We start from the raw sequence: 51,785 nt of genomic DNA on the forward strand, positions 1-51,785 counted from the left end.
CTGCAACCCCTCCTCTCTCAGTGGTTCCACTCCTTCCCTCGACCAGCCCCTGCATTTCCTTCCTTGTCGCAACCTCCCCACTGCAAACTCTGATTTGCCTCTAACCAGCCACACACATGACCTTCACCTTCTCAACCACTTCCCCCTCTACCAACCGATCCAAACTCGCAGATCCCTTGGCCATCTTAGCCTCCCCTCCTTTTCCCCGTTGCTTCTCTTCCTCACTGAGAATAACGCCTCACAGTCCTCAGCTGACAAATCTTCTCATTTCCTCCGGCTCCTTCCCCACATACAACAACACCACAAAACAACCTTATCTCCCCTGGCCAGAGAATGGGCAAAGCCATTCCCCGCCTCCTCAGATCCACGGTCTCCTCCTTCAGCCAGCAAGCCTTTCCTTCCTCAGCCTCCGTGCACACCGGCCAGCAGCAACCCTTCTTCCACCAACGGTGCCCATAGACCAGCCTCTAACAGCATCCACAACAATCATGGAGGAAAGCAGAAGAAACCATATCTATAAATAAACTAACTACAATCGATTGTTGTGTGCGTTTTTTTGTTATTAAAGATGATGTAGCTCCTCACCGCCAACAAGAAAAGAAAGGAGAAAGTCGTTCTAGATCCACCCATTTTCCCTTTTCTTGCGGCGGCACATGGAGAGGATGCGCCACCATTGTTTTTGCTGTCGTTAAGGCTTCACAGCACCGTTTTCGGCAATTCCAGAATTTTTTAGGGGCTGTTTTGTAATTTTTTAAAGTGTTTAATATATCTTTTGTTTAGTTTTTGAATTTTTATATTTTTTAGTGTGCAAATGTATATGTAAAAAAAAAAAAAAATTATAGTGAAAGTGAATGTATTGTTTGTATTTTTTTATGAATGTTTTTTTATGATAAAATTGCCAAGAATAAAGAAGAATTTAATATTTTGATTTGCTCACAGTCAAGAATTATGAACTTACACGTGAGTCATATTTCTAATATCCAATGAAAAAATAAAATTTTTAAAACTTCTTTAACACATCAAAGCCACGAAGCAGCTTACCTTAGGTAGGGTGCGTTAAGAGTGCTAATACCTTTCCTAACCACAACTAGTCCCTTACTCGTGAATCTCTGACAAGACCAATACACCCGGGTTTCCTAGTAGCCCTTAATTAAATACGAGGTGGCGACTCCCAACGAACCAAGAAAACAAACGAAACAAAAAAAATCATCAACCGACATCGTGCAGGTGACGTGCAACAACACTAAAGTGATGAATATTTATCCTTCCTATAATATATTTTTAGGAAGGCCTTGGATTCATATAATTAGGGTAGTAACTTTGTCATTATATCAATGCTTGAAGTACATCATGAATGAGATGTTGGTGACTATCAAGGCTGAAGAAACAATTTTCATGGTAAAAAATATGGTTGTACCGTTCATTGAGGCAATAGATTACAAGGACATGGACATCTATGCTTTTAAAATTATAAACATTGAATGGGTTCTTGAGAACATAGTATTGAGAAGACCAAGGGTTTTAGAAGCAATAAAGATGACAGCTAAATGCTTCTTGAAATATGGAATTCCATTTCAACATGACTTTGACACGGGAATGCCAAAAATGATTGATCTAATGAAGGTTAAATACACTAATTAAAGATTTAGGCTTGGATATAAGCCCTAAAAGAGGATTATAGATGGGTTGCTGATGTGAGAGGAAAGAAGAGAATGGCTAAAATTGAGGGAAAAGAGCCTGAAGAAGAAGATATGGCTATCCCTTCCATTAAGGCTTCATTCCTAAAGGTTGTATATGAGATGCAAATTGATAAAAGACTGGAAAGCCTTGTTCTCTCTACTATGAACATAAACACCTTAGAGACGCCGAGAAGGTAGAATCAGGAAAGGATGAAATGTTGCCACAATTGACCATTCAAGTTTTGGAAAAAGCATCAATCAAGACCTTTATACAAAAGCTAACTAAGGACGAAAAGTTTCAGAACTGGGTAGCCCAAGAAGATCAAACGGTGTTAAAAATGTAAATCAACATTGCTTGTCTTAAAATGCTTTTTTTTTTTCATTGCTTTTGTTTAACTTGTTTTTTTGGTTAACAATCGAGGCTCGTAATGTTAACTAGATTTTGTTTTTGTTATTGAGCCCACCTTTTCTAAATAATAAGATTCATGAATTTTCCTAATTGTTTTTTTATTTTACTTGTACATTTACACCGAACACTTTATGCTTTCAAGAAACCTAAATATGGATATTTCATAACACCACTTACACCTTGCACCAATAATGAACGACAATACTGTAATGAATATGTAGTAGCTATGGAAAATAATATAAGAGAATTCATAAAATTAATAGAGCAACATGAATAGGCTTGAAAGCACGCTACAGAGGAACTTGAAACCATAAATATGAGTGATGATCAGGTTAAAAAGGATATAAAAATTTAAGCCTTGATTACTCCTTAAGAAAAAGCATAAATGATTATCCTATTACAAGAATACAAATGTTTTTGCTTGGTCCTATGAGGATATGCCTAGTTTTGATATATAAATCATAATACATAGGGTATCATTTATAAAAAGATGCAAACTAGTTAAGGAAAAATAAAGAAGAACCCACCCAAACATCATAATCAAAGTAAAAGGTAGTGGAACACTAGGTTTTCAAAGTAGTTAAATATCCACAATAGGTATCTAACATAGTTATCATACTGAAAAGGGAGGGGAATATCAAAGATTATGTGGATTTTAGATATTTGAACGGGGCTAACCCCAAAGATGACTTTTTTTTTTCCCTATATAGATGTTTTGGTAGAAAATGTTGCATGCAATTCCATATATTCCTTCATAGATGGCTTCTCAGGGTACAACCAGATAAAAATGGCTCTAGAAGATAAGGAGAAAACAACCTTTATTACGTTATGGGGAACATTATACTATAAGGTTATGTTGTTCGATTTGAAGAATGTATGGGTCACCTATCAGAGGGCCATGATGACTCTATTTTATGATATGATGCACAAAGAAATTAAGGTGTATATAGATGCTATGATTGCCAAATCTAAGAAAAGAGATAATCATGTCTAAGTTTTAAGAAAGTTATTTGAGAGATTAAAAAAGTACAAACCAAGACTCAAACTTGGAAAATGTTCATTTGGAGTTAAGTCCGAGAAGTTACTAAGATTCGTGGTAAGTGATAGAGGGATAAAGGTGGATCCTGATAAAATAAAGTTCATTCAATTTATGTTCTCTTAAAACAGAGAAAGAGGTAAGGGGATTTTTAGGGGGGTTGAACTATATTGCGTGCTTTATATCCTAGTTGAGAACAATATTTGAACATATCTTCCAGCTACTAAGGAAAAAAGAATCAAGGAACTTGGAATGAGGAGTGTCAAAAGGTCTTCAATAAAATCAAACAGTACTTACACAACTCGCCTCTACTTGTTCCTCTTGTATCAGAAAGGCTTTTAATACTATATATGATAGTGACTAAAGTAGCTATGGAATGTGTATTAGTTCAGTATAATGAAACTAGAAAGAAAGAAAGAGTCATTTATTATCTAAGTAAAAAGTTCACAGAATACAAAGCTAGATACATGGTGATAAAAAAGTTATATTGTGTGATGTTATGGGTGGCAAAACAATTATGACATTATATGTTGTATCGTACAACATGGTTAATTTTAAAGTTGGATCCCTTGAGGTGTATCTGTGAGAAACCCTATGTATCAAATCAAATTACAAGATGACAAGTTCTGTTAGTAGAGTACGATATAGTGTATATGACGAGGAAAGCTGTGAAAAAGAGTGCAATTGCTGACCATCTAGCTAACAATACCATTAAAGATTATGAGCCATTGAATTTTAACTTTCCTGATGAAAATATGTTGTTGGTTGAGGAAGAAGAAAATAAGACAAATTGATGAACCATGTATTTATATGGGGCAATAAATGTATATGGTAATGGAGCTAGCGCAATAATAATCTCTTTTAATAATAAGCGTACTCGATTTCGGTTAAACTATAGTTTGAATACACTAATAACATAGCTAAGTATGAGGCTCACATCCTTAATTTAGAAGTTGCATTAGAGCTGAAGGTCGGAAAGATAGATGTGTATGGTGACTCAATGCTGACAATCTACTAGGTGAAAGAGGAGTGACAAAACAAGGAAGAAAAACTAAGATCTTATCAAGAATACATGTCCAAACTGGCGAAAGAGTTTGAAGAAATAGAGTTCGCCCATTTAGAAAGAGAAGGGAACCATTTTGTTGACACTTTGACCATGTTAGTTATCATGGCCAAAATTGACTTCGGGCATAAAGTACAACCTAAAAAATAAATGGAAACCCTTTGTACTAGAATATCAAGAATTTCATGCAAAACTAGGAATATCTTGTTGGACCATCCAAAGCATATATATGAAAATGTTAAGAAGATTGGCTATAGATTTCTACTTAAACAGGGAGGTCTTATATAAAAGACCATTCAACAAAACCTTACTAAGGTTTTTTAGGGGCTAGAAATGCATAGCAAGAAGTCCTTTAAGGGATTTGCTCAACTCATACTAAGGATTTGCATTGACTATATTAAGAAATGTCATAAATGTCAGGTGTAAAATGATAAGATCAATGCACCTCCAATTCCTTTGTTTAATCTAGCATCTTTATGGTCATTTATGATGTGGAGAATTGATGTGACTGGGTATATCAATCTAAAAACTAGCAATTGATATAGGTTTATCCCCATGGCTATCGACTATTTCATAAAATAGGTAGAAGTCAGTTCATATGCTCATGTAACGCAAAAAGTGGTGAAGATGTTTATTAAAAAAGACTTGATCTGCTGATATGGTTTATTAGAAAAGATAGTGACTAACAATGCTCAGAACTTCAACGACAAGATTATAATAGAGCTCTATGCCAAAGGAAAAATCAAGCATTCTAATTCTTCACCATACAGGCCAAAGATGAAAAGTGTTGTAGAAACTACCAACAAGAATGTCAAGAAGGTTATTCAAAAAATGATGATCACTTATAAAGATTGGCATGAAGAACTTCAATCAGAACTACATTCAAAAAAAGGTGATCACCATTTGCCATCTATGTATATTGCACTGCAGTCAGAACTTCAATGAGAGCTACCCTGTATTCTTTGGTATATGGAACAGAGAAGGTGAAAAAAAATCTTCTCATTAAGAGTATTGCTAGATTCTAAGCCAAAAGAGGCTGGGTGAAAAAAATGAGATATGAACAGCTAAACCTAATCAATGAGAAAAGGATAGCCGCGATTTGTCATAACCAACTTTAGCAAAAATGAATGGCCAAGGAATATGACAAAAAGGTTAGACCTCGAGTGTTCCAAGAAAGAGATCTAGTGCTATAGAAAATACTATCTTTACTAGGAGAAGATCAGCGCAAATTGGTGTTAAACTATGAGGGTCCTTATATAGTGAAAAAGGCTCTCTCATGAGGCTTCTAAGGTTGTCTAGAATGGATAGAGAAGACTTAACTAGACCTGTGAATTATGTTGTAAAAAGATACTATATATGAGGTGTTTAGTTTTTCTTGGATCAATAAAGTGAAGCTTGGCCATGAATTTTTTGTGTAAAGAACCTTTCTTTTTAAATTGCATGATCTCATAGCATTTGAAATCTTTTTCTTAAAAGAAAAGGATCTTGAAAGAATTGGCTTTGTGCATTATTATGAGAAATGAATCATAAAATGATCAAGATGAGGTTTAAGTAATTCTTGATCAAGAGATGACCAAATCAAACAAATCAAAGTTAACTATAAGATAAAACTCTGTCTCTAAATAACATTTCAATGTTTTCATTAATTATATTCTTTGTTACACGTGTCCGATATCGCGGCAAAAATATCCACTCACATATTATATTATCAATTAGGCAAACATGGGGAGACAAAATTCTTGTTTTTTATTAATGAAAAATTGGAATGGAAGTCGCCACCTAGTATTTTGGTCACTGGGGACCATAACTAGTCTTAGAGACCAGGTACGGAGGTTGGTTGCATAAATGGAAGGTATTAGCACCCCCAATACACCCTACCTAAAGTAAGCTGCATTGTTTTATTATCTGATAAAATCTAAGGTTTTATGGTGGTTTATAATTGTTGGTCTGTTTACGGTTTAAGAAAAGTCCTTCTTGGTAAGGAAGTCAATATCTTATCGGGTAAAACCTAACCACTTTAACATTAACAAAATAATTTAATATCCGAATACGTCATATATACGTATAAGGTTGTAACCCATAAATATTAAAAGAAAACAAAATAAGTTTTTTTTGGACTTTTTAAAATATTGGCCAATTTTCGTGACTCTAATAAACTAATTATTAAAGCTAAAATGCATGCTAATACATATTTTTGAAATTTTTTTTATTGTATGAAAATACAATCTGATTTTATTATTATTATTATTATTATTATTATTATTGGGAGACTTGGGCATATGCATGAAAACAAATATTTTTTTAATTTTTAATGTTTTGATGAAAACCAAGTATTTTAATACCAAATTTCTATCTTTACAGTATAAAAATACAAATTAATATTGATCAAAATGCAGTAATTTTTTTTGAAAAATAACAAATTTTTTGAAAAAAAATTTCTTTCTTTGTTTTTTTTTTCTTTTTTGTTTTTTTTTTTCTTTTCGAGCTAGGCCCGGCCCAGCCCATATGGATGGGCTGGATCCAGTCACCCATGTGGCTAGGCTAGACAACTTGGCCAGTGACCTAACTAAGCTATGTGCGCGTAAAATTTTACACGTGCATGGAACTGTGTGAAGGTAATTATATTACCTTCGCACTTTTCATGCTAGTTTTTTCAGATAGCAAAAATGAGCCCCTGGTTACTAACAAAGCGTAGAAGGATGATTCTTTAGCTTTCTTGTGTTTTCTCGTTTTTTTTTTTTTTTAGATTAACATGCATCAATTCTTGTAAAGACAGAGGTAGGAAATGCGCATACCTGGTTTTGGAGAAGTGAAGACGATAGTGTTGCTAACCTCATCTACTATCTGTGTCCTCTGCTTCGCCATTCAATTTATTTATGTTTCTTTGCTCTCCTGTTCCTATCTCTTTATTCGACCTTTCTTTGAGTTTTCTTATGTGTTATCTCCTCTTCTTCCTCTTCCCTCCCTTATGCTTTCTCACCATCTCTCACTCTCTCTATTTTTTTTCTCTCTCTAACGCTCTCCCTCTCTGCCTCTTTTTTTTTTCTTGTTCGGTCCCTCCTCTGGCTTTTATAGCCAAAGGATGCAGGTGTTTTCGGTAACGATTGGCGTGCATCACGGTGATGAGGAACATCAACTGCGAGACATGCCTCCCTTTTATTGCAGCTCTACTATCTTCCCCTGTCTTCATTGCTAGTGAAGAAGACAATGAATAGTTTTGGTGCTGTTTTTTAAATTTCAATTGGATATTTCTAATTTGATCCTTTGATGTTTTTACAATTTTGTAATCAAGCCCCTGGAAAAATTATAATTAAATCCCTTGATTTTAGCGCTTTTTCCAGTTTAGTCATTGGTTTTGGATTCTTTCAATTAAGTCCCTAATTGGCCATCAAGCTTTAATAATTATGCAATTAAGCCACTAATTTGACCAAATCAACTCTTCAAAATTATAGTTGGACCCCAGAACTTTAATTTCTTTCAATAAAAGCCTAAATTGACTTAAAAATCAATTTCTCTTACAATCAAACCCTCTATAAATTCAATTAAATCTTAGATAAAATTTAATTGAGTCTATAAACATCTAATTTTGAATATATATTTTTTAAAATTGAATTTTCTTTGTCAATAGGGCTCTCATCAATCAATAATATACTGTTAATTTCAACCTTTTGCATTTTTAAACGTCCTCAACTAATTTTTAGTTATTTTTCGGTATTCCAACATCTTTTTCTTGCTCCTGTTATTTTTATGGATTTCTTCTGAATATTTTTTGATATATTGTTTTTGTATTTTCTCATTTTTTTTGTATGAGAACCAAATAATGGTTAACAACATTCTTAAGCAACTTTTTTATACAATAAATAGAATTAAAAATGTAAGAGCGTAGTGAAAAATTACTCAATTATATAACCACAACCTTAGTTATTTATGGTTTTATTTTACGAAAATATTATTTAAATTCATTGAACGATTCGTTTCCAATAAGCTTGTATGGAATCACAACATGATTCACGCATTGTATATAGTTTAAGGCGCCTTCTACACGCATCAGCACCGGGTACAGAATCTAGTTCTTTTGACCAAAAGTTAAAGACACCAATATGATTGTTTCTTTCCCTTGAAATTTACGGTGTCTTCAATTCTTAGGCTCGGCAATCCTGGTTGCTCGGATCTCTAGGTGAAAAAGGCTCAATTTGTGTGGAAGATTAAGCTGCTATTCGAGTCACTTGTGCTGATATGTGTGCTAGCACACAAGATCACCATGTGTGGAGTCCCATATCCTCACCACCGTCTTAATTTCCATTTTGAGAAGTCATGTGTGGAGTCTTTAGTTCTATGCAAAAACACCATTTCTATGATTATGTTCTCAGTGTATTGGTTTATTTCCCGTCTGAAAAAAGAAGAGCAGTACATAAGTTATCCTTTGCCTACGTTATTTCCCAACCAAATGTTCCAGTATAAAAAGGTGTCTAACTTGAGTTTTGTGTATGCTGTTGTCTTTTATCATTGTCTGTCTCCCCTGTTAATTTCTTCTCTTTTCCTTCTCTTTTTTTTTCAAAAATATTCTCTGTACTGCATTGAAAGAATAATCTTTACTAAAATCTGGAATGACGACTTAATTCTAGGATGTCGTCATATATAGCATCCATCGAAATTATTGGATGGGAATTACTTGCCAGCTTAGTTCTCCCTTCCTCGTCACTAATCCCTTACTAGATGTGGCAACTGGCCCACCATGATTTATTGTGTCTGAAAATTCTTCTGTCAGAAGACTCTGATTAGGGGAAAAAAAGCAAAAAGAGTAAAATTGAAGCTTATGATTGTTTTTCTTTTTTTCTACAAATCTGTCGAATACCTGACAACCGTGCAATGCTTGTTTGTCTCACGTTATTGATTGTTCATTTGCTAATTTGAGTTTGGAACTATTAACAGAGTCAGCAGTAGGCTGATATGATACAGTGAGTGTAACACCTCTCTCTCTCTCTCTCTCTCTCTCTCTCTATATATATATATATATATATATATATATATATGCCAGTCCAAGTATACAAGGCATGATCTTTGTCACAAAGTTTTGCGAAGAATAATTTATAAAGTTCAGATTAATAGCTGTTACCGTTTGCAAGCAAAGAATAAATAAGCTGGCAGGCAGCTTTTCCGGACCAGGAGAAAAATTTAAAAAAGCCCATAGAATTCAAAATCAATCCTCCTTGATAAGGCTATATATATCCTCCTTGTAGTAGGCATTATACACACACATACTCAACCCTATATCTCTCAAACTACTCAAGTCCAGCTGCCTCCATAATTCTATCACCTTATTTAGAGTTACCAAATGGCCTCAAACAGCATGCAGACTCCTGCAATGATCCAAGTGATTCCTAATGAACTTTGGGTCTCCTTGGAATCTAATGATAGCACAATGATGAAGGCGGTCAGGGCAAGCCATGCTCCTGATGGTCGCAAAGTTGATGTCAAGCCCATGCTCCGTATCATCGACAACATTTTGCTTAGGGCTGCTCCTGCCATCGTAGAGGTTCGTATTTTCTTAATTCATTGTCCACGTTGATAAGCTTTCTTGCATGCATGTCTCACAAATATGAAGAAAACTTGCGAATTTCACTTGCCTAATTAGGGCTATTCTACAGCTAGTAATGATATGCCACCTGTTTCATTGTAGGGTACATATGAAGATAAAGGTCTTCTGGACGAGGAAATATCCAGTCGGTCTGATGTGGATGCCAAGCTTAAAACTCTTGCTTCTATTATTAAAAAAGTCTCCTCTGAGGTTGATGAGGATATATATACAAGCAATTACATTAAGTCCAATGCCTTCGGTTCATAAAACTATGAACTTTCATGTAAATGAAAATAAATACTTTATCAGAATCACTATATTTTTAACATAATTCTTCTTTTCTTTTCTTTTCTTGCAACAGCTCTTTTCCCACAACAACTTGATCCTCTCAGGAACATTCAAGGCGAACAGCAATGTCAACCAGACCATTATTCCCTATGGAGTTAAGATAACTACTATATCATGACCCATCAAAACCTCTTTCTAATCAGTGTTTGTTCTTTAAATTTTCTATTCATTATGCATGTTTTTTTGCAGATGGATTGCAAGTGTACGTGCTCGGGTGGCAGAGATGTGCATGCAACGATTATGATGTTACTCAACACCCTCTCAAGCTATTCGTGGGATGCCAAAGTAGTGCTAACTGTAGCTGCTTTTATAGTGAACTACGGTCACGAATTCCTTCTATTCACATCATCTGAAGCCAACAATTCAGCACTTGCTCAATCTTTAGCATTCCTTAAGCAACTTCGAGACATCACCGACCATGCTAAGTTCTCAAAAGCTAAAATCGATGCAATTACTAAACTTATCAAGGGCATCATGGCTGTAACCAAGTACATTGTCGAATTGCATAATCTACCCCCTGAGTCCCTTGCAACTGACGAGGCACCAATGTCAAATGCCATGGCTTACATCCCCAAAGCTGCCTACTGGACAATGCTTAGTGTTGTGATCTGTGCCTCGTATATTGCTAGTGTCAGCGGGTATGTGTATCTATGTCTTAAATATTGACAGAATGCATGTTTAATGAATCCATTTTATATAAATTAATCACAGGTAGATATATTAAATCAATGTAATTTCAGGTCTGAGGAAACCACGGAATTATTGGATCTCTCAAGACTGGCTAGTGAAGGCAGCAAAATACTGGTGATCCTGAAGAGCTACAAAACTATTTACAAGGAGTACGAAGGTAACCCCTGGATATTCTAACCGTAGAATTACCTTAGTGTTTTTTTTATTTTATTTTCTAAAGCAGAGTTCACGATGACGAGATAAAGCGAAGTATCAAAAAATTTCTTTCGTCAAAGCATTAATTAACCAGGGAACATATTTATGATGAAGACCATTCTTTTTGGAAAGTTGGTGCATAAATTTACAACTAATCATTGGTTCAATGATCAAATCAAAAAAGGAAAAGAATATAGAATCCTAGGTCCAATCGAATTTTTTGAACTAAATTAAGGGGTTGTTGCCATGCAGATTTACCTGTTTTGTTCAAACTCAGTAGTCTGATGTTGATATTTAAGAGATATAAATTTTAATTCAGATTCCCTCCCCCTCCCCCTCCCCCTCCCCCTCCCCCTTTCTCTCTCTCTCTACACGGGGAGAGAGGGGGAGGGGGGGGGGTCCATATAAAGCTGTAATGGACTAAAAAGAGACCACTATGAGATGCAGATGAGAAATGTAAAACAGCTTACTGGGATCTCGTCAAAACTTTCTCCTCAACTCACTCGGACAACATGACGGTTCTCAAAACCTTGGTTGTAGCCAAGGATGGCAAGCAACACCTCGTGGGTCACGCCAGTAAGGTCTGTTCTTAAATTCCTTTTCATTTTTGGCACTTGTTACGTAGAAATTATTAGATAATTTCCTTGTACAGTTGCTTCCTTGCTAATTGTTGGAAATGAGTCTATTATTGAGATACCATTTTTATGTGAATATATATGAGGAAGGAAGCAATGCATCAGAAGTATCTTAATAAAAGGAAAACAACAATGTTATAAAATAATTTCTTTTGTCAATTTTATATATATACAGAGAATTCACATTGAGGAATTAAGGGAAAAGCATGTGTTCCTGCTCGCATCTGGCCTTGATATCTCAAAAGAAGAGATTGATATCGTTAGTAAGTTGTACCAAGAGTCTAAATCCAAGCTGGGAGAGGTTCAATATGAAGTAGTGTGGATCCCAGTTGTGGAAAAGACAATCTCTTGGGACCAAGAGAAACAGCAAAAATTTGAGCAGATACTAGCCATGATGCCCTGGTACGCTATGCCTGAACCTTCAAAGATCAAAGCAGAGGTCATCAAGTACATAAAAAATGAGTGGCGTTTCGAGAACAAGATGACTTTGATACCGCTAGATAGACAAGGAAAGGTGGGGTCCTTGAATGCCCTTGACATGCTTCTGATACGGGGAAACAAGGCTTTCTCTTCCCTCTATAATGAAAAAGTGGAATCAATATGGGAGGCTCAACAGACTTGGACGCTTGAGCTACTTCTAGGCGGCATTGATAACAATTTCTCCCTCGTACTCGACTGGGTAATTTCACTATCTCTAAATTATATCTACCCTTTGTAAGCGAAAAATAATACTCAAAGCTTCACATTAATATAGATAGATTGAATAGCAAGTTAACTTTGTTATTACATTAATAATATTTGTTGGGCCTTGGTTTTTGCCAGACGAAACAAGGTACGATCGTGTGCTTGTATGGAGGAGAAGATATTGAGTGGATCAGGGAGTTCACGAAAGCAACAAAGGATGCTGTAAAGAACATCAGTTCTGGCACCAGAGTTGAGTTAGTCTATGTGGGCAAGAACAACGCAATCAAGGAAGTGGAAAATATCATCAAAATCATTGAAGAGGAGAATCTTAGTCGCTGTTGGAACGACTTATCTTCCATTTGGTTCTTCTGGACCCGATTGGAGAGCATGCTCTACTTGAAAATGCAACAATGCAAGAACTTAAAAAATGACCGTATAATGCAAGAGGTCACAACTTTGCTCAGCTATGATGACAGTGACAGAGGATGGGCTCTATTTTGTAAAGGGTCTTCTGAAATGGCCTTGGCACAGGGAGATGTAGCTCTGAAGAGCATCAAAGAGTTCAGTGAGAGGAAAGATGCTGATCTTTTCCAGGCACTAAGCAATTACATCAAAAAATCACAGAAGATACAGCGTTGCAGCCGCATTATCCTCTCAGGGGACAGGCAGGAAATCCCGAGCAAGAAGCTAAGCTCGGACGGATGTGAGTGTTCCATGGAGAAGTGCTTCGTGTATCGTTCCTGCGCGGATAAATAGTCTCCGAGCAAGCTTTTCCCGTGCTCTGAAACATCCACCTCCTAGTTTCGTACTCGATTACGAGAATAATAGTGTGTGCTTTGTAACTTTTTTTATTTTATTTTTATAGTCTATCCACTATGGCGAACGTCCTCTTTCTTGATATTTATAATTAGTGAGGTGTCTGTTTGTCCGGCCTCCACTCTACAAGTGTGCTTTCTATGTACTTAAAAAGAATGATAAATAAATTGAAGAATATATTTAAGCCTCTTTCTCGAGAATCCCTTCTGGTTTCTCACTTGGTGCCTAAAAAAAGTTTGGTACTCCTTTGCTTACCGCTTTTTTTTTTTTTTTTTTTTTTTGTAAGAGTTCAAAAATTTGAGTATATATATGTGTGTTTACATTTAAAGAAAACCAATTTCGTAATGCTAGAGATAAAGGCCAAGTTGTATGTTTGAATAATAAAAGGGACCAAGCAAGACATTATCCGAAATGTCTAATTGATCTTTAGCTAAATCTTAAATCACCGGAATGAACATAAAAAATTATATCGAATTTAATATAAGCGTTTAATTTAGGATAATATAAAAATGAAATAGTGAAAACATGTAAAGTTAAATAGATGGTTATTGGTAGGTGCTAACAAACCTCCTTCTGCCCTATATGTGCTCAAAACTTCAACTTTTTCACATTATAGTTCCAAAATTTGAAGCGAGGATCACAGGAAAAAAGTGAAATAGAAAGTGTGCAACCCGCCATGAAAAAATCTCACCGTGGTTTGGTTTTAATGGGTTCATGTAAAAAAAAAAAAAAAAAAAAAAACAGAGAGAGAGTTTAATATGGGTGGTTTTGACCATGAATTTTTTGTTTTGATTTTAGATTTTTAAACTAATTAGAAAGAATTGAAAATGTATTTGTTGAGGTTTTTGTGATTGTTTTTAAGGTCTGTTTAGCAAAATTAAATTGAAACTAGATTTTTTAGATCCGAAAACCCGAACCTCAATTTTCTAGTCGCTGAAAATAATGGTAAAATGTGTGAAGATGGCACAATTGATAAGAGAGTTTTAAGAAGAGAAATGAAGAATGTAGAGAAAGCCGAACAGATGACAAAGAAGATGAATTTAATCACTATATTTTCTTAATGCCATAGTACATTATTGAAGCTGTATTTATAACTATTCTACAGACATAAAGCAATGGCTTTCTTTAATATGTAACAGCTTTCTCTAACTGTTTCTAACTGCCTAACAATATTAATTGCTAACAATATTAACTGCTTTAACTGTCTAACAGAATGTTAACCACTTCATCCTATAATCTTATGACATGTGTCATGATCTTGTTGATTGATATCTTCACATTCCCCCGCAATCGTATGCATGGAGGAACCAAGCATAAGATTGGAGCAATGGTGACGAAATAATGGAGAAGAAAGACCCTTAGTGAGGATGTATGTGAACTGATCTGCAGAGGAAACATGTTGAACAAGCAAGTCACCTTTGATAACACGCTCTCTAACAAAGTGGTAATCAATCTGAAGATGCTTCATCCTGGAATGAAAGATTGGATTGGAAGCGAGAGAAATGGCAAAGATGTTATCACAATGAATTAAAAGAGGAATAGGCAATGGAACATGCATATCACAGAAAAGTTGACGAAGCCATGCGAGCTCAGCAGCAGCAATGGCAAGAGCTCTATATTCAGCCTCAGCAGACGAGCGTGAGATAGTGTGTTGCTTCTTAGAAGCCCAGGAAATAGGACTGGATCCTAAGTAAACAACAAAGCCAGAAACAGAACGATGATCATTAGGATTACCAGCCCAATCAGCATCAATGTATGCTTGTAAATTAAGGGTGTCGGGCTGAAAATGAATGCCATAATCAATAGTACCCCTGAGATATCTTAAGATTTGTTTAACTGCAACAATATGAGATTCCATGGGATTATGCATGAATTGGCAAGCCTGATTGACAGAGAAGGCAATGTCAGGACGTGTGAAGGTTAGATACTGCAGAGCTCCAACAATACTTCTATACTGTTATGGATGAAAGTAAGGCTTCCCATCATCCTTGAGTAGATGATGATAGGGAAGACAAGGAGTGGCACAGGACTTGGAATGCTGTAATTCAACCCAATCAAGCAATTCCTGAATATACTTAGACTGCGATATAAACAAGCCTAAGGAAGAATAAGAGACCTACAGTCCCAAAAAATATGTCAACGGGCCTAAATCCTTCATATCAAACTCCTGAGTTAAGGCATCAATAATTGATGTAAGAAGAGATGAATGACTGCCTGTGAGAAGAATATCGTCTATATAAAGTAGTAATATCACAGTGCCAATTGATAAATGTTGGACAAATAAAGGAGGATCAGCAAGAGATGCCTGAAAACCCAAGCTAGGTAGAAAACTTGTAAACCTGTCATTCCAGGCACGAGGAGCCTGTTTTAACCCATATAAGGACTTGCGGAGTCTGCAAACAAAGTCAGGATAAAGCTTGCTAGTAAAACCTTGAGGCTGAGTCATATGGTGTCCTCTTGAAGAAGGCCATGCAGAAATGCATTTTTAACATCAAGTTGTCGTAAAGGCCAATAAAACTGAGCTGCAAGGGCCAGCACTAACCGAACAGTAGTTGGTTTCACTACAGGACTAAATGTTTCATTATAATCAATGCCCTCTTCTTAACTGAAACCTTTGGCAACAAGACGTGCCTTATGCCGAGCAATAGAGCCATCTACATTTTTCTTGATGCGATAAACCCATTTGCAACCTACAAGATTCTTGGCATGTGGCAGGGGAACTAAATCCCAAGTTCCCTGGGCATGAAGAGCATCAATTTCTTCTTGCATAGCAGACTGCCATGCAGCAACTTTAGAGGCAATCCTGAAGGAGCTTGGTTCAACTAGAGAAACATTAAGAGACTGAACTGTAGTGGAATAAGCTTTCTTTTTGGAGATACCATTCTTAGACCTGGTTGTCATGGGGTGAAGATTTATAAGGGACAGAGGCAAGACAACACAAAGATGCTTTTGATGAAAATCAGGATCTGTAGGGGCAGAGAACTGTGTAGCAGGATCCAATATGGATGAGGAAGATAATGTGTCCTAAGTGGTAGTAGTGCTCATAGTGGATGGGGTAGGAGAGCACACAGGCAAAACAACATTGTGTAATGAAACAGAAGGTGGAACAAGAGGGGATGAATGAAGCTGTATTTTAGCAGAGGATGAATAAGAAGGAGAAGATGAAGCTGTAGGCATAGAGGTGTATGGGAATGCAGACTCATCAAAGATGACATGACGAGTCACAAAACACTTATGAGTAAGAAGAGAAAAACATATATAGCCCTTGTATTGACCTGCATATCCCAGAAAAAGGTAGGTGGAAGTTTTAGGTTGAAGTTTGTGAGTATTGTAAGGTTTGAGCAGAGGGAAACATGCACAACCAAAGATCTTTAAATGAGTAAGAACAGGTAGAGAACCATAGAGTAAAAGATAAGGAGATTTGAGCTGAAGAATTGGACAAGGCATCCGGTTAATCAAGTAAATAGAGGTAGCATAGGCATGAAGCCAAAATTAAGAAGGGAGATGAGCAATCTGTAATAAAGTAATTGCGGTTTCTAGAATGTGGTGATGCTTCCTTTCAGCAAGACCATTCTGTTCAGGGGTGTATGGATAAGAAATGTGATGAATAGTGCCTTTAGTAAGGAGATACTTTTTGAAGGAATGATTGAGGTACTCACCACCACGATCACTTTGAAAAATTCGGAGATTAGCAAAGAATTGAGTGACCAAGAAAGCATGAAACGAAACAAAGATGGAATAAACTTCGCCTTTATTTTTCATTGGAAAAATCCATGTGAACCGAGTACATTCATCTATGAAGCTAACATAGTAACGAAAACCATCAATAGAAACAGTAGGAGAAAGACCCCACACATCACTATGAATAACTGTTAAAGGTGTTGCAGATTTGATTGCTGGATAAGGGAAGGGAAGTTTGGCAAATTTTCCTTCCAAACAAGCAATGCAGATAGATTTGGAATGGTCTGAGGTAAAAGGAATGTTAGACTGATGTTAAAGGGCTAAAGTGATTTTGTTAAAAGGATGGCCAAGACGCTGGTGCCAGAGACTGGTGTTTACTTGGCGACCAAGATAGCAAAACTGATGTTTAGAAGAAGAGAAGGACTGTGAGAGTTAAGAATGTGGGACGGATAAAGGGATAGGATATAAACCATCTCTACACAGTCCCTGGAGAAGAACCATCCCTGTAAGCTTGTCCTGAATACAAAAACCAAAGGTATCACAAATAAAATGGCAATTGTTGTCTGTACATAGCCTATGAACTGAGAGCAAGTGTTGTGATAGCTTAGGCACATGCAGAACTTGTGATAATTTAAAGGAGCACTGTAGGACATTCAAAATGGAAGAGCCAATATTAGAAATACTCAAACCTGAACCATCTGCAGCAGCAACAGTTTCTGATCCGGTGAAAGGAGTGGCTAGATTAAGGTGAGCTAAATCAGAAGTCATATGAGTAGTTGCTCCAGTATTAGCAACCCAAAATTTCTCAGTAGAATCAGAAGAAGGGAAATGTGCATGCATTGCACTAAGATTAGAGGAAGGTGGTCTGCCTTGATAAGAAAAGTTGCCTCTATGATAGCACTGGATAGCCGAATGACCAAATTTCCAACAAATCTGACATTGGATTGAAGAGGTAGAAGAAGGGGATTGATTATGTCGTTGATAGCAATCAGCAGCTACATAGCCTTTCTTGCTGCAAATTTGAGATATGGGAAGATCACTGCCTGGACCAAGAATACCAGGACTAAAAGAAGGAACTTGATGAGGTCTTGGACCCGATTGATAATGGCCACGACTTCGTCCACGTCCTTTAAAGTAAGAGCCTCTATTGTTAGAGTGGCTATTGACACCACCTGTGGAGCTGTGAAAGCCTCCATTATGACCATTGAAAACTCCACTAAATCCAGAAGACATGTGATATAAGGGGAAGTTTGAAGAGTTTCCCTGAGTTTGAAAATGAGAGTGAGAAGGAGAAGATCCCTCATTAAGAACAAGAGCCTTGACTTGAAATGTTTGATTTTGCGCCAACATTGCAGAAACAAAAGGAGATGCAGACTGTATGTGCTCAAGAGTGGCTTATTCAGCAAGTAACTAAGATCTAAAGTCTTTAAGAGATAATGTATTATCTCTGCCTCTAATCATGCATCTAAAGGTGTTGTAATCAGAAGGCAGGCCATTGAGAGCCAGGATCACAATGTCATCATCCTCAAAGAAGACTCCTACTGCAGAAAGATGATCTCTTGCATCTTTAATTTTCTGCAGATAGTGAGAAATTGGTTCTGATCCCTTCTTAATATTCTGAAGCTCACTTTTCATCTGGAAAATGCGTGCTTTAGTGACCGTAGAGAATAGATCCTTCAGCTGAATCCACATATCATTAGCACTAACACATCCAATAACATATGAAATTGCAGTAGATAAAAGAATGGCTATGAGCAACTGCATTAATGCTCGATCATGCATTTTCCACACTTGATAATCATCAGTTTCAATTGCCTCAAGATCAGAGTCTGCATTGAATCGGCTAGGACACTGCCTTGAACCATCAACAAAACCAAAAATACCATGACTTTCAAGAAGAATTTGCATCTGAAAGTGCCAGGTGAGATAATTGGTATCATCAAGCTTAATTGTCACAGCAGTAGCAACTATAGAAAGTAAGGAAGTTATAAGAGATTGGTTGATTTGGAGTTGAGAAGTCGTCGCCATTTTTCTGTTTTTGGAATGCAAAAGCAAAGAAGCAGCTGGAAAGATTTGTTCTTTGATGAGATAAGAGAAAAAATGAAGTCAGTGTAAGATGTGCGGAAGCAGAGGATTAGGAACTATAGCTCTGATACCATGTGAAGATGGCACAATTGATAAGAGAGTTTTAAGAAGAGAAATGAAGAATGTAGAGAAAGCAAAACAGATGACAAAGAAGATGAATTTAATCACTGTATTTTCTTAATGCCATAGTACATTATTGAAGCTGTATTTATAACTATTCTATAGACGTAAAGCAGTGGCTTTCTTTAATATGTAACAGCTTTCTCTAACTGTTTCTAACTGCCTAACAATATTAACTACTTTAATTGTCTGACAGAATGTTAACCACTTCATCTTATAATCTTATGACATGTGTCATGATCCTGTTGATTGATATCTTCACATCCAACTAATGAAACATTGTTTGCCAAGATGTACAATGTATTATTCGTTAAAAGAAAAACACTAGCGCGAACTATATCTTTTGTATTTAAATAAAACTTAACCAAGCTTGTCCTTCCAAATCTAGAAGCATAATACCTTTTTTTAAATTTTTCTTTAATGGTTTTTTAAAATAAATTTTAATTTACACTTTAAAAGTGTTAGTTGAGCTTTCATTCCTAAATGATCTTTTGAATTGTTTCTATAATTAAAATAATACCTTAAAGATATTATTATAATTTATCTTTATTTTTCTCTCTTAAATTTTATATAAATGAGTTGTATCTACAAGATGCATTTATAAGAACAAAAATTATTTATATGCAATGATCGAAATTAAATTATAAAATAAATAAAAAAAACTTATTAAATTAAAAGATAGTCGAAGTAAAATATACACATGTGCATCATCTTTTCCTTCTTACAATGAAGATCAACTTTTTGTCTTATTCTTTAATTAACATTAATAATTTTTGTTTATTTATCAATTCTTATATGTTTCTTTCAATTTATTTTATTAAGCATAGAAAATATCTTTTTATTTTTATTAAAAAATTCATGATACTTGAAAACACATTTATAATGTTAGCTCATTCTTCTCTTGCGTTAAAAATTAACTTGAAATCCTACCTATAATATAGCATTGGTACACTAACTATTTTAAATCTAATTTCATGAATACATTTGTTTGTTTATATATTAGGTATTGTTTGGTAAAAAAACTCATTTTTTCTTGTAATAAAACTACTAAAATAAGCCTAAAGGGTGTTTGACAAACACACCTTCAAACCAAAAAAACCTTGAACAAAAACATGGCAACCAAACAGGGTCTTAAACCTTTAACCTGAATTTTGACCCAACTTGGTTGACCTGAAATTTTTTGTTCTACAATAAATTAAACCAAAAATCTTGGTTTGACTTGAAAAAAACCTAAAAACAAAACTAAAGCAAAAAAAAACATGCTAAACACCAAAAAAACACAAAAACTCAAAAAAATTTGAACAAAAATGGATCAAACATTAAAAAAATAAAGAACATCAAAAACACCAAAACCCAATCCCAAAGGCATATACATGTTGGAAATCATATAATGATCAATAATCTAGCATCATTCACTTCAATTATCACTTCAACATCCAAAACCCTAGGATTAAAATCCATCAAAACTTGTTATTGATGCAAATAAACCCTAAATTACTTATTAATCAAGCTTAAAAAAGGGTTATATGCAAAGAAATAGACCAAAATTGGTTCGAATCAAGGGTCTAAAAAAATGTTCTTTCCAAGAACAGAAGAACATGCCCAAACCCAACCCAGCAACATGAAGTCCAAATTAAACCGGATACAATCAAACAAAATACACCTATATGTTAGGAATCATACAAGAATCAATAATCTAGCATTCATTCATTTCTATTATAAAAAATAAATATGATTTTGTCAAAATGGATTTCGGTTCAAAACTAAAACCCTAGGATTAAATGATTAAATTCCATTAAAAAAAAAAACTTCTTATTGATTTAAATAAACCCTAGATTATTGACTAATCAAGTTGACCAAAGGGTTTAGTGCAAAGAAAGGGACCAAAATTGATCCGAATCATGGAGCTAAGGCAATGTTCTTCCCAAGAACATGAAGAATATGCCTAGAAACCCAACAAAAACCCAACTACTACTAAGCCCTGAAATGGACATTTTTTACTTCTAAAATATGCTTTTTTTTATCCCAACATGTCATACTACCATACATAAACATGTTTGAATATAAAAAACTAACAAATAACATCAAAAACATACATGAGGTAACAAATTCAAAAACTACCAACTTAAAACTGACCACATGTTCATGTAATATGTATTCAAAATTAGATCTTTTAAACTTATTTTGGTCATGAACAGACATAGCATAACCAGGAAGAACATCATTGCTTAAATTAAACAACTAAAACAACATTATGTGTGTGTGTGTGTGTGTGTGTGTAAAAAAAACTTAAAGAGTAACATTATTATATCAAAAACATCACAAAACTAAAAAAAAAAAACCTTCAATAAATAAAAAAAATAGCATTAAAGAGGTGGATACAATATCATTTATTGAGCATTTCAAACCTCTTTTCTATGCTTGTAAACATAAATATAAAACAAAACAAAAAAAAAAACATCTCGAGCAGGCTATAAAGACTTACTTTTGAATTAGAAAATATACATTAAACAACTACTCTTTCTTTTGCCTTTATTTGAAAAGTTTGCCTCTCATCAACCTACTATCGTTTCCAAGCTTAGAAGATCTTTATGTTAGATCCTGGATCTTTACACTTAGGTTTCTTATGAATATTTTTCTACTTTTTTTCTTTTCTCTTCCTTTTTTAGCTCTCTTCTTAAATGAGTATTTATAGGGTTTTGGGATGTCTTGAATTCATTTCTAACCCCATGATCTTGAGGTAAATGTTGTAAAACCTTGATAAGAATCCATTTAGGAGCATTTATGTATGAACTCACGAAAAAAAGGTTGTTTCTTGCATAATTGTGCTTCAATCATGACTGACTAAGTTATCCACTTTTAAGGCCTCGGCGAAGCACCTCTAATGTTATCGTCACCCAAGACCACCTGAAGTTAGTAGGGGGATTTACACCTTTCATTTAGATCCAACCTTATGTAATTTAAACATCTATAATTTCACTTTTATTCGTTTGAAGTTGCCAACTTGATTAGCAAAAATTGTCAAAATAGAGGTCAGTCTATCAAACGACGTGTCACTTACATTCTCTTCATTAAATCTAATTGAAAAATCCTTTAGGGTTTTTAATTTGGTATTGAAAATTTTTGATTGAGTCTTTGTTCTTCTAATTTTGAATTGCACTCATAATTGTCTCTAAACTTTTAATTTCATGCTCACCCCAGTCAAACTCAATTGCCAGCCCCTAAGTTGACTATCTTTTTTATTTTGGTTCTAGATTTTGAATTTGTGTATTTTAACCCTTGATTGACGAACAAACTTTCAATTTCTACAATTTGGCCCCTAATTTCGTTAATTTTAGCCCCTACATTCAATTGTTTTTTTAATTTGGTCCTTGGTTTTAGATTTCTTCAATCAAGTACCTAATTGCTTATCAAACTTCAATATATGTGTGTGTGTGTAAAAATTGCAATTCAATCCCTAAACTTTAATTTCTTTCAATTAAAGTCTAATTTGACTTTAAAAATAAAATTTTCGTGCAATAAAATCAATTAAACCTTGAAAAATTCCAATTAAGTCCTTAAATATCCAATTTTAAATTTTCCTCCTCAAATTAAATTTTTTTCGTCAATAAGGCCTTCTTCAATCGAAATACATTATCAAATTTTTCAATCTTGTATACTTTGATCTTCTTCAACTAGTCTTTGACAATTTTCATGGAATTATAGTATATTATTTTTATTGATATATTGTTTTTTTTTATTTTCTTCCAATTGTTTTTCAATTTTCTTGTATTTTATCTTTTCTTTCTTTTTTTCTAATTTTTTTTATTTATATTGGCCTCAAAAAATGGGTATCAATAACTTTAGTACTAGTCACTCTTTCTAAAAGGAATGGCCAAAACACTGTGCAAACACCATTGTTCACCCTTTCATATTTTATTGTGGACTCATTATTCAAAATTATAATTTTTTCTCAATTTGATCCTCAAACTTTTTTTTATGTAATCGCACCCATTTTGGGCCAAATTCAAGGACAATTGAATCAAATTTATTGACTAATGAAAAAAATTAAAAGAAAGAGGACCAAAGTGCACCACAAATGGGTGATGGTTTCAAAGTTCACATAAAAAGTTTAATGTAATCCTCAAACTTTACAAATTATACATTTATGATACCTCAATATTTTTTCAATTCAATTTTAGAACAAGAGTTTATTTTTATTTTTTTTAATCCTTTGTTTGAGAGAAGAGAGAGAGAGAGAGAGAGAGAGAGAGAGAGATGGCTAGATTCTGGTGGTAGAGTGACAAAATTAGTATGTGTGCCGATTTAGGCCGCCAAAATAGCAATCTTTATATCAAATGATTCTATTTAATGAGAGGAGTTCAGCTTAGATTTTTATCAACTTGAAAGTGCCTAAGAAAACAGATTTGAGATCAAGAAGATTTTTGTTTTAGGTTGATTTCAGGGTTTGGGATGATTTGACATCTTTATGTCAAATGATTCCATTTAATGAGAGGAGTTCAGTTTAGGTTTTTCTCAACTTGAAAATGCCTAAGAAAACATATTTAAGATCGAGAAGATTTTTGGTTTTGGGTTTATTTCAGGCTTTGGGATGATTTTTTAGGTTTTTTGAGGCAATGGATGGGTTTATCAAGGTGCCTAGTGTGTTTTCTAGGTGTTTTGTGTTAAAAATAGGTTTTTGGGTAAAAATAAAAACCTAGGCAACAATTTTGTTAGCAATTTCCAATGCCAATGGATTTTTATATGGAAAATGGGCGATAAAAGCACTCTAATAACAAAATATTTCATCAATGATTTTGTTAATATTATAAATCATTGATGGAATTACTGACATAATAAAATCACTAATGCTTACTTTTCCAACGACGATATTCTTTCAGCAATTCCATTAGTGATTTATAATACTGATAGAATTTTCTCTAAATTTTGACAGAATATTCTTTTGGCATCCTCTAATTTTCTCATAGAGATTGAATAGGAAAAAAAAATTATGGAGTAAAATGAAAAGCCCATGACATTTTGTGTTGACCCAGGTGAACACATGAAATTTACAACTTGGGTAATGGATATGATCACAATGCCTTAACCCAATCTGAAAATTTATTTATTTTTCCTTCCCTTATTCTCTTTCTGGTTGGGCCTTAATTGGGTTTTAATTGATCTTAGATTTGATTAAATATGAAACTAAATTGAAGAGTTACAAAAGGATTGGAGACAGAATTTAAAAAAATATATCATATTGTATCGACCTCGATCAACCTGAGTTAACTTATGAAATTCACAACCTAAATCATGAATATGATCCCATTTGGGCAACATGTATCATTATTTTCTCATACCTTACTCTCTTCCTAGTTAGGCCTTAATTAGACCTTAATTAGCCACAAATTTAATGGAATTCAAGATTAAATTGAAGAGTTATAAAAAAAAATTGAGAAGAAAAAAAAAAGACTTTAAATTTGTGATTGAATTGAATTGGAATAAAAGAATTAAGGGCAAAATAATAATAAAAAAAAATAAAAACTTGATTTGCGTGAGCATTTCAAGTGTCAACATGTGAGGAGGTTGTCAAGGTGGAGGCAGCGTATACAGCCTCCTTCATGATCCAACTATGTATTTTTTAGCGTCCCAAAAACAACTCGTTGAGATCTCTCATAGGGTGACACATGTCAGTGTCAGACTCCTAATGTGGCTCTTAGCAACCTATCTTTGCTTTATTTTTCCTCCCTTGTCTTGAGATTCGTACAACAACTGCAACAAAAAAAAAAAAAGATTGATGCTGCCCACAATGTTTTGTTTATGTGTATGCATAGTGCTTTTCATTATAGAAAAGTTCATTTAATTTTAGTCTTTACCATGACAAGTGCATATGACTAATATAGCAAAAACAGACATAACATTTTTAAGTTAAATGATAACAAATGATAAAATTATATTTTTATTTATTTTGAGTTAAATATAAAAAAAATAGATTATTGATAATAAATGATTAAATTGTATTTTTTTTATTGCAGGACAAAAATGGATTAAACAAAAAAAAAACACAGCTTGAATATTATGGCTTTACCCGTCAAGCCTGTGATCCCAATCACGGACTCAACATGGTCTAATATTTGTCTTTTCTTAAATTTATCTTGTATGTAAATAAAGAATAAAAATTGTTTAAAGAAAGATCTAAAATTGTGCCCATATACATGGGTCTAAAAGCTCAGGCCAACATGTCTGAGCCTAACATATTTGTTTTTTACCTTTTTAAGGGGCAAGTAACCCTATTTTTTATAAAATAAAATAATCAAATGATACATCACCTATCGAGTTAGACAATATGTCGTTTGTATGCTAAGATTCTAACCACCAAAATAATGGCCTGGAAATCAAGGTAGAGAATTGTTTTCCCTAAAAACCCATTCTCTAATGCCCTTAAAAAAAAAAAAAAAAAAAAAAAAAAAAAAAAAAAAAAAAAAAACCCTTATAAACATTCTTAGAATATTTAGAAACCAATTTATCAACCTAAGAAACCCAAGAAAGATCCAAAAAATACACATTAAACCATGTTAGATTTTTTCATCCTTGACTTGAATCTACTTTTTGAAGCAATATTAAAGTTTTAAATAACCATTGTTAAATTCTTTTCATTAAATAGAACCTGTGGACATCAAGATCAACTGTTTTGATGATTAAAATTGGAAAAAATAATGACTTTCTCTTTATATGCTAGAATCCAGTGATTCCCCCCTGCGCCTCTCTCCACAAACGTGGAACTAAAAAATAACAAAAATAAAGTTTTGTGTCAACATTGAATGTAAACAAAAAGTAAGGGACCAAAAAGGTAAATATCATAAATTAGAGGGCTAAATTAAACTTTTTGCACCAACTTTAAACATACCATCTATTTTTTGTATCTTTTCCACTTTGGTTCTTCTTCTTTGAATTTTGTCCATGGTCAACAGATAAAACGGAATTGGGTATCAATTTCAAAATTAAAGGACTCAATCGATGAAAAAAAAAGTTTGGGGACAAAAACAAAGTACCACTTGTTTTAGTTTTTTGTTTTAGCATGGAATAATTGCATTATTAGTACACCAACTGTACATATTTTCTCAATTAAGTACATGCTTTCCATCCACCTTTTATCCTAGTATATATTTTCAATCAAGTACTTTAGCACATAATTTTTTTAAAAAAATCAATAAAATACTTTATTTGAGTACATAATTTTCAATCAAGAACATGAACCACCTGATTTGAACAATAAAAAAAATTGGTGTAATATAATAAAAAAGATTGAAGTTCATGTACTCAATTATCATAAAATAAAAGTTGGAGTACCAATAATAACTTAAGGAAAAATGTCATGTCATTAAATAACAAAAAAATTGATGGAAGGTGAGTGAAAATACATGATTGAAAGCTTTTAAAAAAATCAGTGTACTCAAACGAAAAATTCAAAGCTCGTGCTCTCAATTGATAGTTGAAGGATGACTTGACTCTTTGTTTTCTTTAACTTGATTTGGATATCTGCCCGTGTATCATAGTTTTAAGACCCGGCCCGGTGGTCGACCCGGTCCAAGGCCCGGGTTCCGGGTTTTGACCGGGTCACCGAGTCTCGGCCGGGTCGTCGGGTCGGCTGGGTCAAAAAAAAATTTTAATTTTTTTTTAAAAATCAAAACGACGTCTTTTTAGAAAAAAAAAATAAAAAAAAATAAAAGTCAACGGGTTTGGGGCTGGATGTTGACCGGGTCTTGCCGGGTCAACCGGGTCCCGGGTCGACCGGGTCTGGCCGGGCCAATTCCCAAACGGGTTTTGGCCTTCACCCGGACCGGTCTTATACCCGGGTCAGCCGGGTCCCGGGTCAACCCGCCGGGCCGGGCCAGGTTTTAAAATTATGCCGTGTATGAGTCGACTGGCCCCACCCTTTAAAAGGAAACAACTTGAAAATTCGTTGGAGCTTTCATGAAGAATTTTCCTATGGTCCGTGCCCAGTGGAGACGGCAGAGTGATTTGACAGAGATAATACATTTTGATCTACCAACAATTTAGAACTCGTTAAAATTAAAAAAAAAAAAAAAATGATATCATATTTAGGTCACATAAGCGATTCAGGTTAAAGGATAATTAAGCTGTTTTTGCCACAGAAACGTAGTATTTCAAAATAATTTGAAAAAATTAAAAAATATTAATTTAAAATAAAATAAATTAACAAAAAAACCATATTCTGTTCAAAACCATATTTACTATAAAATTATTAATAAATTATATTGATAGAACATATTGTTCTTTGTTTTTAGTAAAATGATGAAGTATCTTCTTATAACACAATTAAAGTATTATTGGAATGTAGTTTATTAATTTTTAAAATTAAAAATTAACTAAAAAATAATAAGATATATTAAAAAAAAAAAAAGATAAAAGTTCATGTACTTGAGCATCATAAAATAAAAGCTGGACTTCCGGTGACGATTTAAGGAAAAATGACATGTCATCAAATAAAGATAAAAATTCATGTACTTGATTGAAATTTGTTTTAAGAAATAGTGTACTCAAATGAAAAAAATTAAAGTTTGTGGGCTGTGTTTGGAAATACAGTCAACTCGTGTTTCCAACAAATTCAAATTTTTTTATGAAAAATTAAAAAAAAATTATATTTTAAATCGTTTTGATACACTGATTTTAAAAATAATTTTTAAAAAATAAAAAAAATATTATTTTAATATATTTTGATATGAAAAGTATTTTAAACAGTAATCGCAACCACACTTTGTAATATACGGCTGACTTGACTTTTTTTTTTTTTTTTTATTCTATTACTCGATTGGTATCAAGCAAACCAATAAGAGATGTGTCCTAGAGGGATTATCCTAGAAATTTAACTTGATTTGGAACTTTTGTTCGTATATGAGACGACCGGCCCTTCACTTTAAAAGGAAACAACTTGAAAATTCAATAGAGCTTTCATGAAGAATTTTCTCATGCCCCGTGCCCTATGGAGACGGCAAAGTGTGATTGGACAGCGAGAATACAATACTTTGATCTCTATACCAAAAATTTAGAACTCGTTAAAATTTAAAAAGAAAAAAGAAAAAAAAGAGAGACCAATCAATATATCATTATTTATTATATTATTTTTTAATCATACCCTCTTATAAATAAATAAAAAATCAATTGTAATACTTAATTTATTCGTGTTTGCGATTATTTTTCAAAGTATTTTTCACTTGAAAATATATCAAAATAATATTTTTTTTTACTTTTAAAATCAGAGTATTAAAATAATTTAAAAACATAAAAAAATATTAATTTAAAGTAAGGAAAAAAATAAAAAAATTAAATTTTTTCAAAATCATTTTCAAAACGCAAAAACAAACATAAAATATATAGTTAAATTGATGGTCACATGCATGACATATAATTTAATTTTTCGATCCTAGAAAAGTTTGGTTTTATATTGAAACTATTTCATGTATTTATATGAACATGAATTATTTTGTTATATTAAAAAAACAATAATAAACTAAAAGTTACAATTGGTTGATTTTTTTTATAAGCAATTTTATTATAAATGATGTAATAGGTAAGGATACATTGACAGGTTTCTACTATACTATAAAATTGAAATTACATTGAACAATTATTCAAATTCTAAGAAAAATATTTAATTGGATAAAAATCGTCATATTTTGAAGGCATAAAAATTGGAATAAAAATTTTAAAATCCAATAAAAAAGGGCACATTTAATATTTTGTTTTCATAGCTTATCATATCCTAAGTATATAATAATTGGGATGTCCGTATTATCCATAAATCAACAAGTAATTGCTTAATTTATCATACTTATAGAAAGAAATTAAATCTAATATATATATATATATATATATATGTATGTATGTGTAAAAACCCTAATTTCACTTGAATTGCATGTTGATATGTAATATTTTATATGAAAACGACAAACAATTTTTGTTTCTTAACGAAACTTGAAAAAAAGCTGTCTTACTAGAGTTATTTTTTTAAAATATTTTTTATTTAAAAATGTATTAAAAAATATTTTATTATTATTTTTAAATTTAATTTTGATATTAATATAAAAAAATACAAATTATAAAAAAAAAATTTCATTTTTTTTTAAATAAAAACAAACCTTCAACAGTCAGGGCACAATCACATCGACAGCTCAAAATTAGCCTAAAGATTTTTTACACTTTTTTGGTTGACTTGACCAGCCAAAAACACGCCAGACCTGTTGACTTGAAGACTTCGGGGAAGCTTCCCATTTGATTAATTTCGCCGTAAACGTGGGGTATAAGCTCATTAAAGATGTGATCATTAATTTTAATAAAAATGATAAATAAATAAATATATTAAAAAATGATAGCAAATTAAAGGCAACAACTGATTCTTTTTTATATAAAGAGAATTTTTATAATATATAACGGTATATTGATTTTTTTTTCTTGATAATAGTTGATATTTTATTATAAGATAACCAAATTACCAATAAATTAATAGCAACGGTATATTAATTGGCCCGTTCTAGTTATAATCCAGTGCAAATATTTGGAGGTGATGTTAGTGAACTTGTTAGTTGGCTATTTGTTAGAATAAATAAATAAAGATAACAAAAATCTTTAAGATTGTAGTCCAAATGAAGGTGGGGTAGAAATTCAATAAAAAAATTATTTATGATTTTTTTTAATTTTTTACTATTTTAATATATTGATATCAAATATAAATTTTAAAAAATAAAATAATATTATTTTGATATATTTTTAATAAAAAAAATACTTTGAAAAATCATTACTACTGAAGTTCTAAACTTTCTCTTATGGTCATTGCTCCTAATGCTCCTAACTAATTGGAGCTTATTTTCTTGATAGTGTATTACTGAGGGGTAGCTTCAAATGTTCTTGGCAATTAGCTTCATTATCATGTTTTAATGCCCAAATTCCAAATTAAAATATGATATTATGTATTAACATAACATGGGAGTGTTGTGGACCCTACTGTTCCAGTTTTTCCACACGGTGTGTGCTTATAAAATCAAGCAAACTATACATATTGGTCCCAAGCCAAAACATAGCCTGAAAATATCACCACAAATGGCCGTCCTTCACCACAAACACCACCTCTTCATCTTCGTTCTCCTATCTATCCTCCTCCTCGCTGGTGCAAGATTGAACCTTGACCATTCGGACCTCAAAGCCTTCTCAACCATCCAAAAAGAGTTGGGCATCAACAGTCAACGCAGCTCCTCCTCTACACCATGCAACACCCCTGGGGTGTTTTGTGAGAGGAGGCTCTCTCCCAACAGCACCTTTGTGCTCAAAATCACAAGACTCGTCTTCAAGTCTCAACGGCTCACAGGGTTCTTGTCTCCGGCAATTGGACGGCTGTCTGAGCTCAAGGAACTTTCACTAACCAACAACCAGCTCGTTGACCAGGTCCCTGCCCAGATAGTCAAGTGCAAGAAACTAGAGATTCTTGAGCTTGCAAACAACCAGTTTTCCGGTGAAATTCCCTCTGAATTATCATCACTTGTTCGTCTTCGAGTTCTTGATCTCTCTAGCAATGGATTTTCTGGGAATTTGAGTTTCTTAAAGCATTTCCCCAACCTGGAAAGTCTTTCTCTTGCAAATAATCTCTTCACTGGAAAGGTTCCGAAGTCCATACGTTCATTTCGCAATCTCCAATTCTTCGACTTCTCAGGAAACAGTTTTCTTGAAGGACCTGTGCCAGTGATTGGCAAAGGTGAATCCTCAAGGCCCCAATACCCAAAACGTTACATATTGAAGGAGAGCACAACAAGTACAAGATCAAAGAATAAGATTTCTGGACTTGCTCCAGCTCCTGCACCATCATCATCAGCACCAGCACCAGCACCACACAAGCACAAGAACAGCAGAAGAAAGCTTGCCGGGTGGCTCTTTGGATTTCTTGCTGGCTCAGTAGCTGGGAGTTTATCTGGGTTCGTGTTCTCATTACTGTTTAAGATTGTATTGGCAGCAGTAAAAGGTGGAGGGAGAGATGTAGGCCCTGCAATCTTTAGTCCATTGATCAAGAAAGCAGAGGATTTAGCTTTCTTGGAAAAAGATGATGGGCTTGCAAACTTGGAAATCATCGGGAGAGGTGGATGTGGAGAAGTATTCAAAGCTGAACTGCCCGGAAGTAATGGAAAAATGATTGCTGTAAAGAAGATAGTTCAACCTCCAAAAGATGCTGCCGAGTTATCTGAAGAAGATAGCAAGCTTTTAAACAAGAAAATGAGACAAATTCAATCTGAGATCAATACCGTCGGCCACATTCGGCATCGCAACCTTCTTCCTCTTCTAGCTCACGTGTCTCGTCCTGATTGTCACTATCTTGTCTACGAATTCATGAAGAATGGTAGTCTACAAGATGTGTTGAACCAAGTTACTGAAGGGAAAAGAGAATTGGACTGGTTAGCTCGCCACAAAATTGCAGTAGGAGTGGCATCTGGACTTGAGTACCTTCACTTGAGTCATAGTCCACGGATTATCCATAGAGATCTCAAGCCCGCAAATGTACTGCTAGACGACGACATGGAAGCTAGAATTGCCGATTTTGGACTCGCTAAAGCAATGCCTGATGCTAAAACACACATCTCAACTTCTAATGTTGCTGGAACAGTGGGATACATAGCACCAGAGTATCACCAAACACTCAAATTCACGGACAAGTGTGACATTTACAGTTTTGGTGTGGTACTTGGGGTGTTGGTGATGGGAAAGCTTCCATCTGATGCGTTCTTTCAAAGTACTCGTGAATTAAGTTTGGTTAAGTGGATGAGAAATGTTATGATATCAGAGAATCCAAATCAAGCTATTGATCCGAAGCTGAAAGGCCATGGGCTGGAGGACCAAATGCTGCTAGTTCTTAAAATTGCTTGCTTCTGCACTATCGATGACCCAAAACAGAGGCCTAACAGTAAGGATGTTCGGTGCATGCTGTCACAAATCAAACACTAGTACAAGCATGGAAGGCAATGATGTGTAAGAAACCAAGAATAATGAAGCATGAAAGAAGGGTTGCTTCGTAAAGTCTTTTCATTTCATCTTTTGAATTTGTGTTAACTGTTGCCATTAAGTTTATATCTAAGGAAGGGCTGTAAAACGTGTTTCTTGTTATTTGTCTAAAATACATAATTTCAGTCTGTTCAATCTGAATTTTACTATACTCTAGGTGTAGAATTGTAATCCCTTGTATTAATTATATTATAGTCTTTAATTTTTAAAATTTATATACAATCATGTCATTTGATTAATCATCTCATTTTAATTTATGACCACTAGTTGTTATATGTATAACCCATTAGATTTTCTAATAAATTGATCCAAATATAAATCATAATCCAAAGTTAAATTAAATAAATTAAACAATGTAATTTATTATCAATTCAACAATTGATTGATTTATATTTGAAAATCAAGTAATCAAATATTAAAAAAGTCATAACTTGTTTAACTTAACCTTTTAAGAACTAGTTTCTCAATGTAATTAATATTCATTTATTAAGAATGTTTCGTTTTAGATATTATAGCATGAAGTATATCTATTTTATTAAATCATTTTAGTTCTCAACACTATAATCATGATTCTTTGAAAAAGAATTGAAATTCTTTTCAAATCTCATTCCACATTGGCTAAGAGTTTTACAATCAGTATTATTTAAGAACAAATAAAATATTTTTCCTAGTTTGATTAATCCTCTTTTTATTACTTAAATACCTTCGTGTAATTTATGCTAAATTCAATAACTGCTCATTTGTTATCCTTAATTAGGATAACATGTAATCGCAATCAAAGCATAACACTACCTATATAAAATAAATTAGTAATTTCAAGTATAAGAATCAGTTACACAATTATAACATAAGTCTTTCCATAGAAATAAGTAATCTCTCCATATAGAACTCTCTTGCAAACTAGTTCAGTGTACATGTCATCTAACAAGTACTTGCATATTAATTTTAGATATTCTTCTCGTGAGAACAACTGCTTTCTTTCATAAAAGAAGAAACATAATATGCATCGGTCTCAACAACTCTAATTAATATTTAGTGTTAATAGAACATTGATCAAGTACATTTAGGAACAATGTTTTGATATAATAAAAATCTCATAATTATAACAGCTTTATAATTTATTATGCAAAATATCTTTCTTCTACCGACTTTATCTTTACTATAGATTTATTAATCAAATATTAAAAAAAAAAAAAAAAAACCTTTAGTAATAGTAAATATATATTTTACATGAATAAAACTAGTGATACATGTCATATTCCCTAACATTTTTATTATATCTTGCTGGTTCATGTTTATATCGAAGTTCAGTACAAATCCCATGACCTACCCCCCATTTCTTCCCTCGTGTCTGCGTCTTGGACTACATGTGCTAATGGGGAGTTTAAGAAGGAGGCTACTACTGTCAAGTTTTCTTTACTGTACTTGGAAAAATGTCTGCCATACATAGATACACCCTTGACGATCAGGAGAGTTTTATACGAAAAACGAGAGACATGGGAAGGATATAATCTTTATAGACAAAGCGGATCGCAAAGGAAAGAAGGTGGTAACCCTTGTTAAGAAATTAAATGTGAAAGAAAGAAAGAAAAAAGGGATAAATCTTGATTACCAATCGGATCTTTTCATTCGTATAGCATGCAACTCGTGTTTGCGTTGATTCTGAAGGTGGCAAGGACAACTGGAGCACGAATCTCTCTCTCTCCCCTCTGCTCTTTCCAGGGAAGAAAGCTGCTTGATTAAGCGTTATCTTAGTACATGGATTCATACTTAACAAGGAACTCATTTCTTCATCCGAGTCAAAACAGAAGTGTAATCCACGCGAATCAATTACAAATCCAGTCATGGTTGCAGAGAGCAGGTAATCTTAGAATCTTAGATCTGGGGCTAGAAATCATCCATGGAACAAAAATCAGCCTGGTAAAGGCTGCTTTGTTAAATAAACTGTAAGACATCATCTTGCTCGAAAGCAGCTAAAGATTTTGGGTTAACATGGAAGAAACATCAGCAAGAAATGAAACCAATATGAGAAACAAGCCTTGCATAAAATCCATGGATGGTTGACCTGCACGGTGGTTATGCCAAGTTTTTTCAACTTGCAATCATGCCACGAAAATATTTTTCTTGAAATAAGCACTTTGAAAAGGCAGGGTTTTTGCAACAAGATCAAGCCAGTAGAGTTCAAGAATGCAAGTTCCATGACACTGCCTTCCACTACATTGTTGGGAAAAACAAACTAGTTTTCCTCTGAAGCAACCAATCAAGTCCACAAAATCCCTTTCTTCTTGTAATCATTCCCTCTTTTCATCGAAAGCCAAATAGGAAGAAACATTCAAGTCAACACTTCCATGACAGCGTGATAATTGTCCCTCAACATGTGAAGAGTGCTAGAAATCTTTTTCCACGCCAAGCCAGAGCTAGAAATGGATCAGGGGTTCACTTTTTCAATGGTTTGCAGCTTGTTAAACATGAAGCCCAAGGAAAACTATTTAAATTCCTAGAATGGAATTCTACATGGGTTTAATTGTCAGACCTAAAAGTTGTAAAATAACACTCTGCAAGCAATCTCTGTTAGGGATCATCAATATTCAGAACTACATAGCCCATAAGTTGTCCCAGATATCAGAAAGAAAAAAAGGTCACATCAGACAAGGAGATACGTTTTCCACATTACAGTTCTACAAAGTAATAAACAGGCACTCGATACATCAGCCTAATTAACTTAAAGAAGAAAATGGAAGAAACATGGAGCAATTTCTCATCCTTCTTCCAATATAGCTCTATCGAACAAAAAGTGTGTTTGAACTTGAACATGGTAGGTGGCACCATCCATTCCGTAATTGCTTGATTTATATTCCAAACAAATCCAATTACTGGTCAGGAACAATGCATTTACTCTTAAAAGAATGCAGTTGATCAAGAACATGTCTACCATATGAAAAACAATCACGAGTCACATTCAACGACTTAATTTTGCCGCAGCAAGCTTGGCAAAACCAACAAAAACCAAGAGCACCAAATTGTGAACTCCATTGACACGCGCAGAACCAAATAAGAAAGAAATACAAAAAAAAGAAAAAGAAATTCCATCGCATTGCAGGAAGACAATTATAGATCATCAAATGATCTTCATGTCAATAATTCTATCTAACAATAAAAAATGCACTACCATCTAAATCCTCAAATACACAAATTGAACAGTTTGGATTAGAGAAAAGAAGAAGAAAAAAAAACCATACTTTATGTATGCCATGTAAATATCTTAAAAATCCAGAAGCAACTGAGGAAGAATCCTCTCCAAGTGAGTCCCTTCAATCTTACCAGCTCCCTCTGCTTCAGCAATCATAGCAGAACGCTGCACTGCCTCTGCACATGCATACCACATCATGATACCAACCGTTTAACAACAATGCTTTATAGTAAAGGAACAAAACAAGAATCCAGACATTTAACCATCATCAAGCTCGAAACCTGTAATAAAAATTCGGAGAAGTTCGCAACTCAGTTTTAAGGCGTTGGAATTAGCTGCATCCGAAAAAAAAAAACATCAATAACATTTTGCACATAATTACACATTAAAAAAAGAGAAAGGAATCATATGAATAATGAAATACCAGAAGTGGTTCGAGTCTTCTTCAATGTTCCAGTTCCAACCTGCTAAATTAATAATAATATAAACATCCGAAATTGAAATAAAATAGGAAAAAGAAATCATCAGAGTTAATTACCTCGCAGTCCGTACCGTCATTGCCTTCGTTTTTCTCGCGCTCTGAAATAGCCATGAATGTTCATAAATTATTATAACCCCCAATTGACACAAGAAGAAAAAAGGCGGGAGTCATGGGAAAGGCAAACCTAGGGCTCTCCGGGTCCAAATGTGCTTGAAAATAGCTTGAATCAAAGCCTAAACAATTATGTCAACAACACACACCAAATTAACACAAATAACAAACAATGTATATGTATATGAACAATTTCCTTATTCAAGAAATAAAGAGAAGCATACTGGATCGAAAGTGACCTCCTCCATTCGCAACTTCAAAGCCCTTCCCTCCCTTGTTTTTTTTTTCTTTTTTTGTGGTCTTCTCCTTTCCTCTACCTGCATACCACTATAAATGTCGTTTAGTTATTTAGATTATTATAGTAAAAATAAATTGGAGACATTATCGGAAGCCCCTATAGCTCAGTGGTAGAGCGTCAGTCTTGTAAACTGAAGGTCCGTAGTTCGATCCTGCGTGGGGGCATATTTTTTAAATTCCTTTTCACTTCATTCGAAACGACGACGTGTCTTCTTCAGGTACAAACTCTGTGTCTTTTCTGGGGTTTTCCTTTTCCATGTTAAACCTCGCAGCCGCAAGATTTGAAGAGCAAACCTCAAAACCAGACGCAGTCCATGCTCTCGGATTCTCTCCTTTGGCAAAGATCACTTCTTTCTCGTAGAAAAGACACAAAAAATGGCCAACATAATCCACAAACTAATCTCAAAAACAACCCCAACAATACCTTCTTTAAGAATCATAACCTCAACCCTCAAAACTCCACAACTCTCTGACCCCAACTACCTAACAGCAACAACAACCTCTCTCCTTCCCGGCACGACAAAATCAGATTTCTCAAACAAACCAATTCCTCTCTTAAACGCTATACCCACACAGGACGTTAAACCCTTGCAGTTTTATTACCCGAATTTCCCTTTTGGGTTTTGCTTAAATCCTATTTCCGCAACTGGTTTTGGTCAAGTGAAGGCTATGGAGGATGATGTTGATGATTCAAGGACTTTGTGGGCTGATAGTGTGAAGAAGAAGAGGAAGAAGAAGATGAACAAGCATAAGTACCAGAAGCTTAGGAAGCGTCTCGGGAGAAAGTCCTCTTAGGTGTTTCTATCGGTAAAGAAGTTTGTGTCTTGGTGGCTTTTTTTGTGCTGGCTTACAAATTTTGGATGGCAAAATGATTTCATTTTCTTGCTTGGGAGTATTAAATTTTGTAGTTGTTTACTGTGCTTATTTAAACGAATGGAATTGAATAATTTGAAATGTTGTTCATCATTGTTGTCGAGTTTTGTCCTTTGGGTTTCATAGAGGTATTACTTCCTTTTCTTTTTCTTTTTAAGAAGCATAGTTGTATTATATAAACAAAAGGGATTAGAAGAGAGGAGAACTCAGGCGTGCATATACGATTTTTTATATATATTTTTTTGTTTTTGTAGAATAGGAGTACTAGATTTTGTAGTGACATTTGAAATAAAGGGTTATTCGTTTCTGTCTGCTTAATGAATTGGAAGCGAATAGTTTGAAATGTTGGTAATAATTCTTGTGGGAGTTTATTTGGGTAGAAATATGTAATTTGTGGTCACACAAATCTGCCGTCCTTTTCATGCTAGTGATGGGGATAAGAGTTGAGGTGTACTTATCTTGTTTTGCTATGGAATCAGACATGTTTAAGGCAAAAGCTTCATACCACTGAGCCAAACTTTAAACTTGTTTTTGCAAGGAACCTGTAGTTCAATATAGTTACTAGGACCTCCTGTCTGAATATGGTGCTTACTTTGCGAAAACAAGGGGGTGTGGTATTTGTTATTTAGACAACAGAGTTGGGGTCTAATATTTCTCTGAAAAAATTTTGGTGCTATAAATGAAGCTTAACCTTCATCTTGAGTTTGCTTTCTGTCTCTGTGCATTGCTGTAAACAGATGACGAAACCAGACAGGGTTTTGAACACTGTGTTTGCCTTTATCTTGACACCTAAGATACAAATTGATCAGCAAGTTTGAATTCTAACATAATGGGTTTTCTAAAAAGCTATTGCTCGGGTACTTTACTAGAGACTAATTTAGATCATAAACAAGAACCTTTATAGAATAATGAATGAATTCTATGATGTAATAGCTTGGGCGTATTTTCCTGTTACTAGTTGTTGACTGTCAATATACTGATTCCTTTGTGGCTGACTATTGTACAGGACAGGAGGTCAACTGAATCTGAGTAGAGGATAAATTTGTTAAGTTAGAGTTAAAGTTCATGTCTTTTTCATTCTTCTTTTTCTTTGTTTGGTGCTTGCATTTGATTTTGCTAGGCCTTAAAGTTTTGAGATTGGGCACTGGTCTAGTTGCTGTGGTTGAATATAAAAGCAACGTGTAAGAAGTCCAGTTGGTGAATGATCAATTAATACTTGAGTTAATGAGTAAAAGGCCTTTTCTAGTGTATGCAAATTGGCTGTTTTAGTGGCAAGATGAGTTTTTTTGTTATTAACAACCTGGGAAATGCCTGCATAATGCTGATACTGCTTGAAAATATATTATTTTGATAATCAACAGATTTGTACTTTTGAAAGTTTTCTCAACATTTATGCTCTCTGAAACTTTCCTCCATCTCCCTCATTAATTGCCTTTGGATTTTACGTTCTATAGCAAGCAAATTTGCTCATTTCCCTTTTCTTTTTTTCATTTTTAAATCTCTGAAAAACTTGTGGATGTTCAAGCATTATAAGACCTCATGATGTTGCCTGTCTCAAGGCTCTCAGGGATTTACATATCAGTTAACGTAAGGGCTATTTCACCTACTACTATGTTTCAGATATGCAAGTTATCCTAGGTCAGTTGATCTCTCTCATTGGAATAAATGTCAAATGCTTGTGCAACTCTGAACATTAGGCAATTATGCTGGATTGTTTAACATTTTTGAGCTTCGCTTGTGAGGTTGATGTTGAATTTCTATTTTACTTTTGGATAGCAAGAGAATTCAATTGAATTACTTTGTTCTTTTTTTCTAGGTTTGACTATTTCATGTTATAGTTTAGTAGGGTTAGGTTTTCCTAAATATTGGCAAGCCAGGCACTGTATATGAATTGAGGTGAACACATTTGTGGTGAGAGGTTAGTGCAATATGACAACATGATAGGGGCAGGCTGCTAGTTGAGTTGACAAACATTGTTATTTGTAATTGACACTAATCAGTGTGCTATTGAAGGGTTGATATTTTTTTTTTAATTGCAGTAAAGAAAAGCATAAAAACGAAAAGGATACTGTTTGAGGTTTAAATCATCCAATGAAGAGAGGATCTGGTATTCTTGTTTCTGTAAACGACTTCAGCTACTTTAGCTAAGAGTTTCTGATTCTGGGCTACTGGAAAAAGTCAGGTTCTTCTGTTTATAATATGATTTATGTCCTGGTGGCTATTTTGGTATTTGCTTACAAATTTTCGTAGGCAAAATGAATTCCTTTTGTTACTTGTGAGTACTAAATCTTGTAGTTGTTTACTGTGCTTATTTAACAGAATGGAATTGAATAATTTGAAATGTTGCTGATCATTGTTGTGGAGTTTTGTCCTCTGGGTTTCATAAAGCTTTTACCTTTTCGATTTTACAAGCATGGTTGTATTCTATAAACTAAAGGGATTAGAAGAGAGGACTCAGGTGTCCTTGTACTGTTCTCCTATGGAATAAAGGGTAATTCGTCTCTGTATTTATATAATGAACTGTTTTGAAATGTTGATAATCATTTCCATGGATGTTTATTGAGGTAGAAATTTGTATTTTGGGTCACATAAATATGATATCCTTTTCATGCCAGTGGTTGGGATTGGAGGTGAGGTGTGTCATTCCCTGTTTTGCTATGGAAAAAGACATGTTGCATGCCACTGAGCCAAACCATAAACTTGTTTTTGCGTGGAATCAGAAGTTCTATATAGCAATTAGAACCTCCCTGTCTACATATATTGCCTGCTTTCGAGACGGCACCGTTCTGGTCTTATAATTCACTGAAAAGGTTTTGGGCTGACACAAATCAAGTGTCACCTTTATTGTGAATTCGCTTTCTATCTCTGTGCATTGTCGTAAACAGGTGATGCTACCAGACAGGGTTTTGAAGACAGTGTTTGCCTTTATCAAGACACCCAAGCTACTAAGTGATCAGTAAGCTCTATAATTTCTAATAAAGTGGACTTTAAAAAAAAAAAACTTACTTGTTTGACTCACTCAAACTCGATCAGATAACGAGCAAGATTTCTCTATAGAACAATGAATGGATTGTTTGATGTTATAGCTAGGGATCCACTTCCATGTTACAAGTTGTAGACTGTCAATGCTGGTTGCTTGGTAGCGGACCGTTTGATGGGAAAGATGGCTGAGAGATGGAGGGAGGATGAAATTGAAAAAAAATAAAATTAACTCAACTTTTTATTTTACTTGCATTTAAAATTATGTAAAAAAACCTTTTAACTTATTCCTTACTTAACTTGAAATTTGTTCTGATTTAATTGGTTTAAAGAAAACTTAAATAATTAGAAAAAAAATTGAAAATAAAAATTAAGAGAAAAAAATCATGTTTCCCTGCATAATTATACGAAGAACGAAGGGGGCGTGGAGGTCAAATGGCATATCCATGAGACTGCAATGTGGCAAGATTGTAGTAGGTATTTATATGATTTAAAAATATTATTTTTCATGAAATACGCATTGGATTATAACGAACGTCTCAATAATAAGATACAAATATATTGTTAATTTAAACGTAAAATAAACTAATCGCTAGTAAGAAATATTTTTCAATCACTATATTTGAGTTAAAAAAAAATTATGAGTAAACAGGTTGAAAAAAATACTACGAGTTAAATAAATCTTTTCTGATGTTTTTCTATTTCTCCTAAATAACATGAGACATATTGAAGAAAAAAAAAAGGTTTTGATACTATGTATTTTGCAAAATATGATCTATTAATTCAATATGCAATCTATTTACTTCATTTATATTTTAAATATTTTTCAAATTCAATTACGAGTTAACCCAAACTCAATTATGTCCTGGAAAAAATTAAAACAGGGACTCAACGACACTAAATATTGGATCACAAATGAAAATTATTAAAGTGTTTTTGAGAACGTGGTAAAGATTAAAAACATAAAATATTATGCTTCAAAATATTTTTTTTAATATTTTTAAATAATATTTTTTATTTTTTAAAAATTATTTTTTATATTAGTATATTAAAATAATTTAAAAACATAAAATATATTTTAAAATAAAAAAAAATTTAAATTATAAAAAACCAATTTACATCGCGTTTCAAAAAACACTATATGGCCTTATTAATTTTTACATTTCAAAAATACTTTTAAAAAATTTAAAATTATTTTGTTTTTTTCTTTATTTTAAATTAATATTTTTTCTGTTTTTTAATTATTTTGATGCATTAATATTAAAAATAATTTTTTAAAAAATAAAAAATATTATTTTAATATATTTTTTAATAAAAAATTATTTTAAAAAACAATAACAATTACACCCCAACACACTCCCTTATCTTATGGCATCTTGTCACGTAACGGGCTACTTCTTTAAACTAAAGTGTGGACCAAAAACCGGTCTCTACTCTTGGGTCGTTCCTACGTCAACATCAATCTTCTCTTTCCTGGTAACGATCGAAGACAATTTGGATGAGTTATTATTGATGAAAAAGACAAATCAGGGACAATTGACAGAAAAACCAAACGGTGCGTATAACATAATATTAGACAAACGTATATTTATTCAAATTGTTATTTTTCTAGAATCTAGAAATACAATTAAATAATTGATTGTAAATCCTTGTACTAAAAAAAACAAGATTTGAAAAAAATTTCAAATTTTATTCAAATAATTAATGGTTATGATATTGAAAATAAATATGATTGGACAAAGTAGACACTCTTCATGCTATATGTCTAAATTGAAATATTGTTGATGGAGTGATAATAATAACACCAAGAAACTTGATATAAAAGGTTAAATCAAGTAATTTATGAATTTTTCAATATTTGAAGATCATAACAAATTGTTAGACATTATATTAAATCTTCAAATATAAATCAAATAATTGTTAAATTGATATTAAAATAATTTATTTAATTCTATTTTATTTAGGATTATGATTTATATTTGGGTCAATTTATTAAACAACCTAATAGATCACACATATAATAGATCATAACTTAAACTATAATGATTAATCAAGTGTAACTTGATTGTAAATAAGTTTTAAAAATTAAGAACTAGAATGTAATTTATATCGATAATTACTATTCTAGATCTAGAAAAATCAAGTATAGATTTGGATGAATAAATTTCTAAAATTATCTTGAAATAATATATTTGATTTTATTCAAGAAAAAATTAATATTTTATTATTTATAGGGTTTTCAGGTTCCCCTATAAACAGAATAGTATGCCTCTTATTTTTTAGGTAATACAATATAGTACAAAACACCTGAAAAATATAAAATAAATGAGATAATACTTAGACATAACAATCTCTCTCTTCTAAAAAGATTTAGAAGATTTCTCACTAGTGATTTATATGGATTACTGTTAAAGGTTAGACACTTAAATGACTTATGATTTGCAATAACCCAACCATGAAGCAATTATTCAAAGTCAAGGAAAAAACATCTGATCTTCAAGTAATTTTTGTATAAACCTTAAATAACTCTAAATCTATTTAACGAGATTTTGAAACTCTTAAAAAAATTAAATTTATTATTTTCACTGTGTGCATGTATTTTATGAAACCCAACAATTACATCAAAAAAATTCTTATATGTATCAACATGGTGTTTGTAAGAGAAAATATAAATATAAACCATTGAGACCCCTATGCATTAATATTTAGAATTTATTTACGTGGTTCATCCTTATCATGTTTGAAGTTTTTTCGACATTTAAAGCCGATATTGGTTTGAAAAGGTTAATAAGATTTACTTTTTCTTAGTAAGGTCATAACCAAGGTTGTCAAAATCGCGTTTTGACTCGTAAAATCGTACGATTTTACGAGTCAAAACATGCATTACGAGTTGAATCGGTTGAAAAAATCGAAAATGGATAAAATCGGATTGAAATCAGGTAAATCGCAAAAATCGGATGATATTGCGCAAAATCGCGATATCAGGATCGATTTTACGATTTCAATATAATTTCTAAAAAGACCCCATTGCTCCGGCCCTCCCCCAATATAATGGCCTCCCCTCCCAATATTATAACCCCCCCCCCTAACCCCCCCCCTAAACCCCCCCCCCCAATATAATTGCTCCCGCCCCCCCCCATATTATAATTGCTCATTTGCTCCCCCCAATATAATTGCCCCCCCCCCAAATTAGCCATGATTTTTTGTGATTGGTTTCTCTTTTCTCCCAGCTTTATGTTGCTTTTAAAAATTAATATTTATTTAAAAATATATACTATAATAATACTGAATTTATATATTTTTATTTTTTATATCAATATATTTTTTTTTATTGTGATGAATGCTTAAGGAATGATGATTAATTTACATGACACATCAGCAGATTGTTTGTTTTAAGTTTGTTGATTATTAGTTAATGAAATGTTATTTTATATTATATATGACTTTTATTTGAATTTTGTATTTTAAGATGCTTAAACTATATATGAATTTTTATTTGAAGGCTTGAAATATGTATGAAGTTTTATTTGAAACATGTTTTTTAATGTGCTTGAACTATGTATGAATTTTTATTTGAAACATGAATTTTTTTTAATGAATTTCAAAATTCCTTACGATTTTACGATCCGTTTTTACGATTCGATTTTGTGAAGGGCTTTCCGTTTCGTTCTAAAATCTCGATTTTAACAACCTTGGTCATAACACACACGTATAATAGCCAAAACCACTAAAATTCTTTTGAGCCGGTGGAAGTTTGATCCGAAAGGCTTAACCCTGGAGGGTGTTATATCATATCTCGTATTAACTAGTTTAGTATTTTACGCTACGCTGTAAGTTGATAAAATATTTATATATATTTATGTGAAAAAAATATTCATATCATAGGAAGTTTGACTCCTTATTTAACTTAAGTTTAAAATTGATCTATATTAAAGTGTCTTGATATGATTTAATTAATTGGAATCCCAAATGATAAGTAAAAAATATTGCTTGATTTAAAAAAAAAAAATCAAGAAGGTTTTTGTTTTTTTAATAGTGAAACAATGACTTGTTGGATTGATTCAATCTTTGTTGCTTAACCCCTGATTCGGATTATTGACTCTACTATACTTAACAACTTTGTTATTTTAAAAAATATTTTTAACTTAATGACATGATAACAAAAATAAACAAGAGCAAAACTAAATATCAATCAAATATCAAGATATTTGTTTAAGATTATGATAATTTTATAGAAAGCAAACTATAACAAATTATGAAAATCAATTCCAAATCAACTAAATATTGAAGGCTGAAATTAATAAAAACAATAATAAAAAAAATTTTAATTGAAAGAAAAAAAATAAAAGATGAAATTTAAAAAAAAAAAAAAAAGGAAAAGGAAAAGGGTTTGACCTAACGAGGCAACCTTGAAATCCTCTTGACCCAACTCTTTGTCTACCCTGGATTTAAAGTTAACCCGCATAAGAGTTGCCCCAACTTGGCCAATTAACTTGACAGGTCCAAAGATAATATAGACGATTGTTAAAAGAAATGGTTTGATTTTAAAATAGATTTCAAGATATCTTTATTTTAATATTGAAATGATATTGGATTGACTAGAATTCCGCGACTTAAGTCGTCAAACTATTGATCCGAATCATAGACTCTACTAGGTTTAATAATTTTTTTAAAATATTTTTTACTTAATGATATAATAAAAAAAAATAGATGCTTATAAAATTGAGTATCAACCAAATATCAAGATATTTGTTTAATACCAAGATAGTCTCATAAAAAACTAAAAAGGATTCATTCAAAATAAATAAAAAAATGGAAGATATAATTTAAAAAGAAAAAAAAAAATGAAGGAAGCTCCTTTATTGTTCATATAAACCCCATTCTTTTTAGTTGAGTAGATAATGTTTTATTTCTATTATGTCAAGCTGGGGTATATTTCCCACCAATGAGAATGAAAGAACTTTTCTTGTAGGCAACCACAATTATCATTTTGTCAAAGAACTCTAGCTCCAGCAGACTCTAAGCCTAATGGTTGGCAACCCATAATAGCATTAACAAATAACCAAAAAAAAAAAAAACAAATAAACAAACAAAATCTACAACTTGTAGGAGTTTTACTATAGCCCAAAACATGGTTAATGTAAATTCCTCTAATGAAAATATTATTTTGTCCTTAAATGAAAAATGATAAGTCTTTAGGGGTTTTCAAATATCCATGTGCAGTGAAAATATATCTTTAACCTTGAAAAAACAAAAAAAAATAATAATAATCTTTGCATTCGGGGTATTTTTGTACTTTCACACAAGTATTTTGTGTGATTGCGTTTTGGTATTTTTTATGTTGTTTTTTAATTTATTAATGAAAAAAGTTGTTGACTCGTGTTCAAAACACATCAGCAAGTGGGTGATGTTCGTGACATTCAGACAGCATGTGTAACAATACTTGGTGGCCAAAACTGGCTTTTCACTATCTTCCTTGATGCACTACTGTCTCATCTTCCATGTGAAGTGGCGTGTGGTAACTTACTATGGTCAAATTATCTTTAGTGATCGTTTGACTTTTTCCCTTTGTTTCTTTTTCTTGACAGGTAATGTACATCATTGTTCTTTTTGTTTCTTACTTTTCAATTTCAATCTTCATTCTCTTTTATTTCTTATTTTGTTCTTTTTCCATTCATGAAAGTTTTTTTCTTTTCAATTTAGTTTTTCATACAATTTCTCATATGTTTTTTCTTTAAATTTTAGTACTTATTCTTTTAATTTTTAATTTTGTTCTTATTCCTTTCATAAAAGTTTTTTTTTTTTTTGTCAATTTAGTCCTTTAATTGTAATTTCTCATATGTTTTATTTTTCATTTCAGTTCTCATTTTTCTTTTTAAATTTTTTTCCTTGACATTTTTGTTGAAGTTTTTTTTACTCTCAATTTCATCCTTCAATTAAATTTTTTGTTGTTTTATTTTTTTTTAGTTTGACCCTCATTCTTTTGATTTGTTTTTCTTTTTATTAAAGCTAATTTTCAATTAATTTTAAACCTCCAATTGAAATTTTTTATCCCTTTAATTAATGTTTTTTTCACCCTTATTTTTCTAGATCCGTTTTGTGTAATTGATTTTTTTTGTTTCATCTTTCGACATTTAATTTGTTGGGAATTCAGCTTTGCACGATCTTATAATTCTGTATTAGTTTTTTTAAATATTGGTTTTGTGATTATCTTCAAGTTTTTTCTATGTGTTTTTTCTATCTTAAATATTCAGTTTACTATTGCGAAGTATATGACTTGAGTTTATTCAGTCAGTTTCATTTATATTTATATTTTAAGTCATGAATTTTTTAAAATATAAATTTATCTTTTAATGATTTAAATAAATAAGTTCAATAAACACAATCGGCTTGTATAAGATTTTCAATTTATATTTTAAATTTTTTATGTAAAAAAATATATTGAAGTAACATGCAAACCCTTTATTAAAAAAAAACTATAACTCACAATAAAACACAAACTAAATAACAAGATATTATCTAGACTAGACAAGTGGGTATTGTCTCTTTCTCGAGGATACTGTCTTGGGCATCACAAACACATGCTGCTTACATACTGTCTTGGCCAAGAAGATTTGTGGTGGTCTCCTCTACGATTCTGCAGATTTCACACCCTTCTTATTCCCTTAGATTCTACATTCCTAGAAAAGGGCAATGCAATAATATTGTAGGACGGAGCCCTCCCTTAATCCGGGGCCATAAGGGTCCATCTTCATACAAGCTGGCCTCTCATGTTTCCATCTCCATTCTCAGATATGAACACAAGCATGGAAACATAAATCTGCTTTTATTCTGTTAATTCTTTTCCCATTATCTGTTCTATGATTTCTTGTTGTTGCTGCTAGTTTAGTGATCTGTACAGAGCTACTGATGTAGGCCCCTTTTGTTATAGTCGCAGTTCTTGATCTGTCAAACCAGCACAAAGACCTCAGTTCATAATAAGCCAAAAAAGATGATTCGGAATATATAGGGCTTTTATGAGAAATTTTTAGTTTTACCTCATGTTGCTGAAACTCGCACGACAGTTTAACCTACTCATCTACCGAGTCTGCCCTTGATTTATTTGAGTTTTAAATTAAATTAGATAAGAATGGATTAAATAAATTAATTTGTGACTTGTTAGACTTGATCTAAATTTAATATGATTTTTTTCTACTGAGAATTGACCTCATATGATCTAATTGACCTAACAAGTCAATTTATAACCTAGCCAACTTGGTCAAAATTTAATTTGTCTTTTTTGTAATAAAAAAAAATATTAGTTTAAGTTGTTTTATTTTTTAAAAAGTAAAACAAACATTTGTTTAACTTTGATATTATAAATGAACTCTCTCTTTCTCTTATTGTGCACTAAAGCTCATAATACTATTTATTATAATAATATAAATACAAAATTGTTTTTGAACAAAAAAAACATTAACGTTGTATATTATAGAATTTATATAGAAGAACATCTTGAAAGAAAATCTTAACTACAAATATGAGTCAATTTTACTTTTAATTTGACCTTAAATATACTTGTTAATAATGTTGTAATCTATTTTTTTTAATATGTTTTTGATTAGTTTGATGTAAAAGGTTTAATGGGTAAACCATAAAATAGTGTTTGAATTATGAATCATCCTAATCCTTGTTTTATGGGGTTCTTTTTCTCTCTCTCTCTCTCTCATTCCCATCCTTTTTTTATTGGGTTATTTTTTTTTTCCATTCCCCATTCTTTTTTTTTTCTTTTTATTGAGTGCTTTTGCTTCTCATTTAATATATAATTGTAGTTCAATATTGTAAAATTAACGCTCCATAAATCATAAAATTGTGTTTAAAATCATGAACACTTAAAGGCAATATAAGATATAAGAAATATTAAAAAAATCGATGGAAATGCAACATAGAAAAAAAACACAATCTATTATGGATTGCAATAATTATCCACAATGTTTTCCTTTTAAAAAAAAAAACAATTTTGTTTGTCACTTAAATTTTTTTATTCTCAATATATGAAAGTTGACTTAGGATTGTGTTTGATATTTTATTTTGTTTGGCTTCACATAGGGCTCTTATGATGTAAAATAAAAGTTTTAATGTTAAATTAATGCTTGATTTGGCAAATTAAGTTTTAATTTAATTGATTTAAACCAATTAAATTTAAATTTTAAATAAATATTCAACCTCCTTTTTTTTATAAGAAATAAAATATTTATCTCAACTTTTGGTTTGAATCAACACATTTGTTATTTGACACATGTAATTATCAATTTATTTTATTGAATATACATGTAAACTTTTCAGTTTGTACACAAGATTTTTCTTGATTGTAAAAAAATTGTTAACAATGTCTGCATCCCTTTTTTTTGTGTTAAAGAAGATGCTTCATCCCACTACATAGTATAGTAATCAAACTAGTTGTCACACCGTGATGAATGCAAAACTCTCCAAAATTAAACTAATAAAGTTGCCATCTAATAATTAAAATAAACTATAAATATTTTGATCCCGCATGAATATCCAAAATATGCCTCGATTTGTTTTTATCAAAATATTTGCTTTCCCATATGAATGGCGCATGAATCAATTGCTTAATTCTCGGCTTAGTTGTCTAATTTGGAGCACAGAGGTGTGCCTAATAAAAATGCCAAAATCTATAGTTTGAACGGAAAAAAATTGGCAAAAAAACCAATTAAAGACTAAGCAGTTAATTAAGTGTGTACACACACATAAAAGATTGTAAGTAGATTATTAATTTTAAAATTTGAATGATTAGTTAAGAAATACGTAAATTAGTTTAAATATTTATATTAATATTTATAAAAAATTATGAGTAGGAATAGTGTAGCCATTATCCTTTACAAAAAGAACAACACACGGAAGATTGTAAAGCTTTTCTCCTGCTGCCGAGAAACAGCGAAGGTGATTGAAGAGGATCCTAAGCCATCTTTTTCACACCACACAGTGATCTGTGTATTTATTTTCTAAACAAAGTTAGCAAAAGTCAATTGTTTCGTCCGTGTTCCATCAAAGGGCTTCTTTTTCTTCTTCTTTTATGATCAAGTGCATCAAGAACCGTAGAGCAACATTACAGGCCTGTGAGCGTGTTCATCTGCGTGTGTATCACATCTGTGCAGGGTCACTGTAGTGTATTAATGAAGCATGATTTACAAAAATGGAAATGAAGAGGCTCCAGCTACCACTAGCAGAGACAATCGAGTGGGCATGCTTCTCAGGAGGCTGCCATGTTCATGAAAATGGGACCTGGAACTGTTGACCTAGTTATTTTCAGAGCAGTGGCTGCTTTAATCACTTTGGGATCTGGGCAGGATATGGTTGGTGACGAACCATAATGTCTAGTCATGAGTGACTTGTAAATGCCTTCACCACCACATAACAAAACTTTGGGGCTCTCTCTTCTTAATTAATCTACTATTGTTACCATGCGATGGCATTGATGTTCTCCTCTTTTTTTTTTCTTTTTCTCTCTCAATTATATATATATATATATATATATATATATATATATATATATATATATATATATGCATGTGTATTTATAACTATCTTTACCATGGTTTTAAGACCTGACCGAGTCTAAAATCCGGGTTTTAACCAGGTTGACTAGATCAAATTTTTTATTTAAAAAATCAAAATGACATCGTTTTAATAAAAAAAAATTAATGAGTCTGTAGCCGAGTTTTGACCGGGTCTTGTCGGGTCAACCAGGTCGCTGGGTCACACTAGATTTTGTTTTCCACCCAGCCCGGTTCCAGTTTTGGATCGGCCTGGTCCTAGATCGACCCGTAGGACTGGATCGAGTTTCAAAACTATAATATTCACTACGTAGACTTAAATTTATATATATAAATAATTTGAAATTAGGATAATTTTTTTTCATCAAAATTTCAGTAGAGTTTTCTCTTATATTTTAGTATCATTTTATCAATATTAAATATAAAATTATTATCCAATCATCTTAGATATAATTATTTTCAATTCTTATTTTATTCAATAATTTAAGATTTCAAATTTATTTTTACATTTCAAAGATCTTATTACTGTACTTCATATTTACACAAATAGTTAATTAAATATGTTTTTATTTAAGGAGTTAATCAAGTACATATATTGCAGTTTAAATAAATAAAACAGGTTAGACCATATAATATACTATAGAAGATTTCCTAAGTTAAATTATAATATCTTAGTTTTAAATTACAACAAGATGTAATTTTTCAAAAATCATTCAGGAGTTATAAATATTAATCCGTTAAGTCGAGTTTAATAAGAATATCAAAAAAATTTCGAGAACTTGAACATTTTTTTATATATTTAATAAAATTAGGTTAACACAAGCAACTCCTTATTCGGTCCATATTTTTAAGCTTATTTTGCAGCTTTTATTTAAAAACAATGTTGATAATATTCACCTTATATTTGTGCATATTGCTTGATTTCCCAGCATATAAATGTCCATCCTGGTTTAATAAACAAAACATCCATCACATTAAAATTAATTCATAATTTTTAGGGTTTACTTTGCTCATTCAGTTATTATAGTTTTTTTTTATTAGTTCAGGCACTAAAAAATTAACGATTTCCTTAAAGTTTAAGGTTTGGTGAAGTGAGAGTAATATTTAATTTGATATATATATTATAAAATTAAATACATCAATTAATAATTTTTGCTTGCCTATTTAAAAAATTATTATCTGAATTAAAAATTTAGTGCTTCTCGAATCCATCAACATGGATAATGCTACTGACTATTTAATGACAAACATTTACTACTCGTCGACAAGCATGGCTCCTTGTGAAGTGCATGACCAGAAAACCTAGGATTGGTGGACAGCTAATAAAACTCAATTTATATTACGGGTTGGTTGGATCAAGTTACCGACAACCGACAATACAATTAAATATTTTTAGACATCTTTTTAGTAAGGAAAAATTATTTAAAAGACTCCACGCAGATTTTATAACTAGGAGTGTGTTTGTGATTATAATAGTAGTTATTTTTTAATTTTTTTTATTTAAAAATATATTAAAATAATTTTTTTATTTTTAAAAAATTATTTTTAACATAGCGCATCAAAAATATCAAAAAAATATTAATTTATATAAAAAAATAAATAATTTCAAAATATAAAACAAACAGAGGTAAATCTTTAACCGGACATCACCGACATGACAGTCTTGATGTGTACTGTATTGAGGTATTTAGAGCGTGTTTGACAGTGTGGTAGCGGTTGCTTTTCAAATAGCTTTTCGTGCTGAAATACATGCCAATGATTTTTTTTATTTTTTAAAAATTATTTTTAACATCAACATATCAAAACGATTCACAAAATAGAAACTGGACTTAATTTTAATAAAAAAAAAAAGAAATTTGCCAAAACACACGTTACAAGCAGAGACAAACGGTGGCTTATTATAAAGATTCTAAACGGTGAAGAAGGATGTTTCCTGTTGGGAATAGTAGAGACACGTGTAATAAAATGGGACAGCCTGGATGCCCTCGTGTTGAGTTTATTAGGAAAGAGTGAGCCTCTAGCGGTGATGTCTTTATTTTTTCATCAAAGCCAATGTTTACTTTCTTTCCTGTTTTCATTTTAAACGTAAATAGGGTAACGATCCCTATGCTGGAAAGGACTAGCACATTTTTTTTTTTCTTAATAAAAAATCAATTTAATAATTTTAATTTCTAATTTGCATATATATATATATATATATATATATATATATATATATTGTAATTTGTTCAGATGAT

At 32.4% G+C, this 51,785-nt stretch overlaps 4 protein-coding genes and 1 non-coding gene across 6 annotated transcripts; 3 read left to right on the forward strand and 2 right to left on the reverse strand.

Annotated features, from left to right (window-relative positions):
- The first annotated feature begins 9,443 nt into the window (after positions 1-9,443).
- LOC118044761 (protein SIEVE ELEMENT OCCLUSION B) lies at positions 9,444-13,338 on the forward strand. The gene is made up of 8 exons (XM_035053219.2): positions 9,444-9,723; positions 9,868-9,975; positions 10,127-10,207; positions 10,303-10,751; positions 10,854-10,960; positions 11,446-11,579; positions 11,809-12,312; positions 12,456-13,338. Exons 1-8 carry the CDS (start codon positions 9,523-9,525, stop codon positions 13,071-13,073), a joined length of 2,202 nt encoding a protein of 733 aa, XP_034909110.1. The 5' UTR covers positions 9,444-9,522; the 3' UTR covers positions 13,074-13,338.
- A 1,020-nt stretch (positions 13,339-14,358) lies between these two features.
- LOC140956234 (uncharacterized) lies at positions 14,359-18,842 on the reverse strand. Its single transcript, XM_073412934.1, has 8 exons — positions 18,308-18,842; positions 17,504-18,208; positions 16,922-17,062; positions 16,203-16,408; positions 15,746-16,115; positions 15,254-15,587; positions 15,062-15,171; positions 14,359-14,969 (listed from the first exon to the last, which is right to left on the reverse strand). Exons 1-8 carry the CDS (start codon positions 18,840-18,842, stop codon positions 14,359-14,361), a joined length of 3,012 nt encoding a protein of 1,003 aa, XP_073269035.1.
- An 11,224-nt stretch (positions 18,843-30,066) lies between these two features.
- On the forward strand, positions 30,067-32,299 carry LOC118044760 (leucine-rich repeat receptor-like serine/threonine/tyrosine-protein kinase SOBIR1). Its single transcript, XM_035053218.2, has one exon. The coding sequence runs from the start codon at positions 30,117-30,119 to the stop codon at positions 32,001-32,003; it is 1,887 nt and encodes a 628-aa protein (XP_034909109.1). The 5' UTR covers positions 30,067-30,116; the 3' UTR covers positions 32,004-32,299.
- Positions 32,300-35,123: 2,824 nt separating this feature from the next.
- Positions 35,124-36,178, reverse strand: LOC118044758 (protein MHF2 homolog). 2 transcript variants are annotated; one of them, XM_035053216.2, is made up of 6 exons: positions 36,067-36,178; positions 35,916-35,964; positions 35,789-35,829; positions 35,675-35,717; positions 35,532-35,585; positions 35,124-35,426 (listed from the first exon to the last, which is right to left on the reverse strand). In XM_035053216.2, the coding sequence occupies exons 1-6, from the start codon at positions 36,163-36,165 to the stop codon at positions 35,323-35,325; spliced, it is 390 nt and encodes a 129-aa protein (XP_034909107.2). In that variant the 5' UTR covers positions 36,166-36,178; the 3' UTR covers positions 35,124-35,322. The 2 variants fall into 2 exon arrangements, with proteins under 2 accessions (XP_034909107.2, XP_034909108.2); XM_035053217.2 differs by having other exon boundaries at positions 35,675-35,714; positions 36,067-36,177.
- A 54-nt stretch (positions 36,179-36,232) lies between these two features.
- Positions 36,233-36,304, forward strand: TRNAT-UGU (transfer RNA threonine (anticodon UGU)). The gene has a single exon. It is a non-coding gene; the product is annotated as a tRNA-Thr (tRNA).
- Positions 36,305-51,785: the final 15,481 nt, after the last annotated feature.

Source organism: Populus alba, chromosome 12, assembly GCF_005239225.2.
Source record: "Populus alba chromosome 12, ASM523922v2, whole genome shotgun sequence".
Lineage (NCBI taxonomy): Eukaryota > Viridiplantae > Streptophyta > Magnoliopsida > Malpighiales > Salicaceae > Populus > Populus alba.

Coding starts and splice junctions, on each gene's coding strand:
- LOC118044761 (XM_035053219.2), top strand. CDS start 9,523: ATGGCCTCAAACAGCATGCAGACTCCTGCAATGATCCAAGTGATTCCT. Junction 9,724..9,867: donor CTGCTCCTGCCATCGTAGAG/GTTCGTATTTTC, acceptor GTTTCATTGTAG/GGTACATATGAAGATAAAGG. Junction 11,580..11,808: donor TCGTGGGTCACGCCAGTAAG/GTCTGTTCTTAA, acceptor ATATATATACAG/AGAATTCACATTGAGGAATT.
- LOC140956234 (XM_073412934.1), bottom strand. CDS start 18,842: ATGGCGACGACTTCTCAACTCCAAATCAACCAATCTCTTATAACTTCC. Junction 16,409..16,921: donor TGTTAGCTTCATAGATGAAT/GTACTCGGTTCA, acceptor TGGGATATGCAG/GTCAATACAAGGGCTATATA. Junction 15,588..15,745: donor GGCACGTCTTGTTGCCAAAG/GTTTCAGTTAAG, acceptor CTTCTTCAAGAG/GACACCATATGACTCAGCCT.
- LOC118044760 (XM_035053218.2), top strand. CDS start 30,117: ATGGCCGTCCTTCACCACAAACACCACCTCTTCATCTTCGTTCTCCTA.
- LOC118044758 (XM_035053216.2), bottom strand. CDS start 36,165: ATGCAGGTAGAGGAAAGGAGAAGACCACAAAAAAAGAAAAAAAAAACA. Junction 35,965..36,066: donor AGGAGGTCACTTTCGATCCA/GTATGCTTCTCT, acceptor ATAATTGTTTAG/GCTTTGATTCAAGCTATTTT. Junction 35,830..35,915: donor TTGGACCCGGAGAGCCCTAG/GTTTGCCTTTCC, acceptor TGGCTATTTCAG/AGCGCGAGAAAAACGAAGGC.